This window comes from Pagrus major, chromosome 15 (assembly GCF_040436345.1).
Source record: "Pagrus major chromosome 15, Pma_NU_1.0".
Lineage (NCBI taxonomy): Eukaryota > Metazoa > Chordata > Actinopteri > Spariformes > Sparidae > Pagrus > Pagrus major.
In genome coordinates, this window is record NC_133229.1 from 3366402 (window position 1) to 3438490 (window position 72089).

Below are 72089 nucleotides of genomic sequence, written 5' to 3' on the forward strand. Positions count from 1 at the left end.
TATCAATCGATGTTGATAATTATCACGATATACAGTATATTTAACAATAATAATGTTGAATTGACAGTTTTAAGAGTATTTTCCTTAGGACAGAACCCAAAACAAACAAGAAGGTTAATTATGGTTTATAAAATACAATTATTTATAAAATACAATTATTTAATTATTTATACAATGGCTTTATGTTAAACACTGAATAAATAAAATGATGAATATGTACAACAAATTGCTTGTTTCAAACGTGTCTCAAACATCTTAAAGGTAGTATACTGAACTGAACATTGATAGAAAGAAAATAAAATAAAAAGGTAAATGTTGAGGATGATTATGCTGTATTCTTTGAATATTGCACATTCTTGAGCTTGCAGGTAGTTGTTCAGTTCAGCTTTAATGCCTCCTGTTCTGTAAGACCTGATGTGGTTCGGATGTGCGACCAGACCACATATCAGCGGTGACATCTCTGAGCTGCTCCTCCAACTTCACCCTACACTCTGCATATAGCTGATTTTTTAACTGTGCTTACAGGCATCATATGTTTAGCGATACAGTACGTAATTGCACTGGTTCTGTCTTTGTGTCGTTTCGGTTTCTTCTCATATGGGGTAATGTCTGAAAAAGCAGCGGCAACTGTTGGTTGAACTGAAGTTTGACTAGTAGAAGCAGTGGGGCTGGGCTGTTGGCTACTTGAGGGGAGGCTGACGCTATCATGATAGCACTAAGTACTGTTTGGGAGGGTACCTTTTGAGATGATGGAAGAGGTTGGTGGTGTTTCCAGTTCTGTTGAGGACTGGTCGCCGACACATTTTGCACCTAATGGTGGTCTGTCCTTTGTCAGACTTCAGGCAGCCGAACTATTTTCAGATAACCGAAGTGGCATGACCTTTCTTCGGTAAAATTTATTTGTCTTTGTCAGTTTCCTCGCACTCGGTTTCGCTAGTCGGACCGCTCATTGTCTTGTGTCAGCTCGACACACAGGTGGTCACCGTCATTCTGAGTAGTTGTGAGTGGGAGGGTCCAGAAACATGTATCAACCACATGCATTTGTTTCTCTGCTGTGTGACTGGCTGTTAATGTAGTGTTTTCTGGGCAAAGGAAAACGGACTCAAAAATAACTGTATCGAAAAAAAAACGTGTATCATTCGTTCATTCGTTTTTCAAAATAAAACCAAAAATAAAAAAACGAAAAAATGACTCCTATTCTCAGTATTTGTTTCCAAAACCAAAATGAAAAAAAAGATAACGACTTGTTTTTTCGATTTCCGATTTTGTGCTCACATGAAAAATAGAAAAATTGGATAATGGTCGTTATCCGTTTTGACCAGACCTATGGACTCCTTTCTGCAAGAGGGTCACGCTTATGACAGAAGACATGACCACAGAAAAAATTAGAGTCATTTTCCAGCTGTGTATTTAAGTATATTACACTTGAGGGTGTGCTTTACCGTCATTATTGTCACAACAGTGGTGCGTCAAGCGCCTCTTTCCAACTTGAGCTTAACGTTAGCTTTCTAGAGATCGTGATTTCCCAAAACTGTATAAATACCACACATAGCAACACAAAACTGCTTTGCTAGCTCAATCATGTTGTAACTAAGATATTCAGTGGAAAAAAATTTTTTTTCATGGACTGATTATTGAGTTACTGAGTTATTATGTTTGCCGTCTTTACAGTCATTTTAAGCTAGTAGCAGCAGGTTGTTGTGCCATATTAAGCACCCGGGTCAATGACTCACCCTCACAGCTGATTTTTATCTACAATGAACCTTTATTACAATTATATTTAAATATACTGCTTTCATTGATCAGAAATTTGATAGTTTATATGATCCATTTTTTGGCGAGTTTTTTTTTCCAGATTATTGTTAAAGTTACCTGTGAAATAAAGAACAAAAAATATTTTAATGTATTTATTACAACCGGTAACTTAGGCTAAATATGTTCACTGAACACTTGCAGATATATGTACATTTACTACATCTTCTCATACATCTTAATATTTATTACTTCTGCTTATTCTGCATATATACACAATAAATGTATCTTACTGTTCTTCTACTGTACTGAATTAGGCTACCACAACAAAGAGTACAAAGTGAAAATATAAAGAATATACAGGCGGAGAAATATTTTCAGTGATGAGACATTTTTCATTTGAGCATGGCGAGCTGTGCTGTCATGCTCATTTGAGCACAGTCTAAATGTCTGATTGACAGACAAATCAGATTGCTCGGTCGGATCTACGTGTTATATAATCTTTATTTTATTCAAAACAAAATGATCATAGACCAGACTTATGGTATTTAAGTTACATTAAAACAATGCTTGTGTAGGTAACGTTAGCACACATAGCCAAACAGAAACTATTGCTAACATTATTCTTACTTCTAAAGCAAAATAAGTTACTGCTTGCAAGCGATCCAGTAGCCTAGTCTTCACAAATAGTAATAATAATGTTAATTATCCGAAGGCTATAGTTTATGAACCTTAAAAGTCAAAAGCCGTTTGATCCCTCCTTGTGGGGAATCAGCAGAGCTAGGTTCATGACTTTGATGATGTAAAAGTTACATTATGACCTTATATAGTTTATAAACTGGCAATATCAATGTGTGGTTGCATGTGTGGTGTGGTTGCATGTGTGTTCATATGAATAAGAACAGTGCCTCTTCTAACCTAAACACCTGTCTTAGATCCAAAAGGAAACTGTCTATTTGACAGGCGACACCAACGTGGCCATATTTCCCCGACCTGATGGTGACTTCTGCTCTGACCTCATCGCCAGAGGGGACACAGAGGGCCGCAGCCTCAATGCCCCCCTTAGAAATAGAGACACCAGCTGCTGGCACCCTACGGTAGCATTGTCTATCAGGTCATGCTGCCATGAAATGGCTGCCACATACACCTTCAAAGTGGAAGGTGCACGGCTGTCATCCAGGAGAGAATGAAGAAAGTCCAGAACGGTGGCCACCAGACAAGAAGTGGGGTCCTCCCCCCTGTCAGCGCACCAGGCAGAGAACCTCCTCCACTTGCTCTCATACTGGAGACGGGTGGACGACGCACGAGCATGCGAGATGGTTCGTCGGACAGGCTCAGTGCAACCGGTCAGGAGCGTGTCGGGCCCTGCAGCGGCCAGGCCCACAGCTGGAGATAGCAGGGGTCGAGGTGCCTGTCGCAAGCCCGACAGACGGGGAGTGGCCCATGTCAGCAGGCACTGGGACACCTGCAACAGTTGCGCCGACTTGGTGCCCCCCTGATGATTGATCTGGGAGACCACTGCCTTGTTGTCCGACCGGACCAGCACGTTTCCCCTGCAGGTGCGGTAGAAAATGTTGCAGAGCCAGGTGGACAGCCCACAGCTCCAGCACATTGATGTGCTGCGTGCGGTCCCGAAGAGACCACCGTCCCTGGGCGGACCTGCCACGCCAGACTGCACCCCACCCTAACTGGGATGCATCTGTGGCAACCATCTCTCGGAAGGAAGGAAGGACCCCCAAAGGCACACCCCCCAGTAGGAACGCCCTGTCCTGCCATGGTGCAAGGGCGCGGACGTATACCTGAGACACCCTGATCAGCTTGTGCTTGTGAAACTTGGGGTCCAGATGGAAGCTGTTCAGCCACATCTGGAGCGGGCGCAGGAGCAACAGGGCGGAAGGTATGGCAGTTGATGCAGCCGTCAATTTGCCCAGGAGCTGCAGGAACTGAATGTAAGGTAGCCGCCTGCCCCTCTTGAAGAAAGGAAGGAGTCGGAGGATGTCGTCCACACGTTTCTCTGACAGATAGGCCATCATGGCTACCGAGTCCAGAACCAGACCCAAATAGGCAGTCCGCTGAGTGGGGACCAGGCAACTTTTTGCAATGTTGCGGTGAGGCCCAGTCGGGCCACATGCGACAGAAGACGGTTGGTATCCCGGATCACCTGGTCTCGGGAATGCGGGCACACCAGTCGTCGAGATAGGGCAGGACCTTCATGCCCCCCGCCTGCAGAGGCGGCAAGGCTGCCGCAACACAACGGGTAAACACACTTGGGGACAGGGAGAGTCCAAAGGGGAGCACCCTGAACTGGTAATGGTGGCCCTGGAAGGCAAACCACAGAAAGGGCTAATGATGAGCAGCGATTAGGACATGAAAGTACGCGTCCTTCAAATCTATGGACATGTACCATTCGTTGGGACTGACCCCACGCTGAACATCTGCTGTAGTCAGCATGTGGAATGGCAGAACTTTTAAGTACCTGTTTAGGCCTCGCAGGTCCAGGATGGGCCATAGTCTGCCATACTTCTTGCCGACGAGAAAATAGGTCGAATAGAACCCCCCGGGATGAAGGAGGGGGTCCACCGGTACGATGGCACCTTTGTCCAGGAGGGTGGACAGCTCCTGGGCTAAGGTTTGGGCCTTGGCGATGGATGTCATTTTCACCCGGCCGAAGGCTGGGGGCCGGCGTCAGAACTGCAGTTCGTAGCCCCGGGTCAAGGTGAAAACTACCCAGGGGTCCGGACAGCAGGCTGCCCAGTGACTGAGCTGCTGCTGGGAAAAGCAGCCGACGACCGGCCCTGTGGCCCTAGCGCCGCTGCCCCCGGCCCCTGAAGGAACCGGAAGGATGGCGGTCAGGCTTGGAGGCCTGGGGCCGATGTGGTGAGTGGCGCACGGTGGAGTGAAAGTCGCCTGCCGGCTTCTCAGCATCCCATCACGAAGGCCGCTGACCACTCTGGGGAGGCAGCTGTGGAGGACGTGGAGGGGCAGATGGAAAAGCTCTCTTGTGAAGGCCCGCAAGCTGCCGCCTGGTCTCATCAGCTTTGGCTGTGCGATCCAATGCATCCAAAGCTGCAGAGCCAAACAGCTCACCAGGTTCCGCCGGCACCCGGTGAAGGACCCTACGAGTCGCCTCCGTCAGGGGTGACTGGGCCAGCCAAACGTGGCGACGAGTGTGGACAAGTGTTGACATAAGCCGACCCAATTCTCTCGTCTGACAGGCAAAAGTCTGCAGTGAGGCATTGCAGATGTCACGGATGGAGTCATCCACCTGAGCATCCTGCAGGGGAAGCCGAGAGGGCCAAAAGGAAGTAGGAGAGGGTGTTTCCAAGGCGGCCGATGCGTGCTGCCGTGTTGTAAGCTCTGCAGACATAGTCATCAGTGACCTTACACTGGGCAGAAGGGCACCTGGGGTCCGACTTCATTGCCTCATCCGGAGATACAATCAAAGCAGCAAGCAGGTTCCACCGCTGGCATGTGGAGAAGACCAACTGCCTCAGCACCCTCTATGGCAGCTAAGGCTCGCTCATCCGACCCTGGCCTGGTGAGGGCTGACGTGTCCCCCCAGCAGGAATGCAGCTCCTTCAATAAATCAGGAGAGTGCTGCACCATAGTCTTCGCTGGTGGGGGGTTGCACCTGTAGAAAGCGCTAGGAGCCTTTCCCTGACTCGGAGCGTCAAGGTGCAGGCGTGCCAGGGCAGCCCGGATGATTGCCCCCATGGAGGAGTCATCAGACCCTCGCCGGGAATCCGAGGCTGAAGAATGCGAGGAGCCTGCTGCAGTCGAGTCGTCAACCCGACCTGGGAATCATTAAACTGGCTGGATGAAGCTGCAATGGAGATAGCATCGTCTACCGGCAGCGGTGACCCCTGAGTAGCCGCAACTGCAGCATGTGTCAGCCTACCAGCAGGCTGCAAGCTAAGGAGAAGTGTCTTCATTTGCTCCATATCAGCAGCCAGACGGGTCGACCTTAGAGGAGAGCTGGTTGTCTGCCTTCCTCCGCCGTTTTCCTGAGGGGACACCATCCCCGTCCCGTGTGGCAGACCGCTTCTGTGCGGCATCCCGACAGGAATCCACCCCCTCTGACTGGAATGAAGGCAGGCAGGATAGTGGATCCATTTGGGCCAGCCTGGCCAGCCTTACTGACCTTGGCATGATGCCACAATTTATGCAGGCTTCATCGGTGATGGCCTCCCGCAGGTGATCCACGCCAAGACAGGACACACACCGGTCATGGCCATCCTCAGGCTCCAGGGATGCCATACAACTGCCACAGGCATGCTCCATCCAGAACCAGGTGGAGAGGTAGCCAAAAGAAAAACAAAGCGTGATGCCACCGGGACGGGAACGCCAACTCTTTGAAACACAGTTATTAGCATTCAAAGCAGCATCAGCATCAGTAGCACAGCCCTCAGCAGCTGTGTGCAATGCTGGAAGGTGAGGGGCGGAAATGCCACCAAACCAGCAAAGCCACCCTACCAGAGCAGGTAACAACATACAACGTGCAAAACGCTGGCGACAAGCTCTCGGAGAACGAGCGTCAGCCCATTACTCCTGCCACGGAGGCACGAGACTGCACAGAGCCAGCAGCACGCCAGTAACAATTGTACTGGGCCATTCAAATGGCTATGCTTTACTTACGTAAACCTCAACGCGCGGTCGCGAGAAGAATGAAGGAGCCGATTGCCTGCTGACACCGGAAGATATAGCTTCCCGGGGGTCATGCAGGGGTCACAGGTGACGTTGTTGTTATTCGTACTCGACATGCGCTAGCACGGGCGGAGTTGTCCAGTGCTTAAAGCACCGCCTCTGGCGGTCAGTAGGGACGAAATAGAACTCCTGATCCAGCAGGTGGACCAGGGCCTGTTTTAGGGGGTAGTTTACCCAATTGTTGACCTCTGGCCAAAATCTTTCCACTCTCAGGTTCTGTTTAAACACAAGACAAACTTCAAAGGACTGTTTGAAAACACTTAAAATCAAAAAACGTTTTTTACAATCCCAAAATCAGAAAAAGTTGCTCTGGTATGTAAAACACAGGTAGCAGACAGCAGTGAAATGTTGTAAATGTCCTTTGATCTTGAATTTTGTTGTAGACAGTGTGCAAATATTTGAGCTTCAATTGATGTGTAAATATCTATCAATTCCTGCCATTCAAGTGTGCACCTCATCCCAAGATTTTGGGACAGACGGGATAATTTAAGACAAGTGATGAGGTGAAACAGAATAATGAGGTAATGGGTAAACAGCTGATGTCAGCAGTGATACAAGTTAACATCACCTCTTTACACATCAAATCTTTATCATGCCTGCTGTGTAGGGCTGCAACTAACGATTATTTAAACAATCGATTAATCGGTCGGTTATTTTTTCGATTAATCAATGAATCAGATAAAAAAAATAATTTACACCCCTTTATTCAATAACAGAACATTATTTCAAATTGACAGTGCTGAATAGGGCTGCAACTAATGACTATTTTGATAGTCGACCAGTCACCGACTATTGACACGATTAGTCGACTAATCGGATTATGAATCACATAATTATTAAATTACTCTTATTTAGCTATTAGCTTTTAAATTTAGTACAAGGTCACTTTGATTATGTCCAAATCAATAATAAACACAAGATGATACTTAATTGAAAATTACATCTTTTAATCAACTTTGCTGCTGATATTTTGCTGCTACTGATGCAAACATTTTATAAAAACAATTCATGTGTTTGGCTTTTGGTCTATAAAATGTTGAAAAATGTTGATCACTGTTCCCCAAAGCCTAAGAAGACGTCCTCAAATGTCTTGTTTTGTCCAAATCAACAGTCCACAACCCAAAGATCTTCACTTTCCTGTCATAGACTAGAGAAACCAGAAAATATTCATATATAAGAAGCTGGAATCGGAGAATTTGGACTTTTTCTTCTTAAAAAAAAGACTCAAAACGATTAGTCGATTATCAAAATAGTTGGTGATTAATTCAATTATTAGTCATCGATTAATCGATTAATTGTTGCAGCCCTACTGCTATGCCGAATAGGCTTCATGCTTAGCCTTCTCTTTTGGAAAAATCCAAAAGACAGCCTTGTTGCTTTTTCCTTTTTATGTTACACTTTGATGGTCTCTTCTCCTCTCCTTGCCTATTGCCAGTGTCACCTACTCAGTAGCCTGCATTTTACACACTGGGCCAACTTTTTCTGATTTGGGTTTTTATTGAAAATACATTTTGCTTAATTTTGAAAGGTCAACACTAATCATGTCAACATTAACCATATCAACTAACTACAGTACTTTTTCTAAAATCTGTACCTGCCCAGGGACTGCAGATGTAAACGAGCTCATAGCTAAATCTGGCATACATCATCTCTTATCATTTGAGATTAATGTATTTGTGCATGGTCCTTGTTTCATAAACAAATGAAATGAAATGGAAAATACTTATTATCTTTATATGTAATCAATAGGACAAAATTCACCCTTGAAGAAGTTGTCTGCACATAAGGTAGCCTGTTGACGTTATGTCTGTGTTGAGACAGCTTTTCTTGCATGTTAAGGGTAAAAAAAAAACTCCCTGCCATGATCCACTCTGATTTGGTCCTACATTCCATTGTTGGCAACTGATTTCCTGTAATAGAAAAATGTGTAAATTATATGGATATACACTGAACAAAAATATAAACGCAACACTTTTGTTTTTGCTCCCATTTCTCATGAGCTGAACTCAAAGATCTAAAACAGAAACAGAAAACCAGTCAGTATCTGGTGTGACCACCATTTGCCGCATAGAGTTGATCAGGTTGTTGATTGTGGCCTGTGGAATGTTGGTTCACTCTTCTTCAATGGCTGTGCGAAGTTGCTGAATATTGGTAGGAACTGGAACACGCTGTCGTATATGCTGATCCAGAGCATCCCAAACATGCTCAATGGGTGACATGTCCGGTGAATATGCTGGCCATGCAAGAACTGGGATGTTTTCAGCTTCCATGAGCTTCCACTTTTCATGAGGTCAAAAATCATTGAAAAATCATCTTTTTGTTCACAAAATACTTAATGTAGATGACTTACCTGGCGACGCAGCTCATTATATGGCTTGTGCACCTCTCTAAGAATCCTTCACCTGCCCTAACTCCTACTGATGACAGGTATCCTGTCATGAATTTTCATCCATAAGTTGGACCCGTCTGTCAAAACAAAAAAAAGTTAAATAAAGTAATTCAAAAGCCTTCTGCCTAGCCATGTAACTAACACTAAAGATTAACATTAAAAGTGTAATAACAAAAACTGTCATGTAAGTTATGTGAAACTAGACAAACACCTTTTACAAATTAGACACAGCATAAGGTATATGATTAACCTTTGTGTCTGACAACGGACACTTTTGTCCAATTCCGATTTTCATTTTGTGACTATTTCACAGTGGTTTTAGCAAGAGCCTTGAAAATTGATAAAGGTAAATCATTTTTCACATATTTTTGAATTCCAAACCCAATCCTGTATAACACCCTCCAACTCTGAGAAAATCATGTTACTGGCACATTTACCACATTGGACAAAAGTATCCAACGTGTTTGATGCCATAAAAAAGGCATATGAGAATTTTTTTTCAGTTTTTTTTTTCATGCATCCTCTAATCCACTTCTCTTCTATTGATCCAAACAATTGATTTAATTAATTTCAGACTTTTACCCCCTTTAATGCCAGAAAATAGAGTCCCTGGTAAAAAAAAAATGGTGAAAAAAGCACATGAAAAGGGGGTTGTTTCCAATATAATAAATGCAAATTGGATTTGGCGGTGGTTGTGTTGGTGGTGGGGGGGGGAAGGGGTGTGTGTGTGTGTGGGGGGGAATTATTAGAGTCTTGGATTTGTCATTGATGAGTAACAAGATTGATTTCCAGGGATTTTTAGTTTTTTTGTAGTGTCAGATTAAAGAAATGGCTACCATAGACTTCCATTATTAAAAATGAATTGAAGTCTATGGGGCAATGGAATAAAATGGCAATGTGTGCACATGACACAGACATGCACACACACACCTGTGCCTTTGAAGTAAGGCCTTGTTTACATAGAGGTCCAGCTAAGTAGCATGTTTAATAAATAAACATGTCAGGTAAAGCAATATTCTAGTGGTTATAGGGAATGTACAGGTGCAACAACGGACAAAATCACTAATTTGAACTGGAAACAATCGTCAACCTGTTGTTTATACGTCTGAGAATTAAAATATAACTCATCTTCTTTTGTAGCATCCATGTTTTTCCCACATTACGACTTTATAGACACATGAACACAATGAACACAACGACTTGCCAACTTGGGAACTCAGATCTTCTGTCACCACATGAATGCAACATTAAACTGCTTGTCTAACCTTTTGGCGATCATGTTTCTTCGCACTTCAAGTGTTAACAAAATAAAACTATTTCCATAAAATAATGAATATGAAAATCATATATGTTTGTCAATGTTAAAAATGTGAACACTTACCTCATCTATTGATGACAGGGTTGCCGTTTCCAGTTCTGCATCTGACACAAGTCTTTTTCGCCTGAGTTGGTGTTGAGCACAGAATCTTATCACTGACATTTCCGAGCATCTCTGAACACCTAACTGCTGCAGCGCGGTGGAAATCTCGGCATGCGTTTTGCCATCCTCAAAAAGCTGTCTGATAATGTCACATTAGGCTCGTTCGAGATGAACTGCGCCTCGCCTCGAAGGTGGACGAGACCAGGCGGCAGCAGCAGGGGCGGTGACAAAAAGCTGCAGTCAAGTCGGACAGTTTCCAGCCACCGTCAAAGAACATACAGGAAGTCACAGAAATATTTACATCCTGTTAGATCCATCTGTAGGCTACCTGTAGTTTGCAGAACACGTTCGGATAGCTATGGCTGAAGAAATTGCGTATGCACTGTCATTTATAAATCATACTATCCCTAAACTTAAGAAATTGAACTACTGAATTAACAGTCCAAACGTTCTCACAGCTATATAGGCTACACATGGGGAGGACAAGCAGCAAAGGTTTCTCATAATCTTTATTTATTGATGTATTTATATTTGTAATTATATACAGTAGGCTATATAGCCTATGTGGGAATATGTGTGTATCTGGCATTGTATTCTATCCTTTGTTCTTTTTGTCTGCCTTGTAAAGCACTGATTGCTCGTTTTGATAAGTGAACAAACAAAATATGTTTAACAGAATAAACCTTCATTGCACAACATGAAATTCATTTAATCTAACATTAAATATAATAATTACACAGAAAATTAGGATTTTCGACAAAACGTAGTGTTTGTAGTCCTAATTGGATTGGGATTGGGTGCGATTGGTCTCCCATGTAACTGGAATGCAGCATAAGAGCCAATCAGCTCTTTGATCAGGCGACAGCCAGGCGTTTCCCATCATGCCCTGAGGTCTTAGAGTCGGTGGAAAGCAACTGCGGCGCCTGGCTCTAAAAACTGCGGCCGCCTTGATCTCGTGAGGTTATCGTTGCCGGTGCGTGCATGACGTCAGAGCAAGTCGGGATCAAGTCGGACACAAATCTAACCAGCATGCATTGTGCGGTGGTCGCCGGTGATCGATTCTGCACAGGCCTGGCTCATCTCGAACGATCCTAATGACCCTCCAGTCCAGCCATGATACTAGCTACATTGGTTTATTTTGCTGTCTGCTCTGTGTCTTCCCCAGCCTCTGATTGGCTCCAATCCTGACGGTCATGCTAACCAATCAAATCCACGACCGACAGCAGGTATTAGCCAATCAGGTCTCTGTGCGGAGAGGAGTCCATAGTAACCTGATAGCAACGGTCTGGCCAAAAACAGATAACGACCATTATCCAATTTTTCTGTTTTTCATGTGAGCACAAAATCGGAAATCGAAAAAAACGAGTCGTTATCCGTTTTTTCATTTTGGTTTTGGACCCAAATACTGAGAATAGGAGTCGTTTTTTCGTTTTTTTATTTTTGGCTTTATTTTGAAAAACGAATAAACGAACAAATCACGGATTGAAAATAAATGTCATAAATTTATCATCGTTATCGTGGAGAATTTTATCAGGAAAATTATCGAGATCGTTTTATCTCCTAGCCCTATTATGGATGTATTCTATGAGCTCATAATAAAGTACTTGTATAATAAAATAAATTTAAAAAAAGATTTTTTTTAAAAAGTAGAAAATGAATTAAACACCAATCCTTTTTATTTTTGCCGATCTGATGAATGAAATGCTTTGAATATGGCCACTCATTGCCAGGAGAGTATAAGGCTGTGGTCACAGACATGTGGATGTAACATTCGCCTCCCATTCTATCTACGAGAAAGGACAAAAACCAAACATTTGCACGCGGTTGTGAAGCAAATCCAACTTTGGGGAACTTTGACTGGCGAAATTGCAGCCATGTCCTACACAGTCCAGATTCAGTCCTGCTAGGTGATTTTCATTTGCCTGCATTCGTGTTTGTTTGACTGCAACCTAAATGGGGCAGAGAAACTGGTTTCATGTGCCAGACTTTAAACTTCCACTACTGTATTTTCATGTCGAGATTATTGAACTATACTTTTTTCTGTTCTACTTTTGTAATGACTACTGCTTGTGATCAACCAATTCTGGACATCTGCAGCCGAAAGCACTTCTAGTGAAAGATTAATTTCTGTTTGTGAAATAAAAGACCATTAACAAATCCATCATTGTATTAGTATAACTTTATAAAAAAATTCAAAATTAACAAATCATTTGTAATAATTTACCTTTGGAGGTAACTGCAAAAAAGTGTTTTGACATTATCACTTAAAGACGTCAAATGATCAGATAGAGTATTTCTTTAAAAAAAGCATTGATTGACACTTGACACTTACTGACCACATCCTCAGTGTGATGTTGACTGGCTACCTAGATTTCATCTTGATCATTTGTCATTTTAAACAGAAACACAAAAACAAAGCAATTTAACTGACACAGTAGTACAAAAAAATGGAAAATATGAATGTACCATACAATGCCAAAATGACAAATGTTACCAGTGCAACTGCAAGCATCTGTGTGCATATCCAGTGTCAAGCTACAAGAAGGGCTAAACTACCTGCACAAAATCCAAAAATCAACATTGAGACATACTTTGTGGCACCAGAACCAAATGAGCAGAGAATAACCAAAAGGCATAATTATTCTTTAGCCTAGAAGTCAAACAGGGATCTAAAAGATGGGCAGGCAGAGTTTAGTCATTCAAAATGGGTAACTAATGTATAAAAAAACAAACTCATCCTTTGGCTTTTGAGAGCAGTGGCTGTTAACTGCTCATAGAACTGGACTGAAAGGTATAAACCACAGTGCCCACATACAGAAAAAACAAACATCTGTGGGGCTACTGATGTTTAGCTGACAGCTGTTTCCTTGGGATACATTAATTTATCAGTTCATGCTTACATCAGTCAAAACATACACAGCCATAGTGCATCCACCATCCCTATTGTTTGTTCTTTGGTACATTTACAGCATGTCATCTTCTCCTCCTCCGTACATGTCTGCCAGTTTCTTGAAGCGGGGTCCCCACTCATTGAGGCAGTTGTAGTCCTGGTCTCCGCTGCTCGACGAGTTCAGAGAGGAGAGGCTTCCTGCATCAGAGCCACCTCCTTCATAGTCAAACACCAGCAGGGAGTCGTAGGGGGGCGCTGTCGGGTCATTGTCAGCTGCCTTCAGGTTCTGCAGAGGAGCAGAGTATATACTCGATGTTATCATTTCATAGAACCTGTCTTCTCTTATATGCTGCAGAATCAAGTCAGGAAAGATGCAGATAGAGAGGATGATGCATCAAGTATCAAACCAAATCAAATTAAAACAGGGCTTAATGTACCCTGGCGTGGTGCTGGCTTTCCGACATATGACTATTTTAGAAAGAAAAAAAAAGTCGAGATAGGATTTGTTTTTGATGTGGTATAACCAATCATCTTCAGCGAAGCAAAGATTAGTTCAACCTACTGATGTATGAGGCCGACAAACGAGTGCTAGCCAATCAGAGGCAGAGTAGGCAGGTCTTGCCAAGAAACATGAGTGTGGTGTGGTAGCCCTGCAACTCGCCTCAAATAGAAGCAACGTTTATTAAACCTGGCAAAGATACAACCTTACTTGAGGGAGCAGTTAAGAACAAATGGCGCTTGGATAGAGGAAATGGTGGAGATGGGAAACCGTACAGAACTTGGTGCCACGAATTGAGGGAGCCGGGTGCTTGCTTCTGCAGCGTGTGTTCGAAGAAGCTGCTGGAATGTGCTCACTTGCCATAAATTAGATGCCAGCCATAAAGCTTCGGCCGTGCACTCTGTCATAGGAGTACGTTACCGGAAACGAAGGCTACAGCTGCCACTGCGCCTTCAATGACCGACTGTGTTTGCGACCACAAAATGTGTGTGTACGTTCATAGCAGAAGGAAGCACTTCATAAGTTTCAAGTTGTCATCTTGTCACTTTAAAGTTGCAGTTGTAAACAATACTGCAGTCATTCACATGCGAACTTTTAATCTGTATCAGATATTGAATCTTTGACTCACATCATCAATGAAGTTGCCAATTTCCTCCGGATTGGCAGGGCGAGGACGGTACTGAGGAGCCGGCATGAAGTTTGGCACCACATCGTTCCTGAACACCTCAGGGCGGTTATCCAGACCACGATGGAGAACACTCAGATCATAGTCCTGAGGGAGAACATGTTTGGGTTGAGCAAAAGCTTCTGCATTTTCATTTGAACAAAAACATCTGTTAGTGCATTTAGTACAGTGTTTCTCAAACTTTTTCAAACCAAGGGCCACTTAACCAATAAAAAAAACTTCACAGACCACCCAACTTCCAAATTTTCCCCAAATCAAGTGGCCTAGTTCAACAGTATATTACACATTAGAGCCTGATTAGATGAATGTCCTACAACATAGCATAGCCTACTCACTCATCATGGTCTCTGTTGCCATCTTAATGTGAACAATTGTGCTGGTTTTTCTGAGACATCGGTGAAGCAGTGTCTGGCTCCAAATTGGAGAATTTCAGTTTCACAAAACCCACTGCACTAATTCTTTTTGGAAAATATTTTCTCACCGACATACTTGTGTCACGCAGGCAAATGTCTCAAAAACAGTCTGGCTACATTGCTGAAGTATAAAAACACAGCAAAACAGCCAATTAAAAAAAAAAAAAAAAAAAAAAGTTGAATTTACATCTGAGTTAATTTAACATAAAAAAAACCCCCATCTGTTCTACTCAATATACTTGAATTAAATCTGAAATGTGCCATTTTAGCAAATTTACTCACAGACCATTCTTCGAGAAAGGCTGATTTAGTAAATGAGCTGAAATCACTCAATAAGAAGAATATTTTTATGACAATGCAAGGTACAATGCAAAAACTAAAGATCCAACCAAAACCAAGTATAACAATCTTGTATTTAGATTCATGATCTGGTTGGTCTTATTTTCAGTATTACTAAGAATTGTATTTTAATTTCACTTAAAAGGAGCACTTTGTAGTTTTGGGGAAGAATTTTAAATCAGAAGAGAAAGATCCTCTTTGACTGATTTTTTAAAGAAAACTAAATAATCAAACTTTGTTTTCATGACTGAATAAACAATCTGACCCTAAAGAACAACACAATTTATACTGTTTTACTTTGTTTATATGTGGCGGACCCTGCCACCTTTCTATCTTCAAAAAGTGTTCTGGGACCTTATTTAAATCTGAGAACAGCTTGTTTATTCAGTTATGGAAAAAATAAATATTTCTGAGTTTGTATTATTACCTCATTAATATTGTAAATATTACAATTCTGAGTTTGAATTTCTACATAGTGCCCCTTTAATTCAAGTAAATGTTTTGTGAGCAACTTTGTTGTTTTTTTGTAACTAGATACAAGGGACATGTCCTAATATATGTGTGTGTGTGTGTATATGTATATATGTATGTATATATATATATATATATACACACACATCAAATAAATAACAAAAATGGTTTGAAATAAACATTACATACTCCCCCTATTCGTTTGGAGCAGGTGGCTGGGAATTACAAAATGCTCCTTTAAGATGAAAGAAACTGCCTTTGAGGACAATTTAAAAAAGCAAGTTTTCAGGTTTTCAGTAAGCCTATTCCACAGGTGGGGAGCATACACTAGAAATTAAAAGCTGCATCACCTTGCTTGCAGCTAACAGTGAACATGTCAATGTCTTTTGCCCCGTCTGCTTTCACATCTAGAAGCTGCTTAAAAAAGCAGGGATGTTGTTGGACTTGTGTTTATTTATTTAGTGTTTGGAGAACGTCTGAATGATGCTGTCTGATATGTGTTAGCATATCAGACGTTGTCACCTGCAGAGTGAAAGCACATGCTTCTCAGCATGTTCATCAAATCAAACATCGGCCCAATTTTCTGCTTTCTAACTACAGGATGCATTTTTTAACGACTTCCTGCTGATCTCTGCCTCTCTCCACGATACTCTTGACGTTAGCCTAGTGTTCACAAACGATTCAATGCAAGAGAGCGATGTAAATAAAAAATCCACATAAGTTGCAATCTCCCCATTATGTTCAGTCACTGCTCAATGCTCACACTACAGTCATGTCATCTCAAATGTAAAAAACGAATGGAGACAACTCGCTGTAGTAACGTTAATACTCTCACCTGAGGAAAAAAAAAGAAGCAGAGAAACAAGTCTGGTTGATTAAATGGCCGTGGAGAGGCGGTCAACATAGCTGTCCAATCTCCGGTGAGAACAGGAGGCGTTATTTTCTAACCAGTCAACAGAAGTATGCTGGCTAACGTTAGCCGCTAGGGTTATTTACCATTGCGTTGTTGAATTCTTGATATCAATCACGTCTGAAATTTATTGAGGCTGCCTCCATTGAGTCTGGAGCAGTTCAGGAGGTTTAAGACTGGATCTGTGCACCCCTCACATTACCAGATAATCTGGGCCGACCTCCAGGACCAACCAAGCTCTCCACCCAGATTTGTCCTCCAACTGTCTGGAGGGGCAAATCAGCCCCATACGCCTGTAGTCTGAGTCCGGCCCTAGTATCAAGACATTACTACACATAATAGTGGGTCGGTTTTTACCCTTAGGACATAAGTACCTGATCGTCCTCTCCACCTCCCTCTTCGTCATAGTAATAGATGTTGTCTCTGATATCATCATCCTGCAGTAGAGGCTCCTTCTTCTCCCCTCTTCTCCGTCTCGCGAACAACAGCAGCAGCAACACCACCACTGAACATACAGGGAACAAACAAAGCATATGATAACACACCCACATGATTCAGTCACCACAAGTCAACCCGTTTCTACCAAGCAGAAAAACAAAAGCTAAGGTCAAGTGGTGAGAACTGAGCCCATTAGCAGAAGAGTTAACCATAGTTACTTTTATTGTTAACAATGAAGCAAACCAACACTGAATGTACAGCATCTTCTAACAGGTATAATGTTGGTATCAAAGCCCGCCATGTCATATTCCTGTGCGCCATAGGGCTCAACAATTAACCAGCCTTATTCTTCAAACCTGTCAGTGTAGGTATATACTGTCTGCCTACATTAACTCATCACAATAACGTAGGTGTATGAAGCCCAAATTAACATTACATAATCATAATACTGAAATGTACGGCTCATGTTATTTGGCAAAAACTGTACAGCAGTTTTGAGATCACTGGAGCATTCAGAGCTTTTGTCACTGCCCACAGCTGGGCAGCGTCATACAGACCCAGGTTGATTGTATTCTAACTGCATCGTAATCATCCAGTTGCAGGTTAGGATTTTTATTTGGTATTGCTGAACTATGAGTGAAATATCTTACAGGATTGCGACCATAGTTGGGAGCCAAAGAGAGAATTCATTTGCATCACAAGTTATAGTTCAGATCTCCAGTCTGAGGAATTATTATAAACATTCTTCCATGATTAAGCTCCATCAATTATAAAACTTACTGAGCAGCAGAAGGATTGCTCCCAGTATTCCCAGGATTACAGGCAGTTCGAGGGCTCCCTTACGGACATCGATGCAGCTCACTTGTTCCCCTTTGCAGTCACACACTTCAGCCTGGACGGTGCTGGTCTGCCCTAGGCCCCGGTTGTCTGAAACCCTCAGGACCACAGTGTATATTCCTCTCTCCAGCTCAGTGGCTAAATTCAGAATGATGCTCGTTTCTGCAACAAAGAGGAAAATACAGGAACATTTATTTATAACCCCTCCGTTGTTTGAGTTTTGAGTACATAAATAAACATATCTACATAAATGCTCAAAGTGGAGGACACATTTTCTAAATGCCTCTAGTTCCCACAAATGGTTTAAAAACGCATCATCGCCAAAATAAAATAGCATTCTGTTCCATGAGAGGCATGGCTTCCTCCCATGCTGTGCATTGCCTCTCCAATTCACTCCAGTCATTCAAATCTCAGCAATTAACTTCTAACTTCTAAACTTAAGCATCTCTGGAAACCTCAAGTTTTTGAGCTTACATGGGGAAGCACTACCTATGTTCCTATGTACCTCTATGTTCAATTCAAATTTCAAAACCTTGAACTTTATGTTTATCAGAGCAGAATACCAGCAACAGACCATGAGGAAAACTTTCATAACACAAAGAATTGAAAATCATTTTACTCTCTTCACCCACTTACATAGTGTGGTTTCTCCTGCTGATTTTTTAAATCTTCTGCACTTGGTAATGGGACGTGCATTTATATGGCACTTTTCTATACCAACTACTCAAAATGCTTTACAATACTTCACATTACATTTACACATATACTGATGGTAGAGGCTGCCATGCAAGGTGCCAACCTGCTCATCAGGAGTGATACAGCGCTAACCAAAGTGCCTCACAATATGTCTTCTCTCTCTCTCGGGGTTCAGTATCTTACTCAAGGATACTTGGACATGCAGCCTGGGGATCCAGGGATCAAAACCACCAAACTTTCCATTAGGCATGTCCCTCTCTACCTCCTGAGCCAATCCACCCCTTAAAAGAATGGGTTCTTTTTTTCCATTAAGGACCTCTGAGTTTCACCTGGGACTTGCTATGTGATTGCATGGCATTAGTTTGTGGCTTGCTATATGCAAAAATAACTTCACCAAGTAGCACAAAAGGTTTCATTTCCAATTGTAAAATTTTACATACTAGACTCGTTCATCCTAGCCGTCCAGTTGTTCTTCGACATGCCCTGTAAGGAGACGCTGTATGGAGCAGCAAAGCCTTCTCCATCTTTATCCGTTACTAGCAGCAGCTGAGGAGCCGGCTCCTTGTTACACAGCTGAGAAAACAACAGATTCAAGCAACTATTTATCTCACATTAGCTTTTGGTTACAATTACTTCTTAGGTTAGTATTTAATTACTGATTTGAATTTATTTATTTAGTCTTAAACAGCATTTCTTTGAATCACACAAAACCCAGTCAATGTGAATCTTATATTTTATCTGGATTAAAATTAGTCAAAAACATGACAACTGTTAAAATGTTTGGGAAAGGAGACACACCATGATTGAACGTTTCTCAATGGTGGGTGCATTGTCATTGACATCTTCAAGCTGGATCACCAGAGTACCAGTTCCTGTGGCTGGGACTTCATCTGTACATGTGACAGACATACACATAAACACACATCAGGAGAGCAAAACACAGTTAGTTCAAGGGAAATCCCTACTTCAATAACTTATTTTGGCCCTAAAACTACTGAAAACAAGATGAGTTTTTACAAATGTAAGTTTTGCCTTCAACCTACCATTGTCAAATGCACCAATTAGTGCTGTGTATTTGTTGTCCTTGACAAAGGAGGACTCTCTGTCCATCGGACTTTTCACCTTGATCAGGCCCGTGTCCTTTCCCACATTAAGCCAGCCAGCAGGGTCTCTAATGATTCTATACCTGGATATAAACAAGACAATCAAAGCAAGATGAGTTCAACTAACAAGCTTCTCACTCGTGCGTTCACAGACCAGATCATTTGAATGACATGCAGCTGTTATTTATTATATATACACTGAATGTGTTTTTAGTTTTTGCTAAGTGCTCCAGAATCTATTTGGAAGCTGCACATAAAACTAACTAAACTAAAATGATCTCATCACAGTTGTATGTCTCCCCGCATTAGTCAAGTTGCTGTTCCTGAGATGTGGCATTGAATAATAGCCAGAACCTTTTTTGCAGAATATTATGGAGTCACAGTGCATTTAACCTCTGACCTTTTGGATATCAAGAGCCATAGTTGCATTATTTTGTCCCATTAGACATTTGTATGTCAAATGTACCGTACTTATTGTAGGAATTCTTGAGAGATGGCCAAAAATGTATTTTGTGAGCTCACAGTGACCTTCAGCTCTGACCACCAAATTCTAACCAGTTCATCCTTGAGTCATGAGCCGTTTTCAGACAGCGATGTTTGTGTGTTTAAATCCAGGATAAAAGCCTATTCGCACAGGACTAGCATTACTTGTGGACCTCTGGGAATTTGTAATAATTGTGATCTTAATCCAACGCATATCTGCCATGTCTGTAATCTGTAAATTCCACAGAATATTGCCTACAATATTAACATAGAACATAGAGGTCCTGTGAAATTAGTCCCGTGCAAATAGTCATGTCTTTGATAATAATTTGTATTTCTTTTTAAACCACTGTTTCCTGCCGTCAGACGACTAGACAATGATTAAATTTGATCTCTGTTTATAACAACAGTCAACAACTATGCTGTAAGACAAAGTTCTAACCCCACAAAGTTCTGTAGTCAAACCAAGGGGAGACCATGGATGTGTGAAGTCATTGTGGTGAAAGCTACCAATGTAATTTGTCCAGCTGGTTTACATGAAAATTAGGTTGTAGCTCGAATAAATGAAGTTTATTTGTGTTTTTACAACGTTTTGCTTTAGAGTAACTGATCCTGGAAGTTCAGATCTGTGAAATCATTCCAAATTTAACAAAGTTGACACAATATCCAGTAGACAATGTCTGTAAATACAAGCAAAATACAGACTTCAAGACGCCAATGCGCAACACAAAACACAAACGAGGGCTGGTTATTTCTAAATCACATGGAGGTCCCCTGATAAAGTCCATTACAAATAAGGCTAAAGTCACACTGAACACCCGTTTCCCCCTTCTCACATTAGCAGATTGCTGCTGCAGTCAGGTTAATAAACAGGAGTGAATATAAATACCCTTTTTGATCCCAAAAGCTGTTTAGCTATCTCTAACGTCTCTGGATCACAACAGAATCTGATGTGATTCAAGATGTTTATTCCTCCCAAGGTCAGGCTTTGCACTAGACTCTCTCCCCAAGAGCTAGCTGCTAGCTCCCCCTCTCAAAACACTTGGCAAATGTTTTGGTTTTTTTGGTTTTAATAGAGACTCCTAGCAGCAGAAATTACATAGTGTGCGTTACTGTCCCATTGCCTCAAGAGGTTTTCTGCCTGACTATAACTACATGATTGCTTATATGGTGCAGAAATATAAGTACTGTGCATAGGATGTGCTGGGAATTACAGATTGAAGGCTTTGCAAGCCTCTACATAAGTTTTCTCATGTTCTCTAAACTCTGTTTAACATGCACTTCTAAGGTTAAATAATTGAGGGAGGGTCACCTAATGCTTATTAAATGATTTTCTTTTTCCTGTTTTCTAGCATTGATAATCTTCTGCTTCAACACAAAAAGTAAAAAGGCACAACAGATTCGGAGCTTACATGACTTTTTGTTTACGTGCAGTGTCTGGGTCATAAGCAGTGTACTGCACTACGTCACTGTCGACAGGAAGGTCCTCCGGTTTTGACACAAGCTTCTCAATTGGATCAAAGACTGGAGCTTCATTGACGTCCTGCACATTCACCACCACTGTGGCAGTGGCAGTGGGCAAGGGAATAGCAAAAGGAACCTCATTCTCCACTGCAACCAACAGAGTGTACTTGCTGTTCTTCTCAAAGTCAAGACCCTGGATGAATGGAGGGAAAAGCACAGCAACACAATTTATCAGACTAAAATAAAACCCAGATTCCTTCCAAAATTTATTTTTTACTTGTATTATTTGCATAACAGAGATTGTTCTTTGAAAAACTGCAATAGGATATTAAAATAAATATTTATCAACATATATGTCACAACTTCAACATTATGGCTTGTAGGGTTGGGGCGATATGACATTATAGAACAGTAGACTTTTGTCCACCTGTAGAGATTTGGTAATTCTGTTTGCACCACAGGAGCTATATCCCTTGAGTAACCTTTCATACAAACACTGTCAGAATCCATAGCAAGCATTGGGCAAGTTGATGAAGTTTCACAGAGTGTACCTTCTTGGTATTCCACTAGCCTGAATATTGCTTTCCTCTCTATTGTCCATATTGCGCCTACGTCCAAATACATTTAGTACTGATAACATAAAAACAGTCATCATTACAAGTCCTCCTCCTGTACACTCTACCCTGACGTCACCCCTTACTAAATCAAATAGAGTATTCCCAGTGGGTGAGAACACGTCTGACCAGATAAACACTAAGTCCAGAGTTGCCCTCTCACAACAGGAGATTGAGTATTATTATTAGTATGTGAGGCAGTTGATGTTATGGTATGGACATTTAAAACATTTCTTAATTACCATTACCTGGATATAAAAAATTACATATACTGTGACAGATTTTGGCCATATCGCCCACCCCTAGTGGCTAATTTAAGAATTCTTGGTTTACTTCCTACCTTGGCTGTAGAAATGATTCCTTCCTGTTTGTTAATTCCTGTTTTCACGGTGAAAAATCCTCCAGGATCACCATCAACAATCTTGAACTTTGCATTCCAGGCTGGCGTATGTGGGTCATCGCCATCTTCTACAGACATCATGACGACCTGAGCGTCCACTTTATTTTCTGCAACTGTTGCCTCATACTGGGACAATGCATGGGATGTTTGAAAGTGTGGGAGTAAAACATACAGGGAAACAAGAATTACATAAAAGTATGTTGTTGTTCCTTGCTTGATATTAGCATAATTATATTACCAAAAAAGCCTCAAAGTTTATCACATAATCACATAGGAACTGAGTTTTCTCAGCCATTCCTCCCCAAGTTACTGTTACTGTCAATCTTTTCATTCTTGTGCTACATGCATGCAGTTTACATGAATAATGGTGGCAGATTTACAATTGGAATATATACTATCTATCTATCTATCTTAGTGATTATCTATCTATCTATCTATCTTAGTGATTATCTATCTATCTATCTATCTTAGTGATTATCTATCTATCTATCTATCTATCTATAGACATATACATACTCTCGACCTTGACAGATCTGCTGTGCCTCATTGCGGTTGCTAAACCACAGGGGGCTGTGCAGTAAATTCTGACAGTAAATATGTAAAGACATATGTTATACTCACGGAACGCTGGGTGAAGGATGGAGCATTGTCGTTGCTATCGGTGACTGTAAGGATTACTTGTGCTTTTCCAGTCAACCCTCTTCCGACCATGTCTGCTGCTTCAACCTCCAAAGTGTATTTAGGGTATTTCTGTTGGAAGAGACACACAATGAGTTTAGCACACCAACTGAAAGGCTTAAATATGTTGCCTTAATTTCACAGATTTAGTCGGATTAGAATCCCTGAAGACATTTCTCACTAAACATGTATGTTTCACACACATTTTCAACACAGCATCACAGTCGATCAATACAATCACCACAGTTTCAAGGTAGAAACCCAAGATTATTGTCACCAATTCAGTACCAAATGTTAAATATGGTCACAATCTATGCTTCTATTCTGGATTAATGGCGTTGAATGATAGCCAGAAAAGTTACGATACACACAATTTTATCGTGCTGAAAACATGCCGCGATACCATTGTGAGACTGTGATGATATGTACCAACATATCACGTGATTGTTTTGCCTGTAAAGCTCATGGATCTAACAAGGGAAAGGGAATGCAGTGTACTCTCTCTCTCCTAGTCATTGTATTGTTCCATTTAAACAGCAGTGGGCGTAATCATACACTCAAGAAAAGACCTTATCAGTCGGTCTTTACGTGTTTGTTCCAAACTGGGAAAACAGGAGTCTGGCTCAAACGCAGATCATTTCAACAGTTAAAATAAACATTGAAAGTCTGCCAAGACAGGCAATATATGTTTTCAAAGCACTTACCTCTCTGTCTAGCCCACCCCTATTGACCCTGATGGCTCCAGTGTGTGGGTTGATGTCAAACAGGTTGTCACTGGGAAACTTTGGGTCCTGACTTGTAATACGGTAACGGAGTTCTGAGTTATCATTATTTGGTTCATCAGCGTCTGTCGCCACGACCTTTATCACCTCAAAACCTGGATAAAAAGAAGTAAGAAGTGGAAGTTAAGTTCAGAACCTTCTTGATGTATTTTACAAGATAGAGGCATACAAAGACAAGAGTATGCTAGTTTTCATTCCAACCTTATAGCCCCTTTCAGACACAACACACTCTCACCACTGTCCTCTGAAACTCATAATTTCCACTGGCTTGCACCATGCCATGGCGGTTTATCCCTACGTTGAGCACAGACTGAGTACGCCACTCTGCACACTGCTGTGACTGCACTGGACCTAGTGGCGAGCAGAGCTTAAATCACACTGCGTCGGAAAAGGACCCTAACAGTGCATGTGATGATTGACATACCACGCACACCACAGTCTGTTAAATCATTTCGTCCTTAGTCTGGTCTCAAAGCACTGTATGAATTGTTAGACCCCATAGTGGATTAAAATTACCCCAAAACATAAAACAGTGTACAGTCGATGACCACTTACAGATAACATTAGAAAAGTCTCATTCAGGACTGGCACATCCACTTAGTAGTGGACTTTTTTTTTTTTTTAACAAGAGTGGACATCTTTTTTTAAGGCTTAGATCCAGTGACAGTACCTTCTGGTGAGGCCTCAGCAACTTCTCCCAGGTATGTTGATTTAGAGAAAATAGGGCTGTTGTCGTTCTGGTCAATTACATGGACTATAACTTCCATAGGAGTCTCAGCGTTTCCTGAACCATCTGCCACAGCATGCGCTTGAAACTGCATACAAACACACTTATATTATGATAATGCATGCAAGAATGATCCATGTAGATGCTTTCATTCCATATCACTACAGCAGAGAGCGATGCCATACTGAGATTACAGCCTGCATTAATCAATGCCTTAAAGGATCCTGGTGTAATCTCTTGTCAGTTTTTAATTCAGTGGGCATTCAGTTTCCTGAGAATGCATTTTGGACAAAACTATCTGCAGAATTGAGCATGGGTCAAACAGAAAGATACAGACTGATTAGGGATGTCCCGAGCCGATCTGCAGGATCGGGACCGATATGGGCATTGTTTCACTGATCGGGATCGGCAATTTTGCCACAAGCCGATTACTTTTACGTCAGCTGTCGTAAAGGAGCACAATTTGTAGCAGAACGCAGACACGCATGTAGTGTTATTCTGGCAACCCTGCGGATAAAATGTCTGCAGTGTGGAAATATTTTAAATTAGAAAGCAAAAGCAGTCCAACGGCGACATCTGCAATACGGTGGTAACAAAAAAACTGCATTTAATACTACACATTTGATACGGCGCATAAAAAACAAACACTCAAAAAGGAATACAAGGAGTTCACTCAAGCAATACAGGCAAAGGCTCGGAAGTAACAAACACTCGGATACTTTCAAAAGGAAAGAGAAATGTCCTCGAGACAGCGACATGGCCGTGACCACCTACGAGGTGATTTAACAGATGAGCGTTTTACTACAAAGCTGTACTCAGTTAAATTGAAAAGAGCCAAAGACATTTTTTAGTTACTGACTTTGTTTACTTGGTTGTTTTTGTTAAAAATAAAAAAAAAGAAAACCAATGTTGCAATAGGATATGCAGAATAAGAAAGAGCCATATGAAAGTATTTAATTTGTTTCAACAAAATAAAAAAACCTATTGAAGGAATATATATTTTTCTTAATGCAGCTGTATTATCTAGGAAAATATTAGTTAGGGCTAAGTATCGGATCGGGACTCGGTATCGGCAGATACTAAATATTAAATGACTCAGATCGAGATCGGGGTAAAATAAAAACCTGATCGGGACGTCCCTTATACTGATTCAATAATTTTTTATTTGCCAAAGCATTTAAGTTTGTGTCACCATGTCATGCAGTTTTGATGTAGTTTTTTTTCAATAAACTGAGAAGTTTACATCAATGTCTGTCAAGTCTTTTAATATACGTAGTTAAGACTTTGAAGGAATCTAATTAAAAGGTATGAATATATATTTTTTCTTTAAGCCACCACCTGTAGGGATGTAACGGGACACAAAAGTCACAGTTCATCACATATTTCAGTACAGGGGTCACTATTCAGCACAGGTTCGGTAAAATGGGGAAGGCCAGGTTTCTTTTAATTTATTTTTCCAACTGATGGTAGTGCAGCTACAGTTTGTTCCACCTAAAATTACTGTTGTTCCATCCAAGATAGTTTTAAGACATTAAAAATAAGATGCTAGCGATGCAACAAAACCTGACAAATAGGGGCAAAAAGAGAAAAAGAAAAAAAAACCTCAGGTGAGGAGATGATACATGATACAAAATCCTAACATGTCATGAGTCTGCGTGTTTGTTTGTACATTTGTTATGTCTAGATTGTATATGTATAGAAAGGATACGCACCACATACTTGGATGTTTCCTCTCTGTCCAGTGGTTGAGTAAGATACAGATTACCATTGTCTTTGTCCATGGTGAAAAGACCGACAGGGGCCTGATCGGCTCCTGGGCCAGTGATGCTGTAGTAGATCTTCTTTATTTTATCTTCATTAGAACGGATCTGGACAAAACACACCAGATTATACAACAATTTCTGACCTGAACAATCATTTTAATACTGTGAATTCAACCATTTCAGTAAGGAAATAGTGCAGGCCATTTATTTAAATTTCTGAGGTACAGAAGCCATACCTGCAACATTAATGAAGATGTGAGAAAAGAGGGACATTTTCAGGGGTTTCAGAAAATGGAAAATGGAAAATGGCCCCCATCCCAATGTAATATTACGCCGCAGATTAATACCAGGATGGGAAAGTACAATTATTTTTAATTAGTCCTTAATTAATAGCTCAAAGTGCAATCATCACTAGGAAATCAGGAGATCCACGAGAGAAATTCCTAATCAAAGCAAGAGAAAGGTTTATTACAGGGAGACTCATTCTACTGCTATTCTGCTACTATTCTACATCCTCTAATCGCTCAAGTCGGTGCTTGTGGGATGTCTGGATAACAGTTTTGTTTCATCATGTCAGCGATGGCATGCCTCAAAACAACTAGCGCCGTCGTTATTGGAAAGAAAAAAATAATTGCATTTCCCATAACAAGATAATTAAATTATTGCCATAAGAAATCTCCTTTGTTAATCCAAGAAAACAAGAAAGTTAATTTTATATCAAGTTAACAGGGTTAGTTAATCATTGTAACTATGCTTTCCTTAGGGGCGAGTGGGGAGGGAGACAAGACAATTAGTAGCTCCATTTGAACATACTGTAGAAGTTTTGAAAAAAAAGAAAATCAGATAAAGCTCAAACATAGATAAGAAATCAGCTTAATGACAGCAGTGGAAACGAACACTGAAACAAATATTCAAAATTCAGTTGACACCAAATCCAAAAGGGATTTTAATTCCTCTTACTTGAGATATTTTGATGGGGAAGGGTCCTCTGTCATTCTCAGAACGACTGATGACTGGAATAACCCATTCCCTCTTCCTCCGCCTCAGCCCTTCACCAGACTTGGGAAAATGCAGTATGGGCACGGCATCGGCTGTACTCTGGGAAAACACAAACACTTATTAAAAGGTGCACTATGCTAGGAAGAAATGTTAATGAGAAGAGAGGGATCTTCATTGGCTGATTTCTTTTCTGCCCAAACAAACTCAATCAAACTCTCTTTGTTTTCATGACTGAATAAACAAACGAACCTTAAAAAGGACAACACAGTTTATAATGTTTTACTCTGTTCATATGTGGCGGACCCTGCCACCTTTCTAGCTTCAAACAGTGTTCTGGGACCTTATTTTCCTCTGAGAACAGCTTGTTTATTCACTTATGGAAAACATACACATTTCTGATTACGTATCAGTACCTCATTAATATTGTAAAAAATTTCAATTCTGAGTTTGAATTTGTTCTCCAAAACAACATAGAGCCCCTTTAAGTACAGAACACCTCTAGAAATAAACCAATTGCAAAGTAATTCACTATATTATTGCAGGCATTAGCTTAAAAAGCTTTATTTGCTCATCACAGCCGTGCAACTGTCCAACATTCCACTTTGTTCCACTTAGCATCATCCACATCTCCCAATCAATGTCAGCTGGGACAGACACAACCCTAAGTAACCCTGCTCCCAAACAGGTATAGATAATGGATGGATAGATAATGGGTAATGGTTGGATAATGGATGTTGTTTGTCCCAATCAAGGGAAAAAAAAAAAAAAAAAAAAAAGATTTTTTTTTTTTTATGTATTTTTTACTTGTGTAGCCAGGTGAACAAGAGACCAAGACTGTTCTCAGACTGTTAAGACAGTGTTTTCTTATTCTGTAGGGAATTATTACTGTGTTAGTTTCTTTTTGTTTAGGTGACACTGTCACTTTAAGAGCGGCGCAGCGGTAGGTTGCACGAGATCAGGGGGGATCATGGGAAATGACGGCGTTCCCGTGCAGAGTTAGCTACACGGAAGTAGCAGTAGTGGGAGTGAAAGACGGACTGATGAGGTGTGTATTTTGATGTCGCGTGTGAAAAATATCCCTATTAACATCGATAAAGCACAAGAATGGTTACGAGTATCAGCAAATAAGATGATGATTAGTTTGATGATTTGTTTTTCTGTTTTTTATTTTATTTACTCAGAAAGAGCCACTGCTGTTGTCTGGTCAAGTCTAGAGTCACTTTTAACTAGAGCAGATGTCTGGGACACAGAGATAAGTGTTTGAAGTTCATAAGCTAACTGAGGTTTACCGTCAGTGTGACGTACAGTGAGGAAAAATATTTTGTTTGTTTGATACTGATTACCTCAAATCCTCAAAATTGCAGTGTTAATGCTGTTTCTTTTATAAATGGCAGTCGGAGAATAAAAGACCCACAATAATTATTCTACTGTGTCCGGTCTCCTCATTTATGACCTGGCCACACTTGTTTACAACAAATGCAATCTCTGCTGTTGTATTTTGTTATTTTTCAATTCAAGTTCAGTAAATCACACTTAGTGCTTCACTTTGAATATGAAAGTTTAAAATACATTTGTGATTTTAGTACCCTCCAAGGTTAAAAGGTGACTGATTTGGTGTAAATAACAACTATATTAATACAGGGGTCTACCAAGCCCAGGGGGCCAGAGGTCTAGAGGGGCCAGGAGCCCCAAAACATTTGTGGCATGTGAGCAAGGATGGATTACTGAATGAGCCTACCGGGCCCAAGAGGTCAAGGGGCCCTGAAGCCCAAGTCGTTGCGTGAAGTAACTAAGTCAAAAAGCAAAAGGCCATGAATCTGAACGAATTTAGGTATTGCCCTTCTCCAGCTGGCCATCCCAAAAATGCACCAGAATACAGGAAATCACATCAACCAGACCCCCAGACCCCCCTTCCCCCATTTGCACCCACTTTCGTAGAAATAAGGTAGGGGGGGTCCTTATCCATCTGTGCCCAGGGGGAGAATAGTTCATAAACAGTCACTGTATTAATACAATTTATAATGTAACATTATAGTGTGACATCTGTGTCAATAATTGTCAAGCACAGGTGACTCTGCGTTGGTGGGAGGGGGGCCCCAAATCAAATTCTGCTCAGGGCCCCCAAAAGGCTTGGGCCGGCACTGAGACTGGGTGAAAAATACTTATCATTTATATAAGGCCAAGATAATGATGAAAAAGTGAATAACCAAATACACGAATTATTTGTCCATAATATTTATGAACAATAATGTTATTCCAAAGAGCCCTGCAGAACCAGATGAAAACTACAGAGATAGTTCATTGCAGCCTTCATATCATCTACTCTGGCTTTAACAAAATAGGTGCTGAAAAGTTCCACATAGACACTGTCATAAATAATCAAGTCACATTTTAATACTAAAATAATGACACTGTGCAAGAAAATCTTTGAAAATTGACATCTCACTAGTGTTCACATCATATAATATTGTTATAGCCATGAAAAAGACATGGCAAGTTTATGAAAGCAATGAGTTTTTCCCTGTTCATAAAGACATAGAGGGGCTTTATTAAGACTACAAATGGGGTTAGAAGTTTCTCTAAAGCCCTTTCAGCAGTGTCTCTAATCTTACCACAGCGTTATTAGCAAGGTCCTCTTCAGTAAGGTGGTACTGATGTTTGGGGTGTTTGTTTTGTCCATGGTGAAGCTCAACATTTTTGTGGTGGTTCACATGCTTATTCGCATGGTGCAGTACCCTGACAGTAAGAGTCCTTTTGGAACCTTGTGAGTCCCGGGAGTGGATGGTGAAGTCCTGCTGTCCTTCATGAAGAAAAACTGGTCTCCTTACCTGGAAGAATTAAATACACTTATCAGAAAAGGCGAACATGCTAGTAACAGTTCTAGATTTAAGAAAGCTTTCTATGTCACAATCTAACTTGGGCAAACTAACTGCTGGGGCAGTTTGGGGTAGATTGAAAACGGTGGACAACAATAGTGTTATTGCTGTTCAGCTTAATCTCGGAAAAAATTGTGATGGGTTCAGCAACAAGAATTCATATTTAAATCACCTTGGTTTCCCAATAAGAAAACCACGATGACATGCAAGTATTACATCTTTCATAGTACTATAAGAAAATTCTCCACTCCTTTTACTTTGTATTACCCAAGCAGTCTACCAAATCCCAAATCATTTTTAAAAATCATACAGGCTTTAAAGGATGTGTGACGATTTGGGAGAGATGAGAATTAGTTTAACTATCAAGTGTTAAATTTTACTGACCATCAATGTACCGTCTGTCTGTATGCTGAAATAGCTGTCATCACTGCTGACAAGAAATCTTGTGTGGTCTGTGCAGTCAGTGAAGCCCACTAGGATAGGACAGAAAAATATGTATCCATTAGAAATGCAGGACATACAGAGACAAGAAAAGAGTTGAAAGTCTTCAGTACATAACCACACATCCTGCACAAATGTGTCATTACTTCTTCCAGGCAAACAGCAACAGATTACATGTGCATCTACATCATATACATATTCAAAGATACAACATCAGGAAGCTACAAATCCTAATATGTGGACAAACATCTTCAACCCATCAGCACAGTTTCAAGATTAGTATGACCTGATCCAATGGTTGTACTCCCTAATGGATCTCTTAAGCAAGTTTTGTCATTCGGCTTTTTGTGTGTTGTTTATCAGGGTTCCTGACTGACAATTCACATGGCTTTTGCCCCCATTTTTGCACACAGTGTGACTAAATTTTATAAGTAGGAGGACTAGTGTGACTTGCAAATATACCCCCCATGACTTTGTTTTTGAAAATCATTGTTTATCATGTGAAATACCTGAAGTTGTGTTTTCACTCTGAACTACCACAACAATAAAAGATAAAGAATATAGTTGGCAATAAGTGGGCTCAAGCCTTTTTCTCTCAAGTAGCTCAATCAGTCAAAATCAAACACCTAGATTAAATGTTAGGCCCAATCCCAGTGTCCCACCTAAAGTCTTAAACCCTGAGTCCTCAGGGACTTTGACGTCACCCAGAGATGCTCAAAGTTGCATCACCCTCTTTGAGGGCAAATTTAACGAAAGTCCAGCAGCAAAGTTTCTGCAGTTGGTAGCGCTCCTCTAATATCAGTGCACACTAGCAGGTTATGAGCATGGTTTGCTAATGTTAGCCTATAAAGCACTGTTAAAGTCAGCGGCTGGAAACAATGCAGTTCTGTTTAATTTGAAGACTTGATTGATAGCATGAAGTTGTGAACGAGTTGAGAGCATCAAAGCTTTTTTATCTGCATCAGGTAAATGGCAAATGGTGAAGGTTTCCAAAAAATTAAGCCTTAGCTTGACATATCATCCAAATCAAAAAGAATTCACATTTTACTTCAACACAAAAAAATCAAAAAGTTATTAATTACTGAAGCAAGAATGGTTGGACAGATAGATGCCTAACTATCTGGCTCCACTCCCCTCTTTCCTGACTGCACTGGGATAACCACCTGGAAAACCAAACTGTTCTCACAAGACTTTCAAAATAAACTAGCTCAGTTACTAGGAAATGATAATCATAGCTACCTACTTCCAAATATTACAAATGCAATAAATATTAGATTTTACACATTTTAAAACAAATTATCCACATATTTTAAGACATTTTAACTTACTGTAAAAATGAACTGTGAATACAACAACCTGGAAGTAATGTGAATATTCTTTTCACTTCCTTCTTAATCTATGTAAATTTCTGTGTAACAAATGAACTGAAATTATTAAATGCCAATTACACAAACATAACATCTGCTTCTGCATTAAGGCTCCTAAAAATGGCATTGTGATAATACCTGGATTGCAACAGTGAGAAACCACCACAGTGGAAGATACCATTTTGCCAATTTTGGTGAAATGACGTCAACTAATGATACTGTATATGAGAATCTTGAAGGGTTGTCCCATTTGATAGGAGATTTCAAACACTACCCCTTGCAGCAAAGGGGGTCACATGAAACCAATGGGTGGGGGTAAAAACTGAAAATGGGATTGAGTTTACCTAGCGTTAAGTTAGCTATCTAGCTAATGTCAATCAAAAACCACATTCAGCATTTTTTCCCCTCTTACTGCACAAGCACTTCCTCTCCTATGGGCAAGGCAGAGTAAGATTCCCTCACTTAAGCCAACATATTTATAAAAACAAATAGTAATTTCAGGATTTGATTTGGATTTTTGTTTTACTATTCAAATTATATGCGACTTCCGAAATTTGTTCCGACAGCTGTAGTCTTCAGTATTCAAGAAAGACCAAGACTAGGCTCAGTGAAAGAGCACATGGTAGCTTGTCCCCAGACATGGAGTCAGTGTTGTGTGTTTTGTTCCTGTTCTGTTGATTGAGTTCTTGTTCTTCATTTATACAGTATGAAAATAACTGAATTCATATTAGTCTCTATGACCTATAATTTTACAACTACAATAAAAAGAAGAAGACAGGCCTTATTTACTCCTTAAAATACACATTATTGTACATTTATGTTTGTGATGTAGCTTTTAGATGTTGTCCTTTGGTCACTAGGGGGCATCCCTTTCCTTCTAAGAACTTTCCAGCTGAGAAAGACGCTGAAGATAAACACAGGATATTATTATGCACCAGCCACTAAAACAGGTTGTGCCGACGTAAAACAGCTGATCAAGTCCAAGCACCAAACTGACAACTGTACTGTTGATTTGGTTGTCCCAGATGAGTTTGCACAGTGTATATGTCAGCATGGTCAGTGTGGACTCCAAATGTATGCTGGGATAGTCCCCGGTGACCCTGCACAAGATAGTCTGCATTTGAGCAGGTTTTTTTCAGTCTGGGTGCCTGCGTTTGCTCCTCCTCCAAGAAACAGGCAAGTTACACTCGGGCACAAAGTTCACTGTCAAGTCATATTTAAGCTCACCTTGACCGCTGCATTTGTTTTCAGTCCGTCTCTTCTGATCACAAAAGACACTTCCTCTACATTCATACTTTTCAGAAGACTACAGGTTAGAACTTAACTGTTGTTGAAAAAGTCTTTAAGCTACGTCGAGCAAACTAAAGCAAACTAGAAGCCTGGCTTACAGCAGTTTAACTTGGTGAAAGATGAGCAACGATGTGACAATCAAACACCTAGACCACAGCACAGCATTCTGCTGAGACAGCTGACAAAAACAAAATGGTGGAAAACTTTCCTGACCTGATAAATACGCAAAACTACAGTAGCATTTTAAAAAATCAATTTGTCAAAGTTACAGTCCAGTGAAAACATAGGAAATACATAATCCATTCCAGTCAAACTGACACAAAAATAAAATCAAGTAAGACTTTCTTTGAGTATTTGGCAACATCTGAAAAGGTGAGGCCTGCAAAACAGGCTTGAGGACTTTGTTTTGCCCTACAGCATTACATGAGGTGTGGAGTGAGTGCAAGCTGAGGCCTGACATTGTTTGGGCTAAGTGAGAACAATGTGAACCGCTTATCTGTAGAAGGCCATCTGAGGCAGAGGAGTTTGTTACATGTGTGACTACAACTTAGGTCTCGATTCCATAACTCAAATGTGTTTAATACATTTTGAAATCTAACAATTATCCATATAATGATACTGAACAGTGGAAATGAAAACCACACAGATTATTTCAGCCGGCTGGGTGTGCATTAATGAGTCAACAGCTTCAGAGAATGTGCTTACCTTTGCCCAGTGTCATGTTTTCCCTCAGGTGCTTTTTGTCCACTTTGAACATTACCATATTTGACTTGAATCCAGGTACACATGTTGTTTCCTCAGTAGTCGCTGAAGTTGAGGTCTAGGAGAGGAAAAATGTCTTTTAAATTAATCATAATCCAGATGTCTGGCAAATGTCTGGTTTTATTGAGGAAACTCACAGTGGCATTCGGTTTGTGTGAACAAAACACAGTATTTCATGAACATTAAAGGGGGTCTATGTAGTTTTGGAGAAGAAATTCAAACTCGGAATTTGAATATTTACAATGTTAATGAGGTGAAAATACAAACTCAGAAATATTTATTTTTTCCTAAGTGAATCACCAAACTGTTCTCAGAGGAAAATAAGGTCCCAGAACACTGTTCGAAGCTAGAAAGGTGGCAGGGTCCGCCACATATAAACTAAGTAAAACAGTATATATTGTGTTGTTCTTTAAGGTCAGTTTGTTTATTCAGTCATGAAAACAGAGAGTTTGTTATGTAGTTTGTTTAGGCAGAAGAAAATCAGCCAATCAAGATCTTTCTCTGCTCATTAACGTTTATTCTCCTAAACTACAAGAGTGATTCTTTAAATTTAATCCACAACTGCTGAAGATAAACTGAAAATACAATGAGCCATCTGGGTCTGTAACTAACGAATGTTGTCTTGATCAATTTATCTCTCAATATTTTTTGTTTTGTCTATGAAATATCACAAAACAGTGAAACATACAAGACAGGTGATAACTAAGTGAGATCTCCTGTCCTCAAATGTGTCACTTTTGTCGACCCACACACAAAAGGCAGGCAGTCAATTTAAAAAGAGAAAGGCAGAAAAAGCAGCAAATTCACAGCTGCAAATCTACAACTAGCACATTTGTTTAATTAAGTTCAGTTCAACCTGTTATCTTCAGCAGTATGTCCCACCACTGGAACTCTGGGGTCTTAAATCACAATCTTCAAAAATTCAGTCTGATTCTGTAAAAACTATTATGTGCTCAAAAACATTTTAAAAATTAAAGTAGCTAAATGACAAACGTGCTATACAAGCGATCAAACCGAAACATGTTGGAGTGGAATTTCACCTGCTGACAACGTCATCAACAGAACAGGGCGAGGCCCGTGGAGAGATTCAAAAAAAAAAAATGGCGATCGAAACTGTCTTGTGTTTTAGGAGTTTGACAAATTATGGTCGACAATACTTTTAAATTACATGTGATTTACCACTTCCACTTCGATTCAGCCTCGTTACACGCACGAAAGAGCCCTCATTAACAAACAATTTCGCCATTAATATCCGCCCCAACCTGCGGTGCCCGCTCACTTAAACACTGGGCAGGGCCGCGGCAAGTGGTGCGACTGATTAAAGTAAAGATGTTTCTGTGAGGTGAAAAGCTGCTCGCTGCATAAAAACACATTCACTTCACACATTGTCAGAAGTAGCGAAGATTTCTAAAAACACTAAATTGGTTCAATTCGTTGTGAGTAAGTAGGGTACCAACATTAACATTAATCATTAAGTTACACAGAGAAAAGAGAAGCACAAAAATGGGTGGGAGCCGATTGGGCACAAGAGTTAACGACAGCAGGAACTCTCACCTGAAAAACGACGATTAAAACGGCCCAAAGCTTGAACCAAGCCGTCCCCATCTGTTTGTACGTCTTCAATATTCCTGCTATGAAAGTGAAAAAACTTTGAAAACGAACTGTTTATATATTCCTCCGCGACGTTTCGTGGTGGCTTCCTCGTCTTGTCTCTTGAAGGTAGTTTCAGTAACTGAGTGAGCTCAGCCAGACGAGTTACTGCAGGTACTTTCAGCGAATGACGTCAGTTTACAGGTGCGCGATTTCCGTGTTCCTGTGACCATATCAGGCTGACCCGCCTGGCAGACACATAGCAGGAGTTTCTGTTACTTCCTTTTCATGCTTCAGCACATCATAACCAGTATGCTGAGTGTTCTTCCTGGGCTCTATCTGAGCTCAACTTTACGTCTTCCACACACACATACACACACACACACGCACACACACACATACACGCACACACACATACACTCACACCACATACTACTCACATCCCGGAATTGACTTCTCAAAATGGAAACATTCCTTTTATATCGACATATCTGATCAGTTTTAGGTTCTCTGTTTTGATTAGAGATATGGTGGTTGTTTATCAAGAATGACGACCTAAAGATAGGTCAGTAGCTGAGGAGGACTGGGAAAGGATTTTATATTTGTAAAGTCATTACTGTAAAACAACATGACAGTGCTTGTTTGGTCATTAGTGTGAAACCAGAATGAAAACCACCCAACAGCTCCTAAAAGCCAGTAGAGGTTTCAAGTTCCCAGTTTCTGTACAACTAAATGAGTGCCTTACTTAATTCTGTTCTATTTAAAATTTGATGTTTCTTCACTCTGATGTTTTCTTTTTTATTGCTAATTATCTTGTGTGTCCTGCCCTCTTCCGGGTCACCATGGTTAGGTCGTGTGTCCAAACATGTTACATATATTAAATAATTATTTGTATCAGATATTCCGTCAACGTAATTTATAAACTGTGATTTTGTTGTTCTGTTCTATACTGGCAAAATCTATTGCATGTCTGTCCGTCCCTCCTCTGTGGCTCTTCCTGAGGTTTCTGAATGTGGCAAGTTTTTCCTCACTTGAATCGAGGTTCTAATGACGAAGGATATTGTTCACTGTACTGATTGTAAAGCCCACTGAGGCGATGTAATTGTGATTTTTGGGCTATATACATACATACACATTATATATATATATATATATATATATATATATATATATATATATATATATATATATATATATATATATATACATATATATATTATATATATATATACACATACATGATGATGAATTAGGAAATTTAACTCACAGGACTTGTTGTTTCAATCCCTTAGAATAATCAGCACTTGCCTGGTGTCTGGTGTCTTGAGTGGGGGAGGGGTAATCCCTTCAACAGAGTCATCAGGTGGGCCCCCTCCTACATCAGTGTTTTGTAGATAGGCCCACGACACCTCCAGAGGTTCAATGGCGACACCTGGCATTCCAGGTGTGTCCCCCTCCACTTTTACCCCTTTTGCTGGACATCATGCAGCCCAGAAGACTGGAAGACTTCCTCTTCCCCCAAAGCCAGGTGCTGCTTTGCTCAGCAGCCTCTGATAGCGTCTTGACGGCTTGTCGGCTTGTCGGAATGCTTGTTCTTGAAACCCTATACTCTCCAGGAGCCTGGTTGTTGACATGGCTACAAACCCTCTACAAGCAACTTCTACAGGGAGCACCAGGGTACGCCAGCCGCATTGTTCTGCCTCGGCTGCTATGTCTGCATATTTCAGGCATTTGTGTTCGTACGCTTCCCCAACTGCCAGTCCCACTGTACCCTTAGCTCCACAATGTACAGGGACTTCTGTCAGGTCCGGCCTGAGATTAGTTGTAACGATCTGGGAGCTGTCCTGCTCTTATGAAGGGGGTGATGTTTGATACTCCAGGCAATTGGGGGAGGGAAGGCAGTGGTGATAGTTCTCCTTCTTCCCAGGGTGATTGCCAGTTGACGTAGCACCTGGTTGTGCCTCCAGGTGTGGTGGCATTGACACAGACTGGTTTTGCAGCCATAAGGATTTGCCTTAATGTTGCTGGAGTTTGGCAGAGAGCACATGAGGGATCAAACATTGTAGGTTGTTCTGATGATGAAGCTGAGTCGCCTTCCCTCCATCTCCAGGTGGTCTTACGATGCTCTCAGGTTTTCCCAACATTATTTTCCCCCTAGTGCTACCCTCACAAAAATTCTTGAAATTTTTCCTGCTAGTGGCAAAAGACAAAATCACAACAGTCCACATTCTGAGTGCTATATTGCAGGCAACTGGACTTGTTTCAGTTTCTTGAAGACGTTTCACCTCTCATCCAAGAGGTTTCTTCAGTTCTGAGAACTGGTCGAGTCCAGTAACTTAGTATTACCATGACCTGGATGACTGAGAACCATAATTAACATATCAGTCTCCATTTTTATCGCAATTTATTTTTCCCAGTGTGAGCACAGCCATGGTTATTTAAATAAAATCTTATTTATTAGATTAAAAATTATAGACTCTTTAAATCTAAGGAATGTGGAACTGTACCTTTAAATATTCCTGTGGTGTGTGTATCCTACTAAGAGCCATTCTATTTTAGTAAAAAACTTAATTTTGGCTATTATCCCAGAAGTTCATACAGTAGGCTATACTGACTATAAAATTGGATGCTTTAAGTATTAATCTAAGCCACAAACACATGGAGGAGCCAAATTTGCCATTTTGGAGGGCAAGTAATGTAACTGTTGTGAAATACTGTCAGGGTCCTAGAGGGAAAAGTAAACGTTTGTCTGAACACAAGGAATAAATCTAAGAAAGTAAAAACGAAAGCAAGAAGGAGAACTGTCACATTTAGCTTTACGGGTGCAAGATTTTAGGTCATAAGTAACATTCAAGATTAACAGTCACTTCAATTGTCCCTTCGATCATGGGAGTTCTACTATAGTCTATGATCTTACCCTCTACATCTTGAGAGGGTATAAGTGTGAAAGAAGGGGACTTCTCAAAAAGCAATTAAATGATGTAATCTTTTGCTCTTCCTCTCCATCAGTCATTCATCCTTCCCACAGAAAGACAGAGAGATGTCAGGGGCAGAAGAAAGATTGATCAATTTACAGTGGCCACCACTTAGCCAGTAAAAAGGGTCAATGAGGGACAGAGAGGAAAAAAGAGGAATGTAATGAGGAGGCAGTGAAGGAAGGAGGCTGAGTGGGAAGAAGGCAGTGAGCAGTGTCAGATTACATTGATAGACCATGAGTCTGAAGAGTGAGTGATTCAGTTGTAATCATGCCTTTAATGTCTATGTGTATAGTTTGATTATTGTCACATTTTTGTTTTTGGTTAAAGTTAAGTTCCTGCTGCATGATTCACACCAAGTGGACACCAAGTTATGATGAGTTATATGATTGTGCCTTTCAGAGGTAGATGCACAGGTGAACGGGATTGTTTGAAGTAAAACCTCCCTTTTAATTTTACACTGTATTCTTATCTAGAATATTATTATCTTATCTTGGGTACCGTTCACATTTGAACTGAAGCTGGTTCCAATACCAGCACCAAGAATTCGATACCGATAACAAATGGTACCTTTTTTCGGTACTTTACTCTGTCTGTGACAACAAAAGCATAATGAGTGGGATTAATAAAAGTGCCTCCGAATGTACTGTTTAACCTGCTGTCTTTATTGTCCAATTAATGAGTTGTTGTCCTCACTGTTTACGCAAAATGTCCAGAAAGAATGTATGTTGTTAAGACCAGTTTGAACGGCCTCAATCTTTGTTACTTTGAGTGGTGTCCCAGATTGTTTGCAGGGGGACCCCAGCCTGGTCCATGGCGTGGAGCAAATGTGCTGCTCACAGTCTGTCAACTAAAGCTGGCTGTGACAGCCCATGTTAAAATGCCCAACTTTACAGCAGAAATAAACATTTTTACAGCCTGATACAAAAGCAGTTTTCACAACTGTACAGGGGGTGATTTTTTATATAACTAAATTGTTTAAATTGTATGAAAGTTCTGCATAATTAAGATAGATAGATAGATCCAGCTCTCACACTAATGATAACAAAGACCACAATAACTGATTCAGTTGACAGGAGTAAACACTGGGATCCTTTATCTGTTTTACTGCCCAGCAGACTTTCTGTCGAGGCCATTAGTGATGGCTGCTAAAGGGAGACCATGTCAATTATTAACCACCGGGTCATTGTTTAGAAGGTCTAGTATCTGCTGACTGCAATAGTGAAACACAGAAACTGGTGGATTTAAAGCAACAGTACATATGTTAACAGCTTCGCTTTCAGAACAATAAGCTGAGTCACAAATAAACATTAGTTTATTCCAGTTAATTTATTCTCAGTTCTGACAGAGATGTCAGAGAGGGGCTGTTTCTTTTTGTTGATCAGCTCATTGTGGTTACTATCTTCTTTAATCCTATATTGGATTTAATTATTTGCTTACAATTGGGTCCTGTGCGTTCAGTTCACTTTATATATTGTAGTCTGTGGGTCTCCATTAGCTCAGCTTGGTCTCAAGACATTTGCATTTTCTGTATGCAAACGACTTCCCAGGGAGTACACACTGCAGTCTTCAGTGCTGGTCAGGGAGACTATAGCCCCATTCACACTGCCCTTCCATTCCAGGGATCATGCACTGATTGTCTGCATCGTTGTCTGTGTGAAAGTTTCAGATGCGGAGAGGGGGGACAGTTTCACTTTAGCTCTGATCTGCCTCCGGAGGTAGTATCAGAGCCGCAGCAGAGGCGAGACGCGTCTGTGTGAATGGAAAAGCCAGCAGCATGAAACAGGTGTGTGTCGGTCTGATGGTGTTCACAGTCTGATAACTAAACAGATCCTTCACTCATCAAATAAAAGAGAAATGTCCCACACTTCAACCCACGAAGCAACGTTACAGGTCCAGACAATAGTAACGTTGTAACTGGTTGTGTCTTTGGCAACTTATATGAGGAAAAAAATACCACATCCATACGTGGGAAAGCCTCTGTCATCCTGTCTCTCCTACCGACTCTTCGTCACATTTCTGCCTAAAAAAACAGCATTTGTCCACAGCAGCAGAGCCAGGCAGCTCCTGCACTTGAATTGTGGTGATTATGTGACATCATTTAGAGCAAAAAACTCACCATGTCTCTGTGTCCTTCCACTATTGTGTTGTTGTAGTTAATGTCTCTGGAAACTTATATAGAAAAAAATCACAGCGATGGTCAGCCCTCATGATTGAGACTTCAGTGAACTTTCCCCCAGAAAACAGCATCCCTCCCCGCAAGTGAGAGTCAGACAGGGTTCTCTATTTACTGATGGTGATTTTGTAATTATGTCATTTAGAGCAAAAAATGTAACTTTGTCACTTTCCAGGATGCATGGTGGGTCAGGATCTCTACACAACACATTATAACTGCATCCATATGATTATAAACAGTCCGTGGATACATGCTTAGATTAACAGGTGGACACCAGGGGAAACACGTTGAAAAAACCACATGGATCGCAACGTCATGATGTGGACCGTCACGCTTTTTTTTCAGCCCCGGCATGCTGTGTGAATTGACACACTGGTGCAGCTTTACGCTGGCGGTGCTTGGTTCAGTGTGAACAAACATAGGCAAAAAAATGCAGAGCCTTCGCTACACCCGATAATGCTGAGTCTGTAAAGGGCTTATAGGTGTTGGGGGTGGTTAGGGCTGGGTGGGGTAGGAAGCAGGGTGGGGGTTTTGGAGGTCACATCTCAAATCACAACACAGGTGGTACAGGTACAGTCAGGTTTGTAATCAGGAACATTAAAGGTATGGGTAACCCACTCAAGAGCTCTTTATCAAATCCCTGTGTTATTGGTTAATATTTATGCCCTTAATTTTGATGACGTCAACTTTGCTCAAACATAACTGAGCAATCATCCTTTTCTAAACAATCATTTACTTATATTTGGGGTGATTTATATTGCATAATAATCAAAATCAATCCTGCTTTAGATCATTCTAGCCCTCGCAACTATTCTCAATCTAATATGTCTAAACCCTTTTCTGATTTAACGAATCAGAATGGATTTAACGATCCTTGGAGATTCCGTAATGCCACAGCTAAAGAATTTTCTTTTTTCTCCCAGGTATATCATTATTCCAGGATTGATTATTTTTTTAGAGACCATTCTTTGAATTCATGTGTAATTTCCTCTGAATATTTAAGCATCATAGCAGCATTATATCAGATCATGCCCCTTTATCCTTGTCAAATGTCAAATATCAAATTCTGATGTCAAATGTCACATCAGAAAACCTCCTCTTTGGAGATTCCACCATCTACTTCTATCTGATAGTGACTTCTGTAAGTTTATCTCAAATTCTATTGATGATTTTCTCACTTTAAATCAGAATGATTCCACCTCCTATGCCTTAATATGGGAGTCACTAAAGGCATATCTTAGAGGGCAAATCATCTCCTTTTCAGCACACTCAAACAAAGAACATAAAACAAGGCTTTGTGAGCTCACGCCCAAGATACTCCAGCTCCATTATTTAAACAGCGACTCGACTTGCAGGCTGAATTCAATCTCATATCTCCTCATGATGCGGAGTGGACAATAATAAAAATCACGTAGCTCTTATTATGAACATGGTGAGACTCCTCCTGGCTCAGTGGTCTTCTATGTTCAGAGCTTATCTCAGGCAGTAGCAGTTCTCCTCCAGAGTGCTGTCTTATCAGTTGTTTTGGTTTGTCTTGCCTTTTGTCCTTGGCAGGAGGAACTGATGTGTGATGCACACATAGTAAAATATGTTGGAGGTGAACAGTTTCACTCCTTACTTGTTAAGGCAAAATCCATCTGCCTTAAAGAGGTGTCTGCGTTCCCAGAAAATGTTAAAATTATCAATAAAGTTCACCGATTGTACAACCTGCCGAATCTCTCATCACCTCTTCGGACAGTCAGTAGAGGGCCACTGATAACATGGGGGATATGACTACATGGGGCTGGGAACAGTTACACGTTTACACCTGGAAACTACTCAACACAACTGAAGTACAATCACAGTCTGACTTGCTGGCCCAAAAAATGGCAAAAATAATGACATTCTGTTTTATTTACATTCTACACAGTGTCACAACTTTTCGGGAATCAGGGTTGTAAAATGTGAAGCAGTCTGCACCTCAGCTCACAGTTCCATTCCAGTGATTATGAACAAAGGAGGATTACAGGAAATGCTCCATAGGCAGTACAGAACACAGGCTCTCTGTGTCCCTCTGTTGGTGGAGCTGTGGAGGAGTCCAGTGTTCTTTATCTATATGTTAATATGTTGCTGTTGTTTCTTCCAGGCAGGATTATTGCTAAACCATATTATCAAACTGCCAACAAGTCTCTAAAGATTCTCCAGTTGATCCAGAATGCCGCTGCACTTGTACTGACAAGAACTCATATTATATTTCTCCCACAATAGCTTCTTGCACTGGCTCTCTATAAAATCCAGAACAAAAGGCAGACAGCCTATGTATGTTTATGGGGAGGGTTAAAACTGTTTGGTTTTTTTTAGCTTAAGCTTATAGTTAGGGCAGGTTCAGTCTTTCCTCAGACCTTATTATTATTGTTATTATTATGACTTGACTAAGTCTGAAGCTGACTACAGCATAAAAGCACTTCCATCATCCAGTAATACTGGACTTCCTGTTAAAAGCCCATCATTAGGCCATCATAAGCTTTTAGTTCCCATCAAGTCTTTATGGCAAGGAGGCCTTTCACTTTCTGATTAGAGCTTCACTGCACTGACATAAACACAGTCACATGATCACAGTGCATGTATTCACACAAACAACTTCAGCTTTCACAATAGACAAGAATTTAAATTATAGCAGGTTTTGGTTTAGAGTGTGTGTGTGTGTGTGTGTGTGTGTGTGTGTGTGTGTGTGCGTGTGTGTGTTAGCAGAGGACAGTCATGATTATTTTTCCTGGAATGTCTTTGTACAGTGGTTCACCTGAAGAGTCACATTAATGCAGTGGAGTAAATGACAGGGGAGAGGAGGGGTGACACATCCTGTGTCTCCTCCTCTTGAGTAATTGCTGCAATACATTCTTGTTCAATTGCCTGACCGCTAAACAAAGACAAATTAAATTACTGGTGAGTATTCATGGATGGAGGCGTAGGTTGAACATAGATGAGTTTCTCCTTCAAAGTGAAATCTCCAAATGTCTCCTAAACCTCAGACATGTGAGGGAGTGCTCCATCAAGGAAAAGCTTGAGTTTCCTGGTAACTGAACTTCCACCTGACCTATGCACACATAGGTTTTTGAATGTGCTAATAGATTTTATGAAGCTGTAACAAAACGGGAAGGGAAAACTTAATTTCATCAACACTGTCTGCAGAGTCCATGTAAGGTCACGATGGTAAACGTTCTGAAATACTTTTTCATTCACAGTAGATCTTTCTTATCACTTTTTCACTCATTTGCAATACTATCCTCTGTTCTCGCTCATTGACAGTAGTATCAGGAATAATTTAAGAAAAAACCCAGTTGTGCATATGTACTCGACTGATTAAACTACATACTCACACAACTCTAGATTACAGTACACCTTAAATCTGATACGGGGCAGGACTGTGAGCACTTACCACACCATAACATGAATCAATGTGATTTATTTGTAATGGGACATTCACTACATTTTATCCATTATAAAAATACCATAGTCCACAAATGTAGGAAAAAAAACCAACATTTTATGAATGTCAGTTCTGCAGTATTGGTCAACTGCTCATTTCTGCCTGCCCTGTCACCAGCCATTCTCACCTAATCGGCCAACTCCTCTCACCTGTTCTCTCAGCTGCTCCTCATCACCAGTCAGCCCAGTTTAGCTACCCCGGCCTCCCTGTAAACACACCTGCCTTCTGTCCCCAAGCTTGAGATTTTCTGCTGCATCCTTGGTTCCTGTTTTGCCTGTGGCTGCCTGGCATAACCTTGCACCAAAACGCTACAGTGTGAGTGTTTCAGTCAGCTTACCTGTGGTTCAGAGATTCTCACTGTGTTGCCACATTTACTGTTGTGTGTGCCCCCGGTGAAAACCCACCTGCTGGCTCTCCAATCCTCTGCCTTCATGACCACATCGCCTGCCTGCTCCTACCTGGTACCGCTGCCTGAAGTTGAACTGTACGTGTGTTTGGCAAATTCCACTGCTCACTCAAGTGCTTCCTGGCCTGATTTGGCTTGAGAAATTATTGGTAGGCCTACATTTTACAATTTCATCCACTGGAAATACCCCAGATCACATATTTGAAGATATTAAAAAGCTTAAAGTATGTAAATTGATTCAATGACTAATTTTTAATTTTTTAAATAGCTTTTCTAAATAAAAATGGTGGTGCATTGAACTGCAAGACACTTAAATAAAAGCTCTTACCAATTGAAATGTCCACAGGGCTTCTGCCCTCACTGCCAGCCTCCTGCCTGGCCTCTAGATCAGTTCCTGGGGGTAGTCCCTGGTATTCAAACCTTTCATCTGCATTTTTGTAGCCAATAAAGTTATCCAATCGCAACCAGGCCAATAAAAAAACGTGACATAAGGGAGGGGGCCACCCACCAACCCACAGGACCCAAAGGATCCACTACAACCATCAGATGCCAGACACCACAAGACACCCCCATTGGTCTTTTGTCCACGCCTTGATGGATCAGAGATGTTCTGGTTGCACAGGAGGAACCTTCAGAATGTATAGCAGTTGTTTTAATGTTGTGGCTGACTGGTGTATATGATATTGTTTTCACTTTTGATATGTACAGTATAAGATAATTAGCTTGGCTAGGCTAACAGCTTGGCAGTCACTGTTTTCTTGTGCTGGCTATACAGCTGTATTAATTTTATTATCTCAAAGTCCATGAAATGGTCTTTCCTAGAAATGTTAAGCATGAAGATTAGCAAGACAGTGGGAGATTAGCAATGTGTCTTCCCTTTCCCAGCAGTTGGGAAAGAACACATGGGAGCTTTCATTTTATCTTGAGAAGCTACAGCCTTTGTTCACTGGCAGACTATAATGCCTATAAAGCACTTATAATTATAATCTACACTGCATATTTTCTCTTAAAGCAACACTAGGTAGTTTGGACTCATTACTACCCCCAGCTGGTTGAGAAGCGCAATTATCTATTACCAGTGTCATAAATACTGTCGCTGTATGAGCATCCCTGGGGAAATGAATACACGTGAATTTGTTGACGGAGCCGGCAAATCACAAAATCGTCTGAAAAAACCTCAATCGAGTGCCAACAACAAGCTAGATCCAGAGATAGCAGTTGGTAGTTTGTTAGCATATAGGCTGCACAGCACATTAGCATGCTAGAATTATTCTCATACCAAGTTGGTTATAGTGATTGCACCGACTAAGTTACTTCCAAAACACGACGCTTAGGCGTGAATGTGTTTAGTAACGTCTGAAAATATAACTATGTTTTCGGGAGTTACTAAATACAATCGCAAGTTGACGTTGTGTTTGGTGTAATAACTACAACCAACTCGGTACGACAACAGTAAGTAGCATGCTAACGTTACCGATAACAACAATAGCCTAACGTTACCTCCCGACCACACTGTTCAACAATTACGTTGATTATCTGCATGAACTAAGGAATCTGCAGCTTTTCAAGACAAGACATTCAGTGTTTTAGTAAGTTAGTCATCGTTTACAGTCACTACATGAAAACATGCAAGCTATTGAAACGGACAGCATTAGATTATCTCCCTGCTTTATTACGGTTATAAACTGTGGACAAATAGTGCCCCAATGAACACCACATAACAACAAATCAACTCAAAGTAAAAGTCAGTAAGATAATAAATATGTATATGTAATATATGACTTTCCAGTAGCATCAAGGCTAGGTCGCCATCAGTCTTGAAACCCATTTCTTCTTTCAGCTCGCGCCACCGAGTGTAAGCTGGTCCAATATTTATCTGTGTCCGGGCTCGTGTTCTATCACTTTCTCTTTTTCTTTTCTTCGCCTCCTCAAACAATACCTTCTTGGCTTTTTTAGCTGGCTCAGCCATGGCGTTGGTTTACAAAAAGTCCAAGTAGCTGCTGGCTAAATCCACCGACGAATAAACGTGAGACGTATGCCGTAAAGCAGGTCGCACTGTTTTTACCATTACTTTGTGGTGCTTGTTTTCTCACCCCACCACACACACTACACACACACACACACTGCCCCAGTCCTTAAAGGAGCATTGTGCATGTGTATCTCTAAGACCGGGCGGAGTAATGACTAGGTTAAAGTTTGGTTGGTGCAACCAACTCAAGACGCAGGCAGCACTTATCTCCATATTATTTTATTTGTAGATAAGTTTAAAATGATCATAATAACAGAAACCTGATTCAAAGAATACTGTACAAAATAGTCAAGAGTAAATAAAAAAACTGGGATGATGGTAAAGAGCGCTTTCTCACATTGGTGACATACTCTGATATTGTGCAACTTCCTGTTTCCCACAATTGTGTGTGTGTGTGTGTGTGTGTGTGTGTGTGTGTGTGTGTGTGTGTGTGTGTGCCATGCCCCTGAGGCCTTGCGAGTCATGCTGTGATGAGTCTGTCTGTCAGTCATGCTGTGATAGGGGGAACTCAGACTGAAACTGTTGAAAGAGTTCTCCCACCTCTTCTTGTAGTCGGCGGGGACTTCTCTCATTTCATCCACAAACATAATGTGTTTTCCATTGTTTACTGACGAAACCCTGCTCTGTACCGAGAAACTATTAAAAACTATGTTTGAATTGACCTGATGGCCGTGGTACAAAATTACCATTCAATCTGATTATCATATTAGCTGCGTCTTTGTATTTAGTTTGTTTCGCTTTCCAGTTGCAATAGCTTGGTTGTCTGCCAAAAGTCACATGACTCAGAAGTTAATGTACTGGAAATGTTGATTCAGCCATTATGACATAAGCGGATGAAGACAGGGGGCAGAGTAGATTGTCCTCTAATCATAAGGTTTATGGCACGCCTATTTAACTTCTTTTTTTGAAGGGTTGGATTTGAAAAAAGTGAAGTGCCAAGGGGCCGTTTTTTTACATTCCCTATATCTGACCTGATTTTAATGTTTAATTTTTTTTCTCTGCTTTATTAGTTTTCACAATTAAGAAATAAATATTATATAGGGAAAAAACAATGCACATTTTTAATCTTAGAAGTAAGTTGTCAGTTTGATTTTCGTAAATTCCCTCTGCTCAAAAAAACATCCTAGGTTCAAATTTTTTAAGTATTTTTTGCTGAGCAGCATACAACTAATACATAGGCCAATGAGCCGACTAACAAAATGATCCAAGGGCCGGATGAGGTCGTTAAAGGACCACATATGGCCCACGGGCCGCCAGTTGAATAGGTCTGGTTTTGTAATGCTTCGGGTTTGGACCCAATTGCAGGACACACCGGGAACAGAACATTTGTAGGGAACATTTGTAGGGTTTAAGCCCTGAAACTTTTCAGCAAGTAAAATAAACCAGAGACAAGAGACAGTTACGCTTAGATTAGCTGTTAAACCTAAAAATAGTTGTAGCTCTAAAATTGTTTATCAAATTGGTGTCATTGTATATATTTACATTACTACTGCAGGCACCGCATCTCTTGTGTGTGCAGTCATTGTTAAATGTGTGGACGGATTATAGAACGTAAAGACTATGAAAGGAAGTCCTGGACATTAAGGTTACGACAAAGTCCACTTATGGAGCAAGCCATTACGGCTAAGTACAGGATTCTCATCCAGGTGACTGGGGTTTCTATCCTGTTTGAAACATATGTACAAACATGAACTAATACCTTTCACTTAGTATTAACATTTTTCAGTCTTTTTCCACATCACAAAAACTTATCTAGTGAGTTGCAATAATGGTCCAGAAGAAACATTAATTATGATGTTCCAGGAACAAGCTAAAAAATATCATACCTTGCTATTGCTTTTTTATTTATAATACCTTGCTTCATAGCTCACCTATATGCCAGTATCAGGCCCAACATTGGCAAAAAGTCAGATTGTAGGTCTTCTTCATAGTACTTATATTTCGTATTGAAATGTAGGGAATTGTTATTCTTTCTTTCTGTCAAAGTAAATAGCTTTTTGAGGCCCTTAATATGCTCAAATACTCATGAAGATTTGTACAAACTTAACACAGTGGTGGAAATATATGTATTTTATGGCTTTCGATGATGGGTGGGGCCAAATGGCCCCCAGGACTACTTTCACCTACATGTATGAAATTCAGTACATATGTCTACCGTACCTAGACCTACAAAAAAGTATCTTGGTGCCATGACCTAAACCCAACTGGAAGTCAGCCATTTTTAATTTAGTGCTCATTTTTGCCAATTTGCACTTGTATTTTAATTACATTTTCACAGATAATCTTAAGATCTTTGGGATGAAAAGTTATTAACAGCTTCTGTTTTCATTGAAGGTGTGGGCTTGGTTTTGCGGCAAATGGTGGTATTTGTTTTCCACTACTATGGCAACCAGTTGGAATGTTTGGCCGAAGCCAAAGCTGTCCCTCTACCATCACTGCTTAAGGTCCTTATAGTTTGCCACTACACAGGGATTTAACTCCTGTGTAAATGTTCCAATATTTCCTAAATGTCACATGTTTGATCAAGTCCCACCCATTACACATCTAAATGCTAGTCAGACAGTATAGTCATTGCACCACCTACTGGCAACAAGAAGTATGCCTTTTGTGTCAATCATTCTTTGATTTAAATAAAATGTTCATGGTGTGCTCTAGTCTTGATATACTTTGAATTAACGTATCATTAGTGACACTGAACCCTTTTGTGTCCAAACACACATTTTGGAGGCTTTTGTTCAAACCTGGATTAGAGCACTTTGTTATGTTTGCCATAAAATTTTACAAATCCTAATTATACTTATTCTAATGTGAGCCTTGGTGGCTTTTTAAAATGATTGTTGCTGTCTCTTATTGAATTATTGGTTTATTGTGTCATTGAGAGGCAATGCATTTTTTTATTGAATCGTGACCCCAGACATATTCCAAGATTTATGGGATAAGTCCTGATTCTCCACTGAGCCTTGAACTGCCCCTGGTAAGAGCCACAAAACAAGGGAGACAGTTTCCTCATTACTGGAGAAGAGACATTTTCCCCCTCTGCTTTGTCTCCCTCATATTAAAATGGGGTGAGGATTCCACTAGAATTTAGCATTATCTCAGTACTGCTGGAAAGCTGCATGTGCTAACAGCATATTGTGTCAGTTTATGTTCTCACTTCCAATGTGTCACTGGGGTTCAAATGACAAGGCTTGCCATTTAAAACCTCGGGGAGCTTTCAATTTAACCTCTGCTGTCATGTTTTCTTTAGCTGTGAAAGGGTCTATCATTCATATCTTCATCTGACAGTACACATTTATTTCACCGAAGGTTATTGGGGATAAAAATCAGTCTTGGGTTAAACAATATTTTCAAAGTTGTGATTGAGCAGTATTTTCTCCCTACCTGAAAATGATATAACTTCTACACACTAGAAGAATTCTCTCTAATACCCGAAAAGGTAAAGACAGCCCTAAGACAAGGTCTGTCTGCTGTTTATCTCTGGAAAGCTCCTGACCACACCCTACACCTTAACCTCTCTTTATCCTTATTGTGTGTGTTTAACTAATGGTCTATTGTGATGGTGATGCAAGTGTAGGTGTGGTTCCTCTTTAGAATTACAGTCCTTGATATTAGGTCAACATAGGGAGCTAATCCACCTCCAAACTAGAGAGAGCAGGCATTACACTAATTTTAATCACCACATTGATTTTGAATAAGATAATAAATAGTACCTAGTCTTCAAGTTAGTGAAGTGAATGCAGTCAGGTTGGCAAGTGATTTCTGTTTTCCTCATTGTTTCATTCAGGCTCAGACACATCTCTGACTTTCAGTAGAGCTAAAAGCTGAACTGGGTGGGCCGTCCTTTATTTCAATACAACTAGAAGTACACACACACACACGCACACACAAATGCCCAAGCAAGTCAGGCAGACTGCGTTACATTCATTACACTCATTACACTCAGAGGTCTGTTTCATAGAAACTAGTGGTTTGCTAGCATTAGACATGAAGGAATACATGAGAAAATGATAACAGTCATGCCCTTACTTCAACTGTAATTGCAGGTCAATTCTTCTTTGAAAGTACAGCGGGTCCCAACTGTGTAGAGGTATAAAACATTAAGAATAAGCAAATGACATTCATTTATCTCTTTTTGCAATTTAAAGTCCAACATGTAGTCATCCATTTTGTAAATAATGTATTGTTCATAGATTTGAATGATTATAAGGAAAGAACCACTGTAACCATGTCAGGGATGAGAGACATAGTAAACAAACTTGTCCTGTAATAATAACAATAATAATAATAATAATAGTAATAATAATTTGCATTGCACCTTTCATAGAAGAAATCAAACAGACAGGAATTGCATGCACCACGTGCTACACATCAAAATAACATAAAAACAGGGATAGATTATCATGATTAAAAAAGACATATGCTCATTTTCGGGTTGATACTTTTATTTTTGGTTACTAGAATAGGTGTACACACATAAATGCTCAAAAAATATCAGCTGTTGCAGAGGAGAGAGGAGAAGAGGGTCACAGGGTTACTTTAAAAATGTATTCCAATACAGTTACTAATTACCTGTTAAAAAATGTAGTCAGTAATGTAATCCGAGTGTCACAATGTTAAAGTAATGTAACGTGATTACTTTCCATTACTTCTGGATAACCTCAATACCAAACACGCAAATAAAGATGAGAGAAAAGGAAAAAAAATTAGATGACTCATTAATATTTTGAATGTGTTCTTACAGAATACACACTCATTATTCAGATTAAATAACAGTTATCTCATTGATATTTTCTTTTCTTTTTTCTCATCTTTATTTACACGTTTGATATTGCAGTAATCCAAAAGTAACAGAGTGTAATCAACTTGTGTATTCTGTTTCACTCAAGTTAGTAATCTGCTTTTTTACTGAATGAATCTGTAATTCTGTCTTTTTTTCTGCAGCTGTACTGGATACAGTTACCCTTTTTGCATTCTAATGACTTAATCCCGATAAATGTATTCCATTCCTCCACAAGCATAGATATTTGGCCTGCTAGATATCCAGCCGGCTGTCCCACGCTCCTGTATTGGGTCTCTGAACAGTTGATTCAATTAAATTCAATTATATTCAAAAAGCTTTATTTGTCCCCGGGTGCAATTAAAGGCACATGGAGTAGTTGTACACGGACACAAACAAGTCAGCATGTTCAGTACACAGTCAGCATGCTAAAGGTCCCATATTATACTGTGTTTTTCATCAATTTCACACAGCTGTCAGAAGTCCAACAACACTGTATTCGAAATGTATTGCCCCAAACCCATCCGTGGTTCTGAATGTCAGCTGTCTAAAAGTCGCTCAAGTGAGCTCTACTGAGAGCAGGCTGTTTCTGTGCCTGCACCTTTAAATGCTAATGAGCTCCGTCTGTCAACGCCTGCCTTGCCTGCTACACGCCCCTCTCAGGGAGAGGATGACGCTTACGCTAGCGGTAGCATGCGCTAATGTTTACGGTGGATGTATCACTATGGCTCGCCAAGATGCAGTCGTTAAACTGGTTGTATAAGCTTAAAAAGCCAACACTGAGGAATTTGTGTGTTGTCCACCATTACATGAGAGACTCCCCGGACACTGTGTTTGTCTCCAACACAGTCTCCAAACTCTTGGACACTGTTCGCATAGTCTCTGTCTCCAGTCTGCACATGTTTCCAGACTTTTTACTGTGACAACCAAGCTCCCTCGTAATATTATAAACATTAAACTCGCTTCAAACGCCACTGCATAGCGGACCGAAGTGGAGCTAACTAGTTAGCCAATTTCAAGCTGACTTCACCATACTCGTAGGCAACTGTCAAAACGTGGCGACACTTACCTGTGGCTTGGGTGCCCAGCTGAAAAATAAATGTGCTAAGTGTACTAAAATTTAGCATACTTTTGTGTACTTGAAGCCACACTAATCATCATTATACTTCAAGTGTGTTCATGATTAGTTAACTTGAAGCATGCTATTTTGGAACAACTAATTTTGTACTAAATATATTTTAATTGTAATTAAATTGTAGAAAAGCTCAACTTGAAGTGTATTTACTGTACTTTTATGTGCTAAAGTGGAACAACTTAAAGTATATTTTGTATACTTTAAGCATATGGATTAATATGTACTAATATATGCTTAATTAGTAAAATTAAAGTGTACTTTGTTTGTACATTAAAAATGATTTGTTAGTGTCTCAAAAATATATAAGCTTTATACTTTTAATATATTCTTAGGTGCTAATAATATGCTTAATTTTACTTTTGGCTTATTTCAATTACTAAAAAGGCATACTTTGCATAATAGTCAATATACTTTATCATTACTTTGCTATATTACTTTCTACCTTACACACACTTGCAAATGTATTACCAGTATACTAAAGGCTGAAAGACTTGTGGGACTACTTCCAGGTGAAAAAATATACTTTAATGTATTTGTACCATATCCAAATAAGAATAGTACATTGTAAATACAAAAAACTTGTACTATCTCTTAACATTTATACAACAAATGTATGAACATTTACATTATGGCTTTTAAACATTTTCAAATATTGGTACTTTAGTACACCTTGTAGAAATAGGTCCATTTCAGGCAGCAGACCTAAACATTACACATAAACTTTACAGAACGCTGAGAAATAGTGAACAATGAAAAACAACATTCCTTATTATTGTAAACCTAACCCCTCCCACCATACAGAAACACACACCACACATTATTGTTCCTTTTTTTTTGGCTGAACTGCTCATTGTTACACTTTTGTCTGATGGCCGCGCGCACATCAGAGACACTTGTCTGTGGAAACTCCAGAAGAACAGTATCTGTTGACCGAATAGACAAGAGATAATGTAAGTCATGCAGCATATTCATAGTATTTTGAACAGTACATCAAAGGGGTATTCCAGAAAGGAGGGTGGACTGTGCAAGACCCTCCTTTTCTGAATATCAGGACAGCCACCTCCTGGGCAAAGATGGTCATGCGAGATCTTTTCAGCTGACGTGCGGTGAGGTTCATGGCTGGTGAGGCCCTGACTCCATCAGAATCAGATTTACAAATATATGAACCCAACAGAGTAGATTATTCACCATTTGACAGCAAGGCTGGCTCAATTCGTGGCAGCGGCAGCTAGTAGTGGCACTTCCTGCCTTTCACTCCAGTTGCCGGTGTCTGAGGCAGTCACTGCCCTGCCACGGCAACTGCTGCTGTTATGGGCATTTGTTTTTATTTTTATTTTATAAAACAGTCGTCAGTGTTGTATTAGACTCGCTGGCAGTAGCATTTCCATTACGTGATTTCTGCATTAATTTGGTTTTCTTAATTCGGACACACACACACACACACACACACACACATATACACATGCACAGCGGCCCGTAACGTTAGTCTGAAGCAAACCTTTCAGCTCCGGTGTTGGTCTTCCTTTATTTATTACCTCCTGTTTCGACTGAAAGTCCAGTTTAGAAAATTGTTTGAGCTTGGATATAAAATCCTCCATTGTAAATCCAGGCGGGGCGAGAGGGGGAAAAATATCACTGCACTTGACTCGCTCGTAACCATGGACTCTAAGATTGTTGCTAGCTCGCTGTCACTTACTCTGCAGCTGCGGAGTAGCATTTAGAATTTCTGGGCTCACGAGTGCCCCCTACCGTGAGGCAAGAGAACTGCCTGCCTCACCCAGTGCCTCTTCACTGCCTTTGTGAGATCGCTGAGCACACGAAACAGGTTATACACATATATTATATACATCAGCTAAACTATGGGAAGTCAGGGGGGGCATATATTAAAAGTGTTTGAAACATTTGATTGGCGATATACAGAGAGACAGTGACACGCTCTCATTGGATGGCAGAGCACAGTTTGTGAGGGATTGTGCAATCCAAGGTGAACTCAGCTTGCTGCTGCCTCGGAAATGCGAAAATTCAGCGATTTTTAATAAAAAACAATCCAAATTGTTTAAGTTAAATGGAAAATTAGTTTATAGTTCAAACCATTTGATAAATATAACAATTTAATTTATTTGTTTATTATATATTTTATTTTTTCCATGATGACAGGTGAGGCTCTGCCTCCCCTGCCTCTCCTGACCGCACGTCACTGCTGCTAGTATATATAGACCACATCATATATTAAATATACTACAAATTAAGCACAAAAAGTAAAAGTATATTTGTAATAACCTTTGAATGCTACAAATATATTTTGAATACAATTAAGTGTAATACTTTTTCACCTGGGTGCAGTTGCTGGGTCCCATATGGTTGGGACTGATCATTTTACGAGGGTCAGTGTCGAGGCAAAGCCAGCTTTGTACTGACCCTCGTTACCAAAGCAGTCCGATGTGAAGTGGTTAGCACACACAACCAGTGTTGCCAACTCCGCAGTAAGGAAAGTCCCTATTGGCTGTCTAATAACGTCGTGGGAGAGACAAAAAGTGAGTAAAAAACACCCTAAATATGTTTAGAACTACAAATGAACTTTCTTCTGTCGATTCTTGTTTTTTTAATATCACAATTCCAACCCTCCTCCTTTATCCGGGCTTGGGACTGGCAAAAGTGACACAGAAGAGACACTCTGGCAGAGTTACTTTTTTTTAGTTTTTAGTTGTTTTTTTAGTTGTTGTTTTTTTTTAGTTTCCTTAAGTTTGTTTTTTTATCCTTGTGGTCCACTTGGGAGCCTACACCACTGTTGCCAACTCCTCAGTAAGGAAAGTCGCTATTGGCAGTCCTAAAAGTCGCTAGAAGTCGCTAAATGACGTCATCACCTAATTTGCATAACTGGCCATGTGCATTTAATTGTAATGGACGCTGTAGGAGAAAGGAATAACATCGTGGGAGAGATAAAAAAAAGCACCCTTAATATGTTTAGAACTACAAATGAACTTATTTTAGTGCAGTGATTTATTTTGGACAAAGAAAATTTTACATTTACATCCAGCCCTGACTGTAAGCCAGGGTGGGATCAGTCAGTGGTGGCTTCGCGCATGCGCGACTCGCAGTCTGGACATGAGGGGTGAACTTCTCCTGCTCTGACTGCAGCTGGGAGGGACTGTTGCGCGAGGACTGGGCCGCCTGTGAGTGCTTTGGGACGGTCCCACGGCAGCACCCGCTGCTCGTTGAATGATACGTGCTTTCACGTCAGAGTCTCCACAAGTCTCCAAATACACCAGAAAAAGTCGCTAGATTTGTCGCTAGTCGGTTTTTTGAAAAAGAGTCACTAGAGGGGTCCGAAAACTCGCTAAATATAGTGACAAAGTCGCTAAGTTGCCAACACTGGCCTACACAGGCTCACATGAACATTTTTAACCATATCATTTTAAACATTTTTTTGTGTACAATCTACATTAACAATAAATGAACCAAAAAGTGACAATAGAAGAAACTGTCAATGGCAATGTGAGAAAATGATGATAACTAGTCTGGCTCTAATTCAGGTTCATTGCTTTTTGTTTTTCAGACCCCCCTCCACACACACACAGGCTGTGCTGGCTCAAAGAAAGAGTGGCTCATCATCATTTTGGTCAAGGCTTTCTATGGCAGGTTCAACAACTGAGGGAGCTGACTTAAATGAGTAAGCAGACAATGTGCCAAAAAGCTGCAAAACATCATCAGGCAGCTGGTGCTCATAGCAAGCCTCACCAGACAGCTTCAGTCCATATTGGATGTACAGGATGGAGTTAAGTGTCTGCAAGGACATCCGATTTATGAGTTTGACTTTTACCACACTCATCTGGCTAAATACCCTCTCAACTTCAGCATTCGAGTGTGGCAAGGACAACACTGACACAGCAGCCATGGCAAGTTCTTGAAACGGGTTGGTATCAGCTGCATCCCTGAACTTCCAAATTTCACTCCAGAAGCCCAGTGTGTTTTTAGTCTCATTCCATTTATAAAGATGGATGACATGCCATTGCTGGACAATTTTGTCAATCTCTTCAGGGGAGTAGCCAAAGAGCTTGGCTAGTTTTTCCATTTCTCCAGGGCACTTGTTGTGCTTCAGAGTTTCCTCTACATTGAAAACTGACATATACTGCAGTGCTTCAATGTTGTCCAGCAGTCTCACCCTCAATTCATTTGTGAGGGAGATGTTGAAGGCTACACACCGCTTTCGGACATTGCTCTCATCCTCAGGCGCAAAGTGGAGCTCAGCTGCCTTTGACTCAAAGAGGTAACCAAGTTACGGTTTGGGACTGAGGTATCCATCTATTGGCCCTTTGAGTACATCAACCTTTGCCAGTGGACAGACTCACAGACTTGATCAGGCCAACCAAGCTGTCAAGTAGTTTAAGAGGATCTACCTGCACTCCCTCAAAAGCCTTGATGGCCAACTGAACCTCACCCAGCACTGACTTCAAAAAAGTCAGATACAATTTGTTTTGAGGATCACTGTACATTGAGTATAAAACCTCAGCCATGCAGCAGTGTTCACTGGACTTGGTGACTGAGAAATGCAGCCTAAGCTCCTCCCACTGGTCCAAAATGCGTGAAACCGGGAGTTCAATGGAGAGCCAACGTGTGGCACACACCCTGGTTATCTGTAAGGGTTTCTCCCCACAGTTGATGGTCTCATATATGGCCTTGTAAGCCTCCCTGCGCTTTGGAGAGACTGAAAACCAGTTATATATCTCTCGTACAAGGTACTCCACACTACGAGGGATGGTGTCATTTGAAGCATGACTTACAGCGAGCTGCAGAGAGTGGCACCCACAACGAATAAGTACAAGATCTTTGAGGCCATACTCCTCCTTCAGCACTTTATGGACCACATTGTTAATCCCCGTCATAACAGAGGCATTGTCAGTCCCTATCCCCAGGAGTTTCTCTGTTTTAAGACAACACTTCTGGAGGAAAGCCACAACAGCACGGGCTATAGATCTGGCATCTCCTCCCTCCAACTCAACAAGCCCCAGAGATGTTGACTCAATTGTCTGCTTTGTGTCACTAAAGTACCTTATCACAACCCCCAGGTACTTAGAAACACTTACATCCCTGGACTCATCAAGGAGGAGGCTGAAACGCTGGTTACACACATCTGCAACCAACTTTTTCAGAAAGTATGGTCCTAGAACACCATTAATCATTTCTGTGCACTTTGTCCTGTGCATTTTGAAGTGGGTAGCAGCAGTGGAGTCTGAGAAAGCAGCTCTACATGCTTCTCCAATGTGATCACATGCCAGCATGGAACAGTGTTCAGCAATAGCTAATGCCATTGTGGCCTCAGCCTTTTTTTCACTGGCAGTTTGTTTTGGGTGGAACTGTAAGGCCTTTTGAGCATTTTTTTGAGTTGCCTTGTGTTTTTTTATATCACTGAGTTTGGTGTAGAAATCAGCCTTTCAATAAAGGCAGTATGCCCGTGTATCGTCTCCAAAAAACGGCTTCAACCAACCTTTAAATTCAGGGTTTGATTCCCACTCCTTTCTGTATTTCTGACTGTAAAGTTTTGACTGAGATATAATGAGCTAGATGTTTAGATGATGATGATGATGATGGCACACACACAGTGGACAAGGTGAGAAAGTGACTGAGTGAGGCTGTGTGAGTCAAATGCAGAGTGCACAGTGCAGTGATTTATTTTAGACAAAGAACATTTTACATTTACATCCCGCCCTTAAACCAGTCCACCCTGGGCGGATCAGCCAGCGGCGGCTTCACACATGCGCGATTCATTTGCAGTCTTCACGTGGAGGTGTGAACATCTCCTGCTCTGACTGCAGCTGGGAGGGACTGCTGCGCGCGAGAACTGGGCCGCCTGTGAGTGCTTTGGGATGGGGGAGGGGCCCCCGGCAGCACCCGCTGCTCATTAAGAAGAGTAAGAACGATACGTGCTTTCACGTCAGTCTCCAAAAGTCTCCATTAACACCAGAAAAAGTCGCTAGATTTGTCGCTAGTCGCTTTTTTGAAAAAGAGTCGCTAGAGGGGTCTGAAAACTCACTAAATATAGCGACAAACTCGCTAAGTTGGCAACACTGCACACAACCAAACTTACAGGAACCGTAGCCGGCACGTTGTCATTAAAAATGAAACACAACCACTGTCTCCTCTGTTCTTCTGTAGCTGGGACAGAATATAGGCTCTTATGTTGATTTTTTACAACCAACAACAGAGCAATTTGCGTGTCTAGCTCTGAGCAACGACATTGCGAAACACTGCTATCTTACCGCTGGACACACCGAACTTCACCTCGGGGATGAACGCCCCCCTCTCAGATAGGGGAGAGGGGGGAGTGTTTTCACGCAGAGGAGCCCGGCCTATGCAAATCACTCCTGACGTTATGTCACGACAGGTGCTGAATCTGAACAGCCTGTAGGAACCCCGTTTTACCAGTGGGTGGGCTGCAGAGACCATGCAGGACTCGTTTGCTTTCCTCATTCTGGGAGTTGGTAGGCTCAGGGAGGACCAGTTTATATATGTAGACACCAGAGAAAACGTGTTTTTCATAATATGGGACCTTTTAAGTACACAAGTCAGAAAACAAGTCAGACAGAATAAAATAGACTAATTAAACTAAAAAGATATTTACCTTATTTACATGAGGTGCAAAGTGGCATTGAGGCAGGTTGGGTTGTGCATTAAGAGGCAGCAACAAGTTAGTGCAAATGTGCAAAAGTGAAAAAATGCAATAGAGTGGGAGGGGAAGTGGGAAATGCAGTGACCATCAATAGGTTACTTATTGTCTGTTTCAGTATTGTCCAGTGTGGGGGGGCGAGGGGGCAGGGGTGGATGGGAGTGTAGGAGCTGAACAGCCTTGGGAACAAAGGTTGCTCTCCTCCTCTGTGTTCTGCAGCCTGGGCAGCGGAGCCGGTGTCCCGAGGGGAGCCACTCAAATGCTGGGAACAGCGCGTGGGGGGAGTCCTGAAGGATCCTGCGCGCTGTCCACAGTGTTTGCTGCTCGCAAACGGTGGAAAGTGCTCTGATCGGCAGTCCAATGATTTTAGAGCAGACTTTGACTGTGCTCTGCAGGCGTGTCCTGTTTTGCAGGCTTATGGAGTGGAACCAGCAGGTGATGGAGAAAGTGATGACACTCTCTATGGAGGAGTAATAAAATGTCCGTTAAATGGTCTTATTTACAATCAATCAATCAATCAAAGCTTTATCGTCATTTAGCTGTACCTACAAAAGTAGCGCAGCAAAAATTAGATTGCGTGTGTCCGGGGTTTCCCATGACACAAACACAATAAATACACACAATATATTACTATAATAAAACTAAAATTATGAATAAGGCTCATGAAGTGCAGTAGTGCACATGCTCCAGATCAGCAGTTCAACAATCTAACAGCTTGTGGAAGGAAACTGTTGATTAGTCTGTTTGTTCGGCCTTTTAGACTCCGGAACCGTTTTCCTGATGGGAGCAGTTCAAAGAATGTGTGGAGAGGGTGGAAGGGGTCCCTGACAATGTTCAGGTCCCTGCTCCTGCAGCGGCTTAGGAAGAGTTCTTGGACAGAGGGGAGGGAAACTCCGATGACCCTCTCAGCTCCTCTAACTATTCTCTGCAGGGCTTTTTTGTCTGACATACTGCAGCTGGGGTACCATGTCGAGATACAATATGTCAGAATGCTCTTCGCCTCACCACTATAGAAGGTCCTCAGGATGCTGATGGGGAGAGAGGCTTGTTTCAGCTTCCTCAGGAAGTACAGTTTCTGCTGGGCCCGTTTTGTGATCCCTGAGGTGTTTTTATTCCAGCTTAGGTCCTGCGAGATCTGAACTCCGAGGAACTTGATGTTCTCCACTCTCTCCACTGTGCAGCCACTGATGCTGAGAGGAGCGTGCTCAGGCTGAGACCTCCAGAAGTCAATAATCATCTCCTTCGTTTTGTCTGCATTGAGCACCAGATTATTTTCTCTGCACCAACCCTCTAGGTGTTTAACTTCTTCTCTGTACGTTGATTCCTCATTTTCTATGAATGAGTCCCACCATTGTGGTGTCATCCGCAAACTTGATGATCTGGTTCCCCTTGTGTCTGGATGCACACATGTCGTGTGTTAGCAGTGTAAACAACAATGGACTGAGTACACAGCCTTGAGGAGATCCAGTGCTCAGCCTGATGGAGTTGGAGGTGTTATTTCCGACACAGACAGACTGAGGTCTCTCTGTCAGAAAGTCCCGGATCCAGAGACATGTGGTGGTGTTCAGGCCGAGTAGGAGGAGTTTCTCCATTAGTCTCTGGGGGATGATGGTATTAAATGCTGAGCTGAAATCAATGAACAGGATTCCGGCGTCGGTGTATTTCTGGTCCAGATGGGTGATAACTGATTGCAAAGTGGTGGATATTGCATCCTCTGTGGTGCGGTTGGGACGATAAGCAAACTGGTGTGGGTCATGTGATGCAGGGAGGCTGGCTGTGATGTGTGGTTTGACAAGCTGCTCAAAACACTTCATCACAATTGGTGTCAGTGCGACAGGGCAGTAGTCGTTCAGACAGGATACAACTGATTTCTTTGCTACTGGTATTATAGTGGATGTTTTGATGCATCTGGGGACAATGGCCTGACTGACGGAGATGTTGAAGATGTCAATCAGGACATCTGCTAGCTCACCAGCGCAGGTTCTGAGCACACATCCCGGGATGTTATCCAGGCCTCCCGCTTTCCATGGGTTGACCCTGGTTAGGGCCCTGCATGTGTCTGCTGCGTTGATGGTGAGGGCTGGCTCGATAGATGGTAGAGAAGGACCAGCCCACCCTCTGGTTGTCGGGTTTGGTGCTTCAAAGCGTGCAAAGAAGTTGTTGAGCCTGTCTGGAAGAGAAGCATCATCGTCGTTGACCCCCTGCCTGGACTTGTAATCCATCAGCGCTTGAACTCCCTGCCATATCTGCCTGGTGATTCCTGTGTCACAGAGGTGTCCCTGGATTTTCTCTGCATAGGTGCCTTTCGCAGCCTTGATTCCCTTTGAGAGCGCAGACCTGGCTGAGCGGAGCAGTCATACCTCCCCGCCCTGAAGGCTGCATCTCGGGCTGTCAGCAGCGAACGCACCTCTGTAGACATCCAGGGTTTTCAGTTGCCACGTGCAGTGAAGGTCTTAATTACAGTGACATCCTCTGTCCACTTTGCAATGTAGCTGGTTACCACCTCAGCATACTCCTCAATATCTATCTGATCTCCCTGGGAGGCTGCTGTCTTAAAAACCTCCCAGTCTGTGTGCATGAAACAGTCCTGAAGTGCTGAGTCTGCCCCCTCAGGCCAGGTCCTGATTTGTTTTTTCACTGGCCTGCTGCGCTTCAGTAGTGGTTTGTAAGCAGGCACCAGCATAACAGATAGATGATCAGAACGGCCGAGGTGGGGGTGGGGCGTTGCCTTGTATGCATCTGAGGAGTTTGTATACACCAGGTCCAGCATGTTCTCTCCTCTGATTTTAAAGTCCACAACTTGCTTGAACTTGGGGAAAACCTATAAACTGGTGTGGTTACAATCCCCTGCCACCACTACAAAGCTGTCTGGGTGTTTAGTCAGGAGCTCGCTGATGGCACCATATAGCCCTCAGTGAGGAACTCCGCCAGCTGAGAGCAGTGTTTAGTGGCTAACGTGGTGTTTACACACCAGTCTCTGATACAGATGCACAGACCCTCGACTTTTACTGGAGGTAGCTGCATCTCTGTCCGCCTGGAAAGTCGTCATCCCCTCCAGCTGTGTGGCCGTGTCTGGGATTTTGTCTTGGAGCCATGTTTCCATGAAAGCAAACGCACAGCAGTCTTTCCACTCTCTGTGGGTTTCTCTCAACAGACGTAGCTCATCCAGCTTGTTGTCGAGGGAGCGGATGTTGGAGAGTAGGAGCAACGGTACTGCTGGTCTGGAGGGGGCTTACACCCCGCCTTTCCGAAACCCTGCTGTTCCGAAAATAGACTTCCATTCTTCATAATGGCGGGGTTTCCCATTTTTTCTAAAGACCCCGCTATTCCGAAAAGGCTAATGGGGAACCCCTGACCCTAACCCTAACCCTAACCCTAACCCTATTGGGAAGTAATTGGAACTTGAAAGTCGGATTCGGAACAGCGGTATTTCGGAGTGGGGGGGTTTCGGAATGGAGGGGTTTCGCAATGGAGGTGTTTCAGAATGGAAGGCCGTCCCCCTGGAGGGGTTAGCCTTAACCTAGCATACATCCCGGCTCTCTTTCCCCTCTTTTGTTTACGTTTGCACTGCTTTCGCCTTCTCTTCTTACAGTTGGCTGGTGCACAATAAGATCCTGTGCTGTCATAATATGTCCAAATCACAACCAAGCGTCATAGTTTTAGCAGCCTGCGTTACCCTGATTTTTATTAAAGTCTCTCGGCTGTAAATTTTGCAGACTGAACGTCTGGGATAGGTAGGACACCCAAAACTTTCACTCTCGCTGATCTCTAGAGGGGCCGCTGATCATGCGTGCCGCCGCCATAGCAACATATAATATATATTATACATATAACAGATACAGAGCCACATTTACCCCAAAAGTGTTGAACTTCCTCAGGAGATACTGCCGCTGCTGGCATCTCCTGATGATCTTCTCAGTGTTGGAGGCAAATTTAAACGTATTGTCAATAATTGTGCCCAGGTATTTGTACTCCTCCACAAGTTCTACATTCCTCCCATGGATTGTGCTGATGGCAGTTACAGCCAACTCCCTCTGCTTGCTGGGAAAGGTCACTACCATCTCTTTGGTCTTCTCCGTGTTTAACTCCAGGGCTGATTTATCACACCACTCCACAAACTCATGCAGCACTGAGCTGTGGTGATGTGAGGGGCCTGAGAGCAGGAGAACTGTGTCATCCGCGTACTTTAACAGATGACAGTCTGGATGGGTGGACCTGCAGTCATTGGTGTAAAGGATGAAGAGCAGAGGTGAGAGACACATACCGATCGGTCGTTCATGGTGCCATGTGGCGACCTGCCTCTAATCTGGAGCTTTTTGTCGCCAAACTCCAAAAACTATCTGCGATGGTAAGAGGAGGGCTAAAATGCAGCTTTCTAATTATCTTTGTATGATATTAGCAAGCTAACTGTCAGGCCGGTTCTAAAAGGAGGACTCAGATGCAGAGGAATTTGCAGATCAAGCAGGCTTTATTTCTATGATTTTTCTTCTCGGCTCTTCAGTTCGAGCGATAAACAAACAGGCTATCAACTCTAACCTTCTCTGAAAATAGGACAGGGAGAACAAATAAATAAAACAACAGAAAATCACTCCAAGGAGGAAACAAAAAGGCTGAAAACTGATCTACTCTGACGAGGATACTTAGCTATGAAAATTTAAACAACAAAAGGCGCTCCACACAAAGGGAGGTTCAGGGATTACAAAATTAGGCTACACTACTTCTAGGAAAAATATAAACTATGAACAAAAAACCACTCCAACAGAGGGAAACAAAAGGCTATAAATCAAGACTAGCTTTAACACTGCTTTGGAAAAATTACAACTCAAATCACTCTTCTTAAGAGGAGAAAAGAAAAACAAGAATACCAACTTAGACACTGCTGTAGAGAACTTGACTTGAACATGGACCATGGGAGCTGGAGACACATGAACGAACATGATACTCTGGCACAAGACAACGGGCAGACGCAGACTATAAGCACAAGAGGATAATGGGGACCCAGGTGAAAACAATCAGGGATCAGGGGAGACGTCAGACCGGTGACACAAGAGGAAGGGCAAGTGACCTGAAACGAGAGGAGAGTTACTTTTCAAAATAAAACATGAAATTCACAAGACAAAAACTTCCCAAGACGAGACACCCCTCACCGCGGTGTGACAGCTAACTGCAGGTTACAAATCAGAGCAACACACAGCCAAGCAAATAAATTCAGTTCTACATTTCGACCACTTATTTTTCACACATACATAGTTACATGGGAGCCAATGGGAGCCGAGCTCCATGAAAGCAGTAAAAACACACATCTGTGGGGCTCTCTAATACATTGTCATCAACCATTATTTAAATCACAAATATTGCATTTCTCGATGAGTATTTCTTACATTGGTGATATAAAAAGGTTCAAAGAAACATGTTTTTCAGAGGACCTATACACTGTAGTCTCTCGTGAATGACTGACAATGACCACATGTATTTAAATAAAAAAACTGCGTTGTAAAGCTCTTTGAGTGGTAGCTAAGACTAGAAAGGCGCTATGTAAGTGCAGTCCATCTACCATTCTTGTAAATTCTGTATTTAATATAATACATTAAGATGATAATTTCCTTGTAGAATGTGTTAGTTGCTGTATCGCAGTGTGACTGTTTGAACTGATTTCACCATTTACACCAAATTTATTAACGAACATAGCATATTGACGCTAAACATGTCAAATTTAAACAAACAAATGTAGTTAACAGTAAACAATAAATGCTGCTTTTTTGGAGAAGTAACCAGATTCCCTAAAAAAAACTTGTTGCAATAGGAGAAACTGTATGAACGTTGTGAAAGGCTGTATACAACACAGTCTTTTTATTGACAGATGCTAACTTTACAAAGCAATATATAGAATATATAAGCATTTCCATTTGTATGTTAGAACCGTTTGAAACAAAGTAAAGGGAAAAATATACATATGTATATAAATAAACACAAATAAAAAAAAGATTAACCATAAACGTAATAATGATATTAATACTTATAATAATATTAATAACAATAAACATTCAAATAACATTATATGTTGTATAATGTTATAATTAACATTCAATTAAGAAAAAAGTTATTAAATAGACTTAATAAAATAAACAAATTTACAAACAAATAAAATAAAATAAAAAGTATGAAATCACGCACCAGAAATAAGAAGGATTGGAAAAAATAAAGCACAACATCAAATTCCTCCCATCCCACCTCCCTTGTATGGTTCTCTATTTACTTTCATTTATATACATATATAGTATGTACACGTATCCATGTATACACACAAACACACACACATACACACATTTACATATACGCACATAGGTGAGCCAATGGAGAAAATCTAATAATAGAGTCATACAACACATTGTTAACTATTTAGGCATACTTGTTCATTCAGCAAACGTTATACGTGAATGTATTTATTTAATTGTGTGATAAACATATCCCTTTCTTAAGTGGTCACAAGACGCATGTCGAGATGCATTTAAGGTCAGGTGTGAATTGATGGGCTTGAAGCTGTCCATTTATGATCAGACCACTCGGGACTGGCAGTAAATCCAAACGTGGGCAGTCTTGCTCTCGCCGGACGCACCTGTTCTGCACCCTAAACATTAGTTAAGGTTAGGGTAAGTTAATTTAGAAACCCCCACAAAACTCAGATTATAACTCCAACCCTGCATAACTTTATCATTATCTTCAGAGCAAGTCTATCAAGTACATTTACACACAGCAGCAACACACACACACACACACACACACACACACATACTGGGATGGATCCCAGAGCAAAACGTAAGTTTTGTAAGTCAATATAAAATCCACAGATTTTTGAGCTTGTGATGTGAAGTTACCGGACTGTCTGAGATTAAAACACAAACTCACAATAAAATAGTATTCCATTCATTGTGGAGACATTGCTGTCATAATTCCATCAAAAATAAAGTTAATCCACTGGGTCTTGACAATCTTCAGATGGGAGTAGATGAAGACGTTTGTATTGATTCTTGCCGCCAACAACAAAGCAGCTGCTTAGCTTTGGACTTGGCCCTGATCTTGTTGATAATATCCTGTGGTTTCAAGTTTACAAATGTCAAAAACACCTTGATCCCTCGCTAAAAAATGTCCTGGTCTGTGCAGCCATCAACAGAGTAGTTGTGCTAAATTAATTCTTTCCAGTGAGCAGCAAACAGGATTTCAGCATTGATTTCTAGTTGAAAATTGGGTAATATTGAATCTGAACTTCTAGGACGTCTTTTGTCCTCTCTTCCACTGGCTAAAATGCAGTTACAACATCCACATGGATAAAATACAAAGTTGTGCAAGTATTTTGATCGTTTGTTTATTTGTAGGTTGAAAGACTGACACGAGGACAAGAACAGGAAGACAGCAGGACTGACATGATGACAAGAACAGGAGGACAACAGGACTGACACAAGGACAAAGAACAGGATGACAACAGGACTGATACGAGGACAAGAACAGGATGACAACAGGACTGACACGAGGACAAGAACAGGATGACAACAGGACTGACACGAGGAAAAGAACAGGATGACAACAGGACTGACACGAGGACAAGAACAGGATGACAACAGGACTGACACGAGGACAAGAACAGGATGACAACAGGACTGACACGAGGACGAGAACAGGAAGACAACAGGACTGATACGAGGACAAGAACAGGATGACAACAGGACTGACACGAGGATAAGAACAGGATGACAACAGGACTGACACAAGGACAAGAACAGGAGGACAACAGGGTAGACGAGGACAAGAACAGGACTGATAGGAGGACGAAAACAGGATGACAACAGGACTGACACGAGGACGAGAACAGGAAGACATGAGGACGAGAACAGGAAGACAACAGGACTGATACAAGGACAAGAACAGGAGGACAACAGGACTGACACGAGGACAAGAACAGGAGGACAACAGGGTACACAAGGACAAGAACAGGACTGATATGAGGACGAAAACGGGATGACCACAGGACTGACACAGGGACGAGAACAGGAAGACAACAGGACTGATACGAGGACAAGAACAGGATGACAACAGGACTGACACGAGGACAAGAACAGGATGACAACAGGACAGACACAAGGATTAGAACAGGATGACAACAGGACTGACACAAGGACAAGAACAGGAGGACAACAGGGTACACGAGGACAAGAACAGGACTGATAGGAGGACGAAAACAGGATGACAACAGGACTGACACAAGGACAAGAACAGGAAGACATGAGGACGAGAACAGGAAGACAACAGGACTGATACAAGGACAAGAACAGGATGACAACAGGGCAGACACGAAGACTAGAACAGGATGACAACAGGACAGACACGAGGACAAGAACAGGATGACAACAGGACAGACACGAGGACTAAAGCAGGATGACAACAGGACAGACATGAGGACTAGAACAGGATGACAACAGGACAGACATGAGGACTAGAACAGGATGACAACAGGACAGACATGAGGACTAGAACAGGACTGACATGAGGATGAAAACAGACGTACCCACAAAGAGTGAGGGAACAACACAGGCTTAAATACAAATTAGGAAAGGACTTTATAAAACCTTCTGCTGATGAAGAAAGCAGATAATGTTGCTGGGAGAGTGAAAAAAGTAAGGAAAGAGGAATAGAAAGAGGAGGCAAACCAGTGTGCATGCATTAGGCTGCATTCAGACCAATCCCATTCATTTTGGTGAGGGTAGTGCCTTTTGGAACAAGCGCACTAAACCTACTATAGTGAAGCCAGGCATGACCCACAGATTAGAGGCTGAGAAGGAAGGGTCAGTTGCAGGGGCACTAGTAGCATGGCTAATTGCAACAGAGGACAATTCTTTGTGTAGCTTTATGTTTCACTTGTGATCACTTGGTTTGGTCTCGTGCCCCAGTTTAAAATTCACTGTAATGATACACCTCGCTATCCTGATTGTTCACAACTATTTTACAATCCGCCAATGAAGACAATCACATGTAGCAGAACAACATATCAGTGTCTCCTTTTGGCAAACTGATTGGCAGGGGTTAAAGTTCACAACATGACATCACACACCGCTGCACAACCCTGCGGCTAATCGCCACAATTTCAGATTTGGTCTGAATGCAGTCTTGAGGTGGACAATTAAAGCTGGGGTCAGTAAATTGGAAAAACCATCAATCCCAGACAAGATTTTGAAAGTATCCATCCAGTAAACTCCGCCCCCTGCACTCAGGCCTCTCTCCAAAGCCACTCCCCCCAAACCATGAATGCGCACCGTCCGACAACTGCCGAATACTGCCGTTGGAGTCCGAGTCCAAGTGAGCGGTGGGAAGAAGAGTACCAGTGCATCGTTTTCATCACAACATCTAACAACAAGTAGCTACCTCATGTCTCATTCAGCTGTAAGTAAACACCTAATATTATCATTATCATATTAAACGTAAACAACAAACATAGCCATTGCTAGTACTGATAGCTGTTAAGCTAGCTTTGTTAGCATTCAGACATTGTTTTGAAAGTGTGCTTTGATGTTGCAACTTATTGCTGGTTAGCTAGCAGCAGCTGGCTATGGTAACATTAGATATGGCAAAGCTAAAACATGAAGATTAGTGGTGGGCCTGCTACATCATCATTTTTTCCTGATAAACACCACCTTCAACTATTTGTGTTTGTACAGTATATTGACCAGTCATGTAACTTGGACACACAAGTGCCCTAATCAGAATCACATTTTTTGCCAAGTAGTTTTTCACCATTTGAATTTGTGTTTTGGTGCATAACAGTAAACGCAGTAAGTAGAAACATGTAAAGAAAGATAAAGGGCTGGTACTTCAAAAAAATGTTATATAAACTGGGACATCTGTACAGTTTTGTCCAGAAATGTCTAAAGTATTGACCATTGAAAGTGTATATGTTCACAGTATGCTGAAAATGATAACCCTAAAATGATAAATGCCTTTTCTTTACACTTCCAGCATAAACAACCATCCCATTACAGTTCTTACACGTTACGTGACGCACTAATAATAACTGAATTAGGTAAGACTCTTGTTTATTCCATTTCTCGGAAGACATGTAAATAAATAACACTACAAAAACAGTATACCTTTTATCATTTAGACAATATACAGTACAATTAGCATAAACAACTATATACAGAGGAAGGACATCCAGAGGTTTCTTGACTGGTTATGCTGTTGATGTCGGTGCTGTCGCAATCCTCTACTGTTTTGGCAGTGACTGTCCTGTAGAAAGAATAGCACAATTACTTATCTGACAGTAAATACAGCTTTTCACAGACCTTGAAATTACTTCAATTTATTATGACATCACAACTTGCATTTTATGCAGTGACAAATATTCCTGAAAACAACTAGAAATAGCCTCTGTTACATCAGAATTGTGCCATTTACAGTCATTTCATATTTACCAATTCTACTTTTTGGGGGGGTTAGCAAAATGTCACTTTCAGAATAATTTACATAGTTTCACATTCTCATTATTTTTTCTATGCATTTTGACAGTAGTGTGTACAAGCTCTACTTGCTGGACTTTCTGTTGTACACCTTAATATACTTGGGCTAAGAGAAAGGAGTTCCATCATCCCGTCTGGGGATAGGTGGGTGATTGGAAGCTAATGTGATGGGTGGCAAGTGATTATTTATAGGGATTGACAGGTGCATTCTGTGTTTCCCACATTCTACTGTGGTCAGCTGACAGTCAGATCATGAATTGAAATGCAAAGTCTATTTTCTTTTTAAAAAATGTCTTACTAATATGCAAGTCTCAAGCAGTAGGCTAACATGTGACTGCTAGGACCAGTACTTGAAGCATTTTCCTGGTGCAGCTAAAGAAATGATGCCATTCCTTTTTGTATTGTATCCCTGCTAAGGAGCACATTCATGCACATAAAGCAAACCAACTTGATATGAAAGAAGGACACATGTATATATGAAATCTATCCATCAAAGATACATATTACATGAATAACAGTGGTCTGATCCATGTTGCTACCAGCATCAAGTTACACTCACCTGTCAGAGAGACTCTACAGAAATAGTGGAAACATCAGGGCATGGTTCTGCTGTGAACTGACACTTCAAGGCTGGAAGTTGATGCATCCCTCTCATAACTATAGGACACAGAAATAGGCAACATCAGCATATTTGTAAAACATCCAGTTCAAAGTCTATATGAATGAACGTCACATAATACCATTTAACAACATCGGCTCACAAATGCAATGCAGACTATATTCACAGATATATGTAATCTTCCCAATGCAGGAGAGGAAATGTCTATGTAAGCTTACATATGAGGTGTCAGTGTAATAAAAATAACAAATACTGTACAATCAAAAAATAAAAAACCTGTGCTTTTTCTTTTTGCTAGGTGTTGTTGCCATCAAATTCAAAATTACTTCATTGTTTTTTCTTAAAATGTAAAATTTTCTGTGTTATTTCATATGTTTTCCCTGTTCTAAAATATATTAAACTCAATCTAGACTTATCTGACTGAAATGTTTTGATCATGTAATCAGTATTATTTGATTGTTCATATTAACTTAACTAGAAGGAACTATCCTTTAGAAGGTGGCAGCGATGCAAATCCCATGGAGTTTCCTCCAAATGAGACCAACTCAGGTAAAGACAATCAAGCATGGTTGCACTTCCAAAGTACATTAAAAGTACTATTAAAACATTCTTATAACAGACAATGCTGTTGATACGATGTGATCCGTAAGGTGATTTATTGTCAGGTAATATATTGAAGCTTAGTTGTCTTAACAAAAAAATCCACTGATGAATCACATGACATTTCTGAGGAAGATAGCAGGAAGAGGCTATCAAAACATGTCAGGATACAAGGTAGCCTACTTAAACTGTCTGTTAAATTCAATAGTACTTTTTCAGACTACATTAAAAGTAGGCTATAACCATGAATTTTTAGTGATACTATAAACACCTCGTACTGTACACACCTTGTAATGGGAAGTCTTTCCTCAGATGCAATGTTTTTTCATGCTACTTCAAGGAACATCTGGACTGGAGGAGGAGCTGATGCAGGTTTTCGATTGCCTGAAAAAGAAGTTGAGAGATGACCCCAGCTTTTCAGAACCCATTACATCCTTCATCTCCAGCTTCAATAAATTAAAAACTGACAGTTCCCTGCAGTCGGCTCTCTCAACTTTTAGTAAGGGCCCAGTCATCAAGACGAGCCAGTACCAAAGACCAAAGGGACACCTTCAGACAACAACCCAAATTGGGGTCCAGCCCACAGCTGTAGCCCACAGAAAGGCGAGGCTGGGTGGGAGAAGGGCCTTAATATCAGGGCGGCCCACAAAGGCCTCAGCGAGGGAGCACCCGTATAATAAGACTGGAAGGAAGAGGAGTGCTCCTCATTGTCTCGACCACTGTGTGGAAGAAAACATGTCCCTCGGTGGAACACACTAGGTGGTTGATGACATTCATGATTTCTTTTGTAAAATATTGTAAATAATTATTTGTTATTTTTTCATTCCTTGATAAAAAGGTTGATCGGAGGTTTGATTTGGTGTTGCAGGGGGGTCGTGGAATTTTTGGTTGATGAGGCAATGTTTCATATCATTTAGTTTCCACATTTATCAGGGTTCCCACTCTTTTATTGAAA

The 72089-nt window shown here is 41.1% G+C and overlaps 1 protein-coding gene and 1 pseudogene across 1 annotated transcript; both read right to left on the reverse strand.

Moving 5' to 3' along the window:
• Positions 1-2704: 2704 nt before the first annotated feature.
• On the reverse strand, positions 2705-4677 carry LOC141009679 (uncharacterized; annotated as a pseudogene).
• A 7749-nt stretch (positions 4678-12426) lies between these two features.
• LOC141009599 (B-cadherin-like) lies at positions 12427-36171 on the reverse strand. Its single transcript, XM_073482270.1, has 18 exons — positions 35747-36171; positions 34136-34250; positions 30717-30805; positions 30069-30284; positions 27418-27555; positions 26407-26562; positions 24638-24782; positions 23890-24062; positions 23129-23257; positions 22448-22633; positions 21442-21686; positions 19487-19629; positions 19242-19333; positions 18884-19016; positions 17691-17909; positions 16847-16977; positions 14283-14426; positions 12427-13441 (listed from the first exon to the last, which is right to left on the reverse strand). The coding sequence occupies exons 1-18, from the start codon at positions 35795-35797 to the stop codon at positions 13229-13231; spliced, it is 2718 nt and encodes a 905-aa protein (XP_073338371.1). The 5' UTR covers positions 35798-36171; the 3' UTR covers positions 12427-13228.
• Between the last annotated feature and the right edge of the window lie 35918 nt (positions 36172-72089).

Coding starts and splice junctions, on each gene's coding strand:
- LOC141009599 (XM_073482270.1), bottom strand. CDS start 35,797: ATGGGGACGGCTTGGTTCAAGCTTTGGGCCGTTTTAATCGTCGTTTTT. Junction 30,806..34,135: donor AAACATGACACTGGGCAAAG/GTAAGCACATTC, acceptor GTCCTATCCTAG/TGGGCTTCACTGACTGCACA. Junction 16,978..17,690: donor AGCAATCCTTCTGCTGCTCA/GTAAGTTTTATA, acceptor CTGTATGTTCAG/TGGTGGTGTTGCTGCTGCTG.